The sequence below is a fragment of the Ptychodera flava genome, chromosome 4, assembly GCF_041260155.1.
Source record: "Ptychodera flava strain L36383 chromosome 4, AS_Pfla_20210202, whole genome shotgun sequence".
Taxonomy (NCBI): domain Eukaryota; kingdom Metazoa; phylum Hemichordata; class Enteropneusta; family Ptychoderidae; genus Ptychodera; species Ptychodera flava.
In genome coordinates, this window is record NC_091931.1 from 27815291 (window position 1) to 27887379 (window position 72089).

The 72089-nt window shown below is 38.6% G+C and overlaps 1 protein-coding gene and 1 long non-coding RNA gene across 2 annotated transcripts; one reads left to right on the top strand and one right to left on the bottom strand.

Moving 5' to 3' along the window:
- The first annotated feature begins 1898 nt into the window (after nt 1–1898).
- On the top strand, nt 1899–5317 carry LOC139132204 (uncharacterized). The gene is made up of 5 exons (XM_070698594.1): nt 1899–1993; nt 3601–3865; nt 4186–4316; nt 4672–5104; nt 5283–5317. Exons 1-5 carry the CDS (start codon nt 1931–1933, stop codon nt 5315–5317), a joined length of 927 nt encoding a protein of 308 aa, XP_070554695.1. The 5' UTR covers nt 1899–1930.
- Nucleotides 5318–8255: 2938 nt separating this feature from the next.
- On the bottom strand, nt 8256–13140 carry LOC139131357 (uncharacterized). Its single transcript, XR_011552107.1, has 3 exons — nt 13041–13140; nt 10915–11065; nt 8256–10364 (listed from the first exon to the last, which is right to left on the bottom strand). It is a non-coding gene; the product is annotated as an uncharacterized lncRNA (long non-coding RNA).
- Nucleotides 13141–72089: the final 58949 nt, after the last annotated feature.

Genomic DNA, 72089 nt, shown 5'->3' on the forward strand with positions numbered 1-72089 from the left:
GTATGTATGTATGTATGTATGTATGTATGTATGCATGCATGTATGCATGCATGCACGCAGGCAGGCAGGCAGGCAGGCACGCCCGCACACCCGCACGCACGTACGTACGCACGCACGCACGTACGTACGTACGTACGTACGTATGTATGTATGTATGTATGTATGTATGTATGTATGTATGTATGTATGTATGTATGTATGTATGTATGTATGCATCCATGCATGCATGCACGCAGGCAGGCAGGCAGGCAGGCACGCCCGCACGCACGTACGCACGCACGCACGCACGCACGCACGCACGTACGTACGTACGTATGTATGTATGTATGTATGTATGTATGTATGTATGTATGTATGTATGTATGTATGTATGTATCTGTGTATGTATGTATGTATGTATGTATGTATGTATGTATGTATGTATGTATGTATGTATGTATGTATGTATGTATGTATGTATGTATGTATGTATGTATGTATGTATGTATGTATGTATGTATGTATGTATGTATGTATGTGTGTATGTGTGTGTGTATGTATGGAAGAGAGCATGTTTCTTTTGCCTTTGCATGCATTTAAATGACACATGTAAGCCATTTTACGTATACGTTTCATACAACATATTGTGGGCTTTATCGCCATAGATATACATTATTTTGTAGGGAGACATCATCAGCAATGATGATTTATTTCCTTGTGCTACAACTGTAGTCAACGTTACCAGTGTGTAGGCGTGACTTTTTTGCGCACACATAGGCAATCTACGCTGGAGGCCTGTACAAGTACTGAGTATTTCGTCTAAACTAATCGCTGACGTACACACCATCCTTCTTTACATAATGTTTGGCACGGGCAGAAAATCCTTCATAGCCTAAAGAAAACTTTAAAATACCTCGCAGACGTAAACTATACATAGTATTTCAGATATTTCAGCTGATCGACAAAACCACCTAGCAAATAACACAACCGCAATTATAGCTGCATCGATACATATGATAAGAGAGCTAAATGATATTGTGCAACTGTTTTTTAATTACCTTTTACTTTCCTAATCAATGTGACGTATCCATAATAGAGAGGATACACATCAACTTAACGTATTCAACGAAGAAGAGATCTTCACGTTTACAAATTTCCTCGATTTATAGCCAAACATTCCTACCTTCAAATTCACTGCAGTATGATACCATTTAAACATTCGCCTTCAGGAAAATTAGCTAATTATTGAAGTGTATCGGACTGCCGATTAATTCATTGTGCGTTTTAGTAAATCAAAAAGTTGTATGATACAAGTTCGGATACGAATAAACAGTGTAGAACGACTGGCAAACAATTCAGCCGAGAGTAATTGAATGAGCAAAGCGGGCTGTATTTGATACTATTATTACACGGCCTTAGATATTTATGCCAGCTGTTATTGGCATTTTTATTTGGCAGTAAATTAGCCACACATATGCGGAAAATATTCAATAACGAGCCATATTTACGTTTATAAAAGCAATGAGAGTGCACGACAGTCACTATATGTGTTTTCGCATGTACACCTCCCTCCCAGAATATGTAACTGTCAATTCATAACAAAATAATCAACTATCATCTGCACATCCGAAAAACTTCGATTAATACACTTGTGACCGTTGTAATTAACCAGTGCTTCTCCGAGAGTGCATTTTCATGATACACAAATGAGAGTACACCTTTTTCTCCTAGATAATGTTGAACTGTACAGCAGCTTTGTGCTGGACCGATTGTCTCCAGTCTTGCCTCGCCATTCACAAATGCGCACAATTTTCATATTGGCTAGTAAAGGATAAAGGTGACAACTGAGGCTAGTCTTGAAGCACTCGAGCATGGACAAGTTCAATAGTCGAGTTTCGAGATTCTCGCGAGATGAGCGAAAACGAGGCTGAGGTTGACAAGCTGGTTTGCAATGAATACAACCATGGCCGCCGTTGAACTTAGATGCTCACCGTTCCCGGAGGGAGTTACAAAGGTAAGCAGTGTTTCTCAATCAAATAAATTTAGTGCTGTTGAAATGATTATCATGTCAGTAGTTTTAGCAAAGTCTTCTTAAGTTTGCAAAAAGAAAACGCGCTATTCATTCGTACTTCTGTACATCAACACAGACGGTTTGGTTTCGACAGAACAAACACAGGCGCTCCTTAGCTGGTTAGTCTGCTAAGTAGATCGATTTTCGGCTCGATTTATCGATCCCGTAGTCGATATGCCCGCCACTGCAACCTAAATACTCACAAGGTGTGCAACACAATCACTCAAAAAACACGCGATCCGGGTTTTCAACTGGCTGTGCGCTCGCACAAAAGATTCAGAACTACACTCCCATATACCTATTTGGATCACAAATTAATCCATCTCCTAAAAAACCACGCCGATGAATGTGCTCCTCGAGTCATCTTGAAGAAATCGGCCGTGTTTTGTGACCAAGTGCGGTGAAATGCGGCCTGCAGAACGATTCTACCATATGATGTCATTTATTCCACTACTGATTGGCTAATCAACGGCCAAAACAAAGGTCATGGCAAGACGTCACTGGTTAAGTATAGTTGAACCAATCAGCAGTGGAAAAAATGACGTCATATGGTAGAATCGTTCTGCAGGCCGCATTTCACCACGCTTGGTCTCAAAACACGGCCGATTTCTTCAAGATGACGCGAGTAACACATTCATCGGCGTGATTTTTTAGGAGATGGTTAAATTTGTGATCCAAATAGGTATATGGGAGTGTAGTTCTGAATCTTTTGTGCGAGCGCACGGCCAGTTGAAAACCCGGATCGCGTGTTTTTTTGAGTGATTGTGTTGCACACCTTGTGAGTATTTAGGTTGCAGTGGCGGGCATATCGACTACGGGATCGATAAATCGAACCAAAAATCGATCTACTTAGCAGACTAACCAGCTAAGGAGCGCCTGTGAGAACAAATCTTGATTTGATGACATTTTGCCGCGTCACAAACCAGCAGACGACACATAATTTCGTGAAAGTTGATTGCAACTAAAATTGACGACACATTTTCAATTATTTTGGAGTATTTAAGATCGATATAAGGAGTAGACTGTATATAATATCAAGGTAATGGCACACTCTTCGATGTCATATTCTCGATGGAGTATGTATGGTGTTGGTAGGCCCATCTGATGCTCGACCACTGCCACGATACTGCCGCGGGCATGTGTGCTGGTATACTAGGTAGCTGTCAGTGTCACAGCAAGCGCTTGGCTCGCTCTACGATGCGTGTGTTCCTGTGACCACAGGGTACAGATAGTGAATCGATGACTTTTAGTAGCTGAGGTCTTAAGTCTTGCAGGTGGTATTCTGACTTTTTTTCTGCCTGATACATTCAGGCTTTGATTTCGAGGACTTTCATATCCAATTTGAATTTGTTCTTTATTGTCATGCTGATAAAATCGCAATCTCACAATCAGCTGCACTCAGTTTGAAGTAAAATAATCATAATTAAGTTGTAGTTGTTTTCTTACGTTTTCGTGATATTTAGATGTAATGCAAACGCAGCAAACCATTATTATTATTATTATAATTATCATTATTATTATTATTAATCTGTCTGTTATCATCTTTACAGAAAACGAGAATCAGCAGAGGAAGACAGTGCTGTGCTTATGGTTGTGTAAATACGGCCAGGGACAGCCAAGGAAATTCAACTGGAATCCACCTGTTTAGGTTTCCTCTTAAGCCTTCCATGAAGAATATATGGTGCAGCAAGATATGCCGGCAAGATGGGCGAGATGGTTTTAAAGTCACTAAGTCAACAGTGATATGCAATAAGCATTTCAAAAAGGAAGATATAGCAGTTTCTCTTGGAGCTAAAATTTGGAAATTGAAACCAGGTATGAGTAAATAATTCCAGTCATATATTTTTGAAAAAATTTAAATAGTGTACAAGAGATAGGTAAAAAACTATTTTGTATGACAGTATTTGATCTAGACATGCTGAAAATCTTTTGGTTGACACTGAAGATTTTGTGTAATTCTTTATTTATGGACATTTTTCAAACAAAGGTTTTGCTGTTGTGAACTTGGAGTATGCATATACACTATTTATATTTTAAATTATGTTGTAATTTTCACTAATTGATGGTCCTTCATGTTATAGATATGAAACATATTATTTGGTTTGGTTTATACATCAATCTGTATATTTCCATAGGAGCTGTCCCTGAGTCTGTCCTGTCAGAAGGTAAAAGTGTTGGTCGTAAAAAACCAAGACAGAGAATTACAGCAGAAGAAAAACCTAAAGCAGTTAGACGATTACATTTTGAACATTCGACAGATAGAAAGGTTAGCATATAAATATTGTATAACATTCATCAATAATGTATCCCATGATTCAAATATAGATAATCATCAAAAGTGCTGATTTATGGTAACCATCAAATTGACCAAATTCTATTCTTTAAAACCTTTTTTTTTCTTTTATGGATACTATTATAATGATATATTAGGCAATCTGATACAATGTATACGTACTGTTTCTTTATTAAGCAAACAATTTGAAAGTTGCTTCACGTTGTACACAGACATCATTGGTCATCATCCAAACATATATGACATTGTTAATAATATCAAATGTATTAATTGATTTTTGTTTATGGAACCATCTGAAAAATTATCTCATTCTCTTCATATTTTTCAGATATTTTTCAGAGATGCTTCTGTACAGACTGACACTCAAGATATCAAACCACATCCACCCCATATTGAAGACCATTCTTATTCTTTTACAAAGCCGTCTTACCTTGATACCATTGATTTGTGTAAAGAGTATATTTTATGTTTAGAGAAAAAACTGTCAGAGTGCACTACAGAGATTCAGATGTTGAAATGTAAACTTGGGCAAATGCAGATTGAATTAGATGAGTTTAAAAATAGAAAATTTTGTGTTGATAATTTTGAAGATGATGCTGCAATCCAATTTTATACTGGTTTTCAAAATTATGCGAGTTTTTATGCCTTTTTTCACTATCTTGAACCAAAAGCCAAAAAATTGCAGTATTGGAAAGGTGAGAGACAGATGAAAGCATCCATGCCTTATCAAGATCATTCCAAGTCAAAACCTGGACCAAAACGTAAGCTTGGCTTATTAGATGAGTTTTTTATGGTACTAGTAAGATGTAAAGTTGGATTGTTTGTGAAGGACTTGGCTGACCGATTTGGCATTTCCCCATCTGCTGTATCAAAGATATTTACAACCTGGATAATTTCCTTTCTCATGAGCTTTTGCTATTGTTTCCTTTTCCTTCTCAGTTCTCTGTAAGAAAGAATATTCCCCATGCATATGAACTTTATCCTACAACACGTGTCATAATTGATTGCACAGAATTCTTTATTGAGGTTCCTTCTTCCATGCTTGCACAGTCAAACTTGGTCATCTTATAAGCACCATAATACTTGGAAAGTTTTGGTTGGAATTTCCCCAAATGGTCAAGTTATATTTGTTTCTGATTTGTGGGTGGGAGGGTCTCAGATTACAGAATCACTAGGGACTGTGGCATCCTCGAAAAACTAGATGAAGGAGATAACATTATGGCTGACAGGGGGTTTGAAATTAGGGATATCTTACCACCTGGTATAACGCTGAACATACCTCCATTTAAAGGGGACCGTGCCCAACTAAGTTCTAAGGAAGTATCAGATACCATCAACATTGCAAGTGTCAGGATTCATGTTGAAAGAGCTATAGGGAGAATTAAAAATTATCATATCCTAAATGGAGTCATCCCCCTCTCACTTAAACACATTATCAATGAATTAGTTATAGTATGTTCCTATTTGACAAACTTCCTACCCCCTTTACTTCTACCCAAATCAATTGCCCCTCAACAGATCTAGAAACGTGTCGTATTCATAAAATCCCTGTCTGGTGTCAAATTGTAAAGAAGTGTCCATCCTGTTCTGAATCCGGATCAAAGGGGAACTTCAGACCACAGCACGCGTAGATGGAGTAAATATATATAGATCAGGCGACACAGGAATTAACGTTGCGCGCGAAACTTTATTTCCCCAGGTCAGCCTGACGGCTGCCTGGGGCAACTCGTAGCTCCGAGAGCCTGGAGATATGCTCACTCCAAGGCCCCAAGGTCTGACTCCCAAATTTACAATACTTTGTCGACAAGAAAACTTGCCAACGCTTGTTTCACAATGATTAATACATAGTATGCATGAGACATGTCACAACACCATTGTTTTAAATCCAAGCTGTGAAAATATGAAAAGCGATACTTAACAGCTACAGTTCTGATAAAAGTTCGACTACATTGTCTTTCTATTGTCCAACCTTGCGTGAGACATTTCATGCATAATCATAGGAATTCACGAGACATGCGGGTGCCTGGAATGGCGTTGCCATTGAATTTAAACAGAAGAGACTTGAAAATGTAAATTTGCCGCCAATTTTGAAGAATTACACCTCCGGTAAATCGTGGAAATTCAAGCCCAAGTGGCGAAATGTTGAAATTTGGCGAATTACTAGAATGAAGATTTACAGTAACCGGTGCAAATTATAGAAACATGACATCGTTCTTTCTCCCACAAAGGCTTGCCCTCAAGCCTTATAAAAGGTGTCTCAAATATGGATAGAATACAAAATTATTACATTTACACAAAATACACAAGGAAAGTACAGAATTTCAGAAGAACATCAAGTGGAAAGTACAATTTTTTGTTTGTAATTAGAAATATGACATCGTTCTTTGAAAATAATCGAATAATGTATGTGTTGCAGTGCTGATAGCAGATGTATACAAGCTGTATCGGGCAATGTCCGCGGTTATGTTTGTGATCAAAAGTTTCTCCCAGTGAGATCCGTTTCTAGAACAATTTCGATTACCATATTGGCGATGTTCAAATTTAAAAACTAACTATTCAACTCTCCAACCCCCAACCCTTCGTATCGGAGACGTCTTACGCGTAGCACTGCAGCGTCGGTAATTCTCGTAGCTCTATCATTATCTTCACTTAATAAAAAAAAAAACCCACTCCCAACCCCCAAACCAACCCGCGTAGATGAGGCTTCGCATAAAAACACAAACGAGTATAAATAATTAGATTTCGCTGTTGAACAATACCAATATTTGGAATTAAAGCGAGTCTACTATACTAACTATTTGACCACAAAACACCCTCGATTCTCCACCATGTCAAATTGTAAAGAAGTGTCCATCCTGTTCTGAATCCGGATCAAAGGGGAACTTCAGACCACAGCACGCGTAGATGGAGTAAATATATATAGATCAGGCGACACAGGAATTAACGTTGCGCTCGAAACTTTATTTCCCCAGGTCAGCCTGATGGCTGCCTGGGGCAACTCTTAGCTCCGAGAGCCTGGAGATATGCTCACTCCAAGGCCCCCAAGGTCTGACTCCCAAATTTACAATACTTTGTCGACAAGAAAACTTGCCAACGCTTGTTTCACAATGATTAATACATAGTATGCATGAGACATGTCACAACACCATTGTTTTAAATCCAAGCTGTGAAAATATGAAAAGCGATACTTAACAGCTACAGTTCTGATAAAAGTTCGACTACATTGTCTTTCTATTGTCCAACCTTGCGTGAGACATTTCATGCATAATCATAGGAATTCACGAGACATGCGGGTGCCTGGAATGGCGTTGCCATTGAATTTAAACAGAAGAGACTTGAAAATGTAAATTTGCCGCCAATTTTGAAGAATTACACCTCCGGTAAATCGTGGAAATTCAAGCCCAAGTGGCGAAATGTTGAAATTTGGCGAATTACTAGAATGAAGATTTACAGTAACCGGTGCAAATTATAGAAACATGACACTGGTGTCAGCCTATATTCTGTATAAATGTCACTCACCTTATCACTGTCAGCCAATACTTCAAAATGTCACCCACCTGATCACTGTCAGCCAATACTTCAAAATGTCACTCACCTTATCACTGTCAGCCAATACTTCAAAATGTCAGCCAATACTTCAAAATGTCACTCACCTTATCACTGTCAGCCAATACTTCAAAATGTCACTCACCTTGTCACTGTCAGCCAATACTTCAGGTCAGCCAATACTTCAAATGTTAGTCAATCTATCACTGTTAGCAAGTACTTCAAAATGTTGGTCACCTTATAACTATTAACCATACTTCAAAAAGTCAGTCGATATTCCAGTGAACTTGTTTATTGTCAGTGAGAACTTAAGTTTCATCAAAAATCATTTTTCTCAGGAATGAATACAAGGCAGGAGTCTGTGTTCCATTTTAACTGTACAACTATTTTGTACAACTTTATTCTACAGTATTATGATATTGCTGATGGAAAATTGTGAGAATGAACTCTGACTTCTTACCAAACAATGTTCTTGTCATAAAAATACTGTAAGACAATAGTTGACATTGCATTTTCTACTTACAGATTTACAGAAATAAATAATAGTCAAAGAAATCATGTCTCTGCTTGATTTTACCCCTTATGCACCTGTTTCTTTGGGATGGCCTAAATTTCACCTGATTTGAGTTAGCTAGATAAAAACCAGCATGATTCACGACAACCACACAAAAGTTTTAACACTGCATGTAAGATTATCCCATATATATTTGACTGTATATTTTGTGTACTAAATACTGCCATAATAGACTGAGACACAACGGAAACAAAAATGGCGTCCTTGTATGGCTCTTCTGTCTGTCTGTATCCATCTGTCTCTGCCTGTCATTTCTCCATGACCCTGGCTGAAATATTTGCAATTAACTTACGTGTCTGACAGGCAGAGCTGACCAAGCCAGAATACCTAAACAACGCCAGAGGTTTGGAAATATTTTAGCCAGGATCATACAGAAAGAATGGACAGAGGCAAACAGATGCAGAAAGCAGGATCAAAAAATACATTGAGACACTTTCTGTTGGTCTACCTGACTCTGTGTAAGCTGTACAATTCTCATTGTAAGGGAGGTCTGACATTGTGATATATCTTCTCACAATATCCTTCTGAATCAGATACGAATGTCATGCTGTGAACATATTTGGTATACAATAGTTCCAATATCAAGATATGCATGCTTACAACATTCCAGACTTGAATCTGCAACAAGCCAAAAAGAGTAAATTTGATTGTATATACAAATATGCTGAAAAATCTTTAGCAAAAAATAAACATTATGGAAGAAGTACAAACAATTAAAATCTGCTTTTCAGTTCATCTCACAAGATACAATGTTAAAAGTGTCGATAAAAAGCAGTCTTGGTCAAAGAGTTCAAAGATCGTACAGAGCACAGTAAGTATAACGTCAATTAGGGTGCATATGGTTCCCAACCCATATTTTTATACAGACAAAGCCCCCTTTCAACTCTCTTTGTTAGAATTTCAGGATAAATAGCCCTTCGATAAAAATAATCCACTGCAGGCAGACATGTTTTGCTCCAGTCTCTGTCAAAATAAATTCTTTGAATAAACAATGACATTTCTTCACCAAAGAAAATGACAAAATCAGCACACTTCATTCCTGTACAATACATTTGCCCCTGTATTTGATGCCAGTAAGCGTGGTTGGATTTCAAGCGGGCGCCTTCCTCACCTATCTTAAGACAGAATGATTTGTCCCTGCATGCCTCTTCAACTGTCATACCTGCTTTTGATGAAGGGCATTTGCATTCAAGTATCACTTCTCCTTCTTGATCTCCCTTCACAAGGCCATCAATACTTGCACCCAAATATGGCTTTTCTAAACTTACCCATAAACCAATTTTCTCAACACAAACATCAAGACCCATTTGGTTTTTCATTTCAATATATTTTTTGATTGCAATACTTTCATACAAATTGCCATATTTCATAGCAGTTGTTTTGATATCTGTATATAATATATTTCTTAGATATTTTGATGGTTCAACTTTACATTTTATTGCTACACCAAAGTTAGATGCAGTGAGCTTTGTTTTTCTGATGTGTACCCATTCTTTTGAATGTGATTGTTCTTTTGTTTTTACTTTTATGTCATTTACTTCTTCACTTGATATTTTAATATTATTGACTTGATAATCAACCATGTCCTTAAATTCTGCTGAGCTGATGTCATAGTCATCACTGAAAGGCATGGTGACGTGGGTGGAGTCATCGACAGTGATAGGAACATTTGCTTCAGTGCACTCTAAACGTTGATGGGGATGAATGTCATGAAACAGAAAGAATGATGATGAGGGCAAACACTGCTGTAATGTGTTGCACAAATCTGGAAATTTTTCACCAAGTTGACGATCCTGAGGTGCCCTGACATCATATCTGGCAGATGACTGACATATCAACTTTCCTGTCCTGCCATAATGTAGCTGAAATATGGTGATTTCATTCAAGGGTTTTGGGTCAACCTATAATAGACAAAACAGAAAAATTCGCTCTTTTAAAAACACCATGGGGATATATATTAAAGTCACAGTTCCATAGTCAGGTTTTACAAAAAATGATATCATTAAATTCTAAATGGCTAATTGCACCACAGCACTGGTCTTGAATGGGTAGAGTGTTGTTAACTTGTTTGAGGGCCAAAGTATAGTGTACTGCTGGAGAATTTCTCACTCAAGCCTTTCGCTGCAATCATGATTGGAAAAAAAAGCAAAAAACAATCTCATTAAAGACTGAATATGGTAGATTTAGCTTTGCCTTAGCAATTGACTGTGAAATCTTCCATGCTGTAAGTTTGCAGATGACCATTTTTGGTTTGCTTACAAAATACCAGTTGTTTACAAACAAAAAAACTCTGTTACCAGTGCTCATTAACATAGTTTCATTGCATAATGTGTTAATGTGTTTGGTATTGCACTGCAATGCAGATACGTATGATAAGCACATGCTCCAATGCAAGTACCGGTACACTGTTTGTAATAATAAACAACACTACACTGATTGAGATAAGCATACCTTGAGATTCCTGGGTACTACCCACACTGACAATCTTGAAGTACATGATAAGGGCTCTGGATGATCATGAAGGCCACGTCTGTGAAAGTCTTCAAGAGCAAACAGAACACCACCAACATGTGAACATTTTCCAAGTCCATGATTTCCACGCCTATAAACATACAGGATAAAGTAAGCTCATACTGTACAGCAAAAATACTTTACAATTTTCCAAGTTTACACAATGACACCATAGACATAAAGATCTGCTACTTTAGCCAGGGCTGTACCTGCACTGCCTTGACTCAAGCAACAGCTCTTATAAATGATACAAATTATATTGTAACACACTTCATCCAAACTCCCTGGTGTGATATGTGAATTTATGGTCACATGGTAAACATCATTTTGATGTTGAAATATGCAGTTCAAGTTACCAATTCCCAGTTTCCACAATCAACAGTCAAAAACTATTGACTGGGGAAGTTTGAAATTGCTGTCTACATATGCACACACTCTGAAATATGTAAAGAAGATGGAAAGAGTGGTGATAGCAAAGGAACTTCTCAATTTTTGGGTGAAGACATTTGATGAGGTGTGTTACAAAACATATTGACTGGCCATAATTATGTAAAATTATACGTTTGTTTTCCCTCTGACCTTAGAGCTGCCCCAAAACAGTCCATTTCCTTCTGTTAATGGCTACATGAACCAGATTGTTTTGGGGAGAGTCTAAAGCCCTCGGGCAGCAAACATGCTGTTACCCTCATGGCCAGTCAATATGTGACCAATACAACATCAAACACAATACTCTATAGTTTGATTGTGGAATTACTCAGATACAAGCTCTAGGCTAGCTCTAATATTCTAGCATGCACATTAACTATGTTTACACTTTGACACTGTACAGACAATAACGAAAAAAGATCAAGAAAATAACAAGTATCAGAACTACCATCAGAACTACAATTATCATGTTTTAAGTGCAAATATGCCAACAATAGCTTATTTTCTATCTTCGGTATTTAACTGTCATGTGCATCAACTGCAATTTCTACAATTTCAGGAATAGCGGAACTGTTGGCATGTTATAGGGAGTGGCACAAGAAATTGAAGTTGTTGCATAAATAACAATCTAACTGATAGAGTCAAAGGTTACAGCAACTCTCTCTCTGTAACATTATGAGTACTAGATAAATATTCAATATGAAACTTTTCAACTTGTTAAACTAAAAATCGGTAGAAACTAAAACAGGATAAGAGAGATAAATCACTGAAATAAGATACCCAAATAAAAAGTATAAATTCTAACTTATGGATACTAAAAAACATAATAATGATAACATGACTAACATGACATATGGGACTGGCAGCTGCTCATGTTGATAATCTTAAATCTTTTGTTTTGTGTATCATCAGTTATATTTTTTATTTTTAAAAATGCATTAAGGCACATGCCTAAATAGATGCTATCATGGCACACTGAGACTGCATTTCAACCTACCATACGGAACAAGGAGAAATTGCATTTGATAAACAAAGGAAAAAAGATTATAAAATGAAATCAACAGTTACAGCTACTGCCCCTGTGGTTTAATCAGTTACCCTGCTGGACATTCACAAGCTGCCTTGACAACTTCTCCTGAGCTCAGTGAAAAGACAAGCATCGCCATGTACGGCTTTGTTTTCATCGAGGGTATCACTTTAGCTTTCACATATTTATGATGATCTTTTGACAAAACTTGAATATCTTTAATGTTGCCTTCATAGAAGTATTTATATGCTTTAAGTCTCTTATATTTAATTCTGCCAATGTCAAGTTTATTCATACTATATCTTCTCGTCTAAACTAAATATTCATAGAGCTGAATAAATGTCAGTGGTGGAACCTCTCTTAAGTCACTACACCATCTTTCTCCAACTGTCTCCTTTAACATATCTTCATATGTAACATCCCTGCTGATATCTAAGTCATGTGGATTTCCAGCACTACAATCACCTACAGTACATAGCACTGCATAAGCCCTCAATACAAGATCTGCTTTTCTACACTTGGGTGGACAGTTGCAATCACCATTTTCCTTCAGCAAGGCTCTAAGCTGTTTCACATTTAACTGTTTAATGTCATGCAATGAAGAAACACAAACCTGTCCCTCCATTGCTGTCAGTGTCTGGCTGATATCACTCTGGGAGGCCATACTGCTGTCACTGTTCTAGAAAAATTCAGTACAAACACAGTTACTCCACAAATGACAAAACAGCAAACTCATCAATTTCATCTCAAAAATACATCTGACCGAACATTTTTTGAAGAGGATGATTGGGGATAAAAATAAAACCCCAAAAAACATAACGATTGAGTTGGTTATACACTGTCTGAAGTGACATAAATGTGTCTGAGCATAGACATGGAGAGGAAGAAGTTCTCTGTACTGACAGACGAAATCATACAGAATGCTATGGCTTCCTTCAGTCCCGTAACTCGACTTTACTAACTTGTCCCTACCACAAACAACAGCGGGAGTTTGGTAAAACTACGATCCACAGCAAGTCAGGAATAAAGCTTAAGTTTTAGTACGCCATCTCTGAAGTCCGAAATCGGTAAAGCCATAGCCCACCGAGTCACTGACTGTGCCATGGACATTGCCGGACTCTCGCTCTATCGACAAACTCGTAGAGCCAGCAATGGTCCCGGTCGTTACAACTGATGTAGAAGAGATACATGTAAATATTGCCCGATTTTATCTTTAACTTCTTACCAGCAGTTACAAGTACCGAAAAATATTACGCAATATTTCAAACGGACTTGGAATGCACAAGATAACAGCAGTCGACATTAGTTCGCCTGACTATGACTGCAACTTATATGCTAGCTCTGCATGGCAGGGCTTAGCTGCAGTTAGCTGTGGGTCCATAGCTGTGGTGTTTTCAGACGGGATTCATGCCTTTTACGGGCTGGTTTTGACTTTTACGATTTTAACCCCGCCACCACAGCTATGGGATATTCCATAGACTAGCGTCCAAATCCGCCGCAAGCACCCTTTGCGCAAGTTTGCTCGACGATATTTCGAAAAATTTTTCATCCAAATTACAAATTGCCAACACTCATCGACAGCTTGGTTATTAGGGACTCACCAGACCAGAAATCCGCTCAAAATTCACTGAAATATCGCCTTTTTCTAAGTTTGCGCGACATGACTACACGTAGACCGCCATTTTGCTAGCGTAAAACTGTTGGTCGAGGATCCCTGCAGTACGTCACTACAGTGACGTAGGGCCGTGACCTCTCAACTTCTAAACACAAACTGAGAGATTCATCGTGTGATATCGATGACCATCGTTCGTCTTATGGACATTCCCAGCCTCACAAAACTGAAACCAAACTTTTACTTGGGGGAAAAAAGTTCAGTCCTAGGATCTATAATTATTCGTGGCGCGCCGCGCGGATGCTGGCCGTAAGTTAGTTTGTGTTCAGAAGTTGAGAGGTCACGGCCCTACGTCACTGTAGTGACGTACTGCAGGGATCCTCGACCAACAGTTTTACGCTAGCAAAATGGCGGTCTACGTGTAGTCATGTCGCGCAAACTTAGAAAAAAGGCGATATTTCAGTGAATTTTGAGCGGATTTCTGGTCTGGTGAGTCCCTAATAACCAAGCTGTCGATGAGTGTTGGCAATTTGTAATTTGGATGAAAAATTTTTCGAAATATCGTCGAGCAAACTTGCGCAAAGGGTGCTTGCGGCGGACTTTGACGCTAGTCTATGGAATATCCCATAGCTGTGGTGGCGGGGTTAAAAATCGGAAAAGTCAAAACCGGCCCGTAAAAGGCAGGAATCCTGTCTGAAAACACCACAGCTATGGACCCACAGCTAAGCTGCAGTACAGTAGCTCGAGGTTTTGCCTGGGTATTTGCCGTCCGACGGCAAAATACCCAGGCAAAACCTCGAGCTACTGTAATGCAGCTAGGCAGGGCTGTGTGTTACCGGCGTTACACGGCCTCCCACCACAGCCCTGCAGACTGATATAGAAAGAACCGCTGGTCCACCTGCAGAAACACGGCGGTTGTGGTGGGAGGCCGTGTAACGCCGGTAACACACAGCCCTGCCATGCAGAGCTACTTATATGCTACACTCAGTGTGACAGTTTCCGGACGACCTCAGTTTTCGGACATTTAGTGACATGCTGTTAGTTACACTCACTTCGCTCCGTATCGATAGCGTTTTACAGGTCATGTGACCTTATTATGTCAGGTGACACTGTTGTCCCGTTTTCGATAGTTTTTTTGGTAGAAGCTTTTGAGTTCGCTACGAGCGGCGGTCACAAATTGTCGTCTGACACCGCGTCAGTGATACTGTCAACATACTGCCGACAGGTCAAAGACAGTGAAATTTTGACTAAAGTCCTGATTTAGCATTGAATTTTGAATGTGGGGGAGAATAATGATTTTGAAAATATTCTTTCCATTGTTCGCTACGATTGCATGTAGTTTTAACGAAAACTGCGCAGTTGTTTCGAGAGAAAAAAGTACATTATGAACTGAACGTAAGAAGTGTACAAGTTTTCGGACAGACAATATTAAGCATAATTGTGTAAACGTAGTAAGTGACTTACCGCGTAAAAACTTCAAACTTGACAGGTAAATAATGCCATACGATGAAATATACTCGCTATTTTTATTAAATAATGCCTGTGTGATTCTAATACAAACAAAATATGCAATGGAAACAATTATAAGTAATACTCACTGAACAAACTTAGCGAAGTTAGCCACACCGTACGATACAAGGTGCCGAAAGCAACACATACAGAGATAGCCCGTGTCCGATATCTAAGCGCTATACATGTCGAAATATAGTTGAGTCGTCCATGGATTAAACATAACTAACTATCATGAAATATTCTAATATACAGTTTTCTAAACACATCGAAATTAAAAATCGGTGGTTTGAAGTTTCAAATTGTCAATACTTAGCTCCTAATCACATTCCAAACACGACGTCCGATTTCTGGCATTGCAGTCCGATTATTACGCCTTCAACATGGGGTCAAAACTTTGGCAACTTTGACCCCGCAATACCACTCCCGTCGTGTCAACTGAGTTTGAGGATAACAACAATAAAGTTTCGAAAGGTATGGTAATAAGATTTCGTATTGCTGGTCATTTACGAAACGACTTTGGGCGAAATTCACTACCCTGTCCGAAAACTGTCACATTGAGTGTACCGTATCGAGGTCATTCTTAACCACCGTGAAAGCATGCGAAAATCACTACTGTATCAGGGTTCGCGCTAACGTTCGTCACAGTCGCAAATTGCGAATAAATGTCCGTTGTGGCGAAAAAAAATTGCTACGCCTTCGCCACGCGTGGCGAAAGCTCGTGAACGGGTGCCGTGTTGGGAGCATTGACCCAAGACGTTGTCTTCGAAAGTCGCGTCAGTCCGCGATCCCAGACCGACTGTTTTCCCGAAGGACCAAGAATTTCGACGTGCGAGTGTTTATGGTGATCGATCCAAAATATGTACTGGATTATTTATGTAGCCTACTATACTAACAACTAGTCGTTTTTACATATACGTGTACGTTATTTTCCGCTATCCAAATTTTTTAGCATAAACGCTGCAAGCATCGTACGAAACATTTAACCACGTACATCACGTACGTGTACGTCGCGTCAGGGTGCAAGCGTGAAGGTAATTTGAGTTCACACCAGCATAGCAGCACAACGCGTATTCAAAACAGCGTGCATCATCGTTAATCACGCCTGTTCTGTCACTTTTAACGAATCAAAATAACCCTTAGATCAGTCAAATTATCGAAATATTCAGTCATTCAAATATCTAGCCTTTGAACAAAATAATTCGTTGCTCTGTTGTACGTCGACGACCGATGATCGACGGCAGAGTTCTTGAGCATGAGACTGAAGTGATGGCGTTGGACTTTGCCCAGGGCGAAAATGAGCATGCGCGAAAAAGTTTCAAGATCCCCAGTTTGTATACCCTGGGTCCATGTACGGTTTGGGTAGTTTCGAGACACCCAAACAATGCAAATGTTTGTGAATGTATCGGGTAAAACGAGAAAATAATGCGGGTCACGATGCGGTCAAATGCTATTCATGGCTGACTACACCAGCATTTGACTTCATTTGAAAACAGAGATGTTCGACTTATGAGGCATAAGTGAATGGGTCGTTTATGCATGTGAAGGTTTCTTTTGTCGTAGAAAGCAAGATCAATAACTCTAAACAATTGACGATATCTCTTTAAATATATTTTATTAAAAAGTTACTATTTACTGTTATTATTTTACTCCGAAAGAAGATTTTTCATTTTGTAAAGGATGTTCTCCTAGTGGTTACATATGTATTACCAGAAGGCTCAAAGCTGTATGCAAATCGCAATGATGACGGGGTGGAAAAACTGAAAAGCCACCTGGTTGATGTGCTGAATACTTTCAATGGGGATGATGTTAGTATGATAATAGCTGGTGACCTTAATGCAAGAACAGCGTCCATGCAAGATTTCGTTGAATTTGATGATTCAGAATATGGAGTAGGTCACTGTTATGAATCAAATAGTCTCAAAATTCAACGTAGTTCACTCGATCAGGGATAAATAATTTTGGTCTGTCATTAATCACGCTTTGTAAAGACATGTCACTTTACATGTTAAATGGTAGGAAAGAAGATTCTATCAAAGGGGATTTTACTTGTATTTCAAATGAAGGGCGTAGTGTTGTCGATTATGTACTGGTATCAGAAGAACTATTTCATAATATTATGTCTTTTCATGTACCGACTCGAGTCGAATCAGATCATTTTCCATTATGTTGTTCATTTAAAGTAACAGTTGAGCGTACCAGGGAGTCCAACACCCCCCAGCCAGCATAGTACGTTGGCGTGAGGAGTTGGTACATCAGTTTAAAGATAACATCGGTTGTGGAGAAAGTAGAGAATTTTTACATAGTTTGATGACAGCCAGGAACTTTGGTGTAAATGATGTTGTTGAAGGTATTACACAGGCTTTGAAAAGTTCGGCTAAAGGTATGTTTACTCAAAGAAAACATGAAATCAGTAATGACTCCTGTAGAAAGACCTGGTTCGATAAAGAGTGTACAGAATCTAAATCAGGTATGCAGAGAAGTCTGAGAAAATTTCGTCGTACGGGTTGAAGGAGGATTTTGAAACGTATAAAGAAAATACAAAGTCTTATAAAAATTTGATACGCTGTAAAAAGCGTGCATATGAGGAGGCGGCACAGACATTTCTCAGAGAGAATATGACAAATGAAAGAGTTTCAATGGAATCTTATAAAATTAAGAAAACGTGGTAAGCAACAGCAAAGTCTAGTCTCACTTGAGGATTGGTTGACGTATTTTTCGAATCTTTCGAAGAATCTGTAGATGACTCAGACATGAATATGGATTTTAAACATGAAATGGAGCTTTTCCTTACTGAGTTTGATGCCGATAGGTTACATGTACCGGAGAGCAATAATGATGCTTTCTCAGATATCTTGAATTGTTCAATTACAGATGAAGAAATACTGAAGGCAATAAGAAAACTTAAAAATAACAAGTCATGTTAACAAGATATGTTAATAGCAGAATTTTTTAAGAATTCAATAGATGTGTTGTTACCTTTCCTAAATAAGCTGTACAATTGTATTTTTGATCAGGGAATTTTCCCGAATAGCTGGTCAGTCGGTACAATAGTACCACTATTCAAGAAAGGTGATTCATGTAAACCAGAAAACTACAGGGCCATCACACTTCTTAGTGTATTTAGCAAGATTTTTACCAGTATCCTAAATGAACGGCTAAAAGAATGGGCAAAGGAAAATAAAAATATCTCAGAATGCCAAGCGGGCTTTCGGGTAGGTTACTTCAAAGTAGATCTCATTTCTTTACACTATTCGAAATAATACAAAAGTCGTTATCAATGGGAAGTGGAAGTAATTGTATTGTCTCTTCGTCAACTTTGAGAAAGCATTCGACTCTGTCGATAGAACTCGTCTTTTGTATAGGTTAGCCTTAGAAGGCATTGACGGTAAAATGTATCAGATGTTGAAAGGAATTTATGCAGACGTGAAATCAAATGTAAGGAGTGGTAATGTAACAACAGATTATTTTGATCTGCATAAAGGTTTACGTCAGGGCTGTATGTTAAGCCCGATTTTGTTTAGTTTTTACATAAATGAGTTAGCAAAGATGATGGAAAATTCCGGTTTATCCGGAATCCAGTTAATACCAAATGATATGATACAGCTGTTTCTGTTGTTATATGCAGATGATATAGTCATATTTGCATATACAGTGGTGGGTTTAAGAAGACTTATTAATATCCTGTATGATTTTACTTTGAAATGGAAAATGAAGGTCAACCTTTCAAAAACTAAGGTAGTTGTGTATAGGAGAGGGGGATATCTCAGTAGACATGAGCGTTGGTTTTTCGGTGAGCAAGAGCTAAAAGTAGAAAGTGCTTATGAATATCTTGGTCTAGTTATGTCCTGTAAAGGATCACTAGTTGTAACTACAAGAAATATGGCTGTTAAGGCAAGAAAGAAAATTGCAATGCTAGGAAAATATATCAAAAATATGAAAGCTCTTTCTCCAGATGTGTACTTTAAACTTTTTGATGTCTATATTTTACCTGTACTTAGCTACGGGTCAGAAGTTTGGGGCTTTCAACCATATGAACATCTTGAAAGAGTTCAATCATTATACTGTCGTCGATATTTAGGAGTTTCAAACAGCGCACCAACATGTGCTGTGTTGGGTGATTGCGGCAGATTGCCGTTATTTTGTTACTATGTTAAAAGATGTGTAAAATTTTGGATACACTTATTGGAAATGCCAGAAACTCGCTTACCTGCTAAAGCATATAAAATGCTATTCAAAAGAGACGAATTGGGAAAGTATACGTGGGCTACTGATGTGAAAAATCTTCTGTATCGATATGGTATGGGGCATGTATGGTTAAATCAAAGTGTTGGTAATACAGAGTTTTTCCTGTCAGAGTTTGTCAACAGAGTAAAAGATACAAAAAGGCAAGAATGGTGGTCAGATATAAGCACATGTGAGAAAACTAGTTATTATAGAAATTTTAAGACAGATGTAACGTTAGAACTGTATATTTCAAGTATAAATCTTTTTAAATATCGTCGAGCCTTGGCAAGATTTAGATGTGGAAACCACCCATTAGAAATAGAACTTGGACGTCATAGAGGTTTGGATAGAGAATTTAGGATCTGTCAATTATGTCACAAAGAAATAGAGGATGAATATCACTTATTATTTAAATGTAGTACATGGAACTATTTAAGGGAAAAATACCTTCCAAGTAATCTTTACAGGTCGCCATCATTGTTTACTTTCAATATACTTATGGAAACAAAAGACGAAAATCAAATAAGAAATCTAGCTCTATTTATCTATCACACTTTCAGAATTAAAGAGAAACTGTAATTATTGCTATTTTCCCTTCATTGCTGTAAATGTATTATTTCACGCCATACTTCTTTATATTTCTGGTAAAAATACTTGTCTCTGGAAGACACATAGATATTGTAAGCTCATATAAGGGCCGGAGGCCTACATTATGAAGGAATAAAGTAACTTATTAATAACTCTAAACAAGTTACAAAAAATGTTGATCCGGATGTGGTTTCCTAAATGCCAAACATTTTATGAATGGCTCGATTGGTAAGGACAGTTCCTTGACAACGGAAACTACGTTTTCATGGTGAAATCTTTGGCATGGAACGAACCTGATCAAGTTTCGATGATATCTTTGATACCGTAGTAAACGAAGCGACACATTTCACCGAAGGATGTGTTAAGTGTTCTTATATCGTCAGCAGTAAAGTTAATACCTTTGTCCTCGTCCTCCGGGAAACCAAAGGCCTAGCAAATGAGAGTGTAAACCATGAAGTAACCGTCTGTCCAGTTGAAGTTTCCCCAAAATATTTGGTTCACATTGCCATCAACGACAAAGTGACCCTTGTCCACATGGACCGTAAGAGGGCACTGTTTGGCCAAGGTGTTCGGAATTGTATTGAGTCGCAATTCCAACAAAATCGATTATACACTCGATAGCTGTAAAGGTAAAGTTTTATAAAAAGCAAGTAACAGATATAATTACTTTGTACTTGAAGTAATTTGTGTTATTATTTATAACGCTCTGCTTTCAGCATCGAGCACTGTAATTTCTGTATGGCGGGTAGCTTGCTTGAAAGAGGCTTGGTCGAATGATAGGTTGGAGAGGCGTTTGTTGATTCCGGCTTGTATGTTCTGTATGGTGCTAATAGGGTGGTTGCTTTCACGGTGGGCGTATTGGATTGTGGTGTTGGGCCTCGGTGTAGGGTTGATACGTGTTTGCGGCTAAGTTGAATGTGACGTCGTGGAAGTTTACAACTTGTTTGTTAGCTTCGATAGTGATTTTAAGTCCGTTGTTTTTGAATATGCGGCAGATTTCTTAACTTCCCAATTCATCCCACTACGTAAATCAGTCCTCTCCTTGGAAATGAATATTCATAACAGCAGCAATATATTGTTATGCAACAACTGCCAATCTCAACCAACATTCCACCATCAGCGTATTCAGCGATGTCTACCCCATGTAGATGTATATTCACTCCAGTTTAGTCTCCTGACGAGTGAGTCTCGTGACTCACGAAACAACGTTGTAGAGATGAGATTGTAAAATATATTCTCCAGCAACCCTTATATATCTTGCTCTACTTTTGTATTGAGCATTTAGTATAGGACAAGTCGAACCGCATATATAGTATATATATATATATATATATATATATATATATATATATATATATATATATATATATATATATATATATATATATATATATATTGGCATCAAAAGATATGCTAATTGCAAGCCAGTGGAAGTTTGGTAGGATTATCATCTTGCAAAATGTAATAATCTGATAATAACTAATAATCCCTTCATTTGATGTTAAAGGCTACCATCTTTAGATGAGAACAAAGGAATGAATGTAATACATTCTATATGAAACGTGTTTTTACCTCTTCTCTGTGATAGAACGTGTTTTACGATCATTACATGATCACTGTGATGTGCAAAAAACAATGCCTAGTATATTGTACTCTCTCGGTAGAATAACATCTTCATACCTTCCAGTAAAACGGCAGCCATGCCTCCGTGTGATGTACACCCATTTCTCCTCCGTGGGGTGGGGGGGGGGGGATGGGTGGGGGGGAGACAAAAATACCAAGAACGAGCTGGACAATAATTAATAAAAGATAGAAACAGAAATAAGTATAGGTAATTGTACGGGTTCGAGTGGCTTAACAATATTTAAATCAATATTTATCTTAATTTACTGGACCAAAGTTGATGAAACTTGCTATGTACATTGAAGATAATATGATATAACATTATTGAAAGTCATTAAACATCTTAACGTCAGTAAAATCCTAATTTGCTTATTTAATGAAATTTACTAATTAAGGATATACATCTTGATTGACTCGACCAAAGTTGACGAAACTTGCTATGTACATTGAAGACACTGTGATTACATTATTCAAAGTCATTTAGCATTTTTTTCAGCCAATTCCTAATTTGCATATGTAATGAACTTTCCTAATTAGGGATATATACCGGTATTTACTTGATCAAAGTTGGTGAAACATGCTATGTACATTGGTGATACCAGGTAAAACAATATTGAAAGTCATTTCGCATTTCCGTGTCAGGTAATTTATAATTTGAATATCTGATCATGATGTGGCGAACATTGTTCACGATGTTGATCATGAATACTTTCAATGAAGTTGCAAACATGTGGCAAAAGTTTAAATGTACACAAAACTGCGATATATAATGAAACACATTTTCCAGTTTTTTTTCGACTCTAGTTTACTCGCTATATATTCACAAACATATGCAAGATTCAGTGACAATGGACGCCTGAAAATGGCAAAATTATGGGATTCTGGGACCAAACACGGCACGTACGATCAGTAGCGCGGCTTTTTACATTTGCATAGATTTACAATAATCCGGCTTTTATAGGGGAAGTTCCTGTTTAAGCTGATAACCATTTCAATCTTTTGTGCTTGAAACAGCTGCGTTTATTGAACTGCATGATTTTGCATCCACAAAATAAGCAAGAAAGATAGCGTAAGAATTTTTATATGCCTGGAAGGACAGCAATATTGACAAGTCACAAATAATATTGTGAGTAAATATGTTTTGATCTGCTGCTAGGGAATCCGCCTTTGTTTGCGACTGCACCCTGAAACTATACAATAGATCCAAGACACATATAGGCGATGTATGCCGATATTTATGCATTAGTGGAACTTTTGAAAAACGGCCATTTCGATGTAGTGTGCTTGAAACAGCTACGCTTACAGTTCTTTTACCGGTTCCATGATGCGATGCGCGCCATGACTAGACAAAGCGTACGTTACACATAGAACTTTTTAGCCGTAGGATACACGCAGAGTGTGTTACTCAAAGAACTCTATGGCAGATTATATATAACCCTGACCTATATTTTCGTCGCTGATGGTTAGAATATGCATGGGGCATTATTTGGCATTAGAAATTTGAGTAATTCTTCTATAACATTCCGTAGTACAACACAAATTGGTATGTTTTCGTTGTTTTGAGTGTATACCGTGATGGTGTTTGATATAGTCACTGGAATGCATTATGGCATAACTGGGAAAAGGTCTATTGAACTATATGATTCTGCATTCACATGAAAAAGCAAATGTCGATTTACAAGCCATTTGCCTTTACGTATTCCTGAAAAGGTTAGCTGTTTGTAAGAGATCGTCCAATTATGAATTTAGTTCTCTTGATTTACGAGTTCATACATATCCGATAATCTATTTCTGCAACCTTACATTGTGTATAGTTAGTTGGTGCAGGAGGTTTTGGAGATGATGTCATAGAAACGACATTTCTATATGGAAAGCTACTGCTGAAGTCAAAGGCTTGGGATTTAGCCGAGAGTCGGGTCCTGACTGTGATGTCTTCGCTGGGCGACTTGGTGCCGTACGTTGTGAGTTATAATCCCGAATTTAAAGTATGCAATTTACAATTACCAAACATGTAAACAATATGTAGAGCAGATAACAGGATTAAGATCGTTCGAAAAGTATTAATCAATGAGCAATAATCCCAGTTGTAGGCGGGTAATACACGATATTTGGGTACGACACGCGACATGAAGCACAAGCCGCTAAAGCAAGTGCTTTATAAAGCGCATTTTACCCAAATGAATGTATACCCGCTTGTGAAGGAGGTTATTGCTATCTTGTTCCCTTCGTAGTTTTAGCAAGAAAAAAGAGGAAAAGCAGAATCAAATACTGAGCAATCCTCATCTAATTAAAATCTAGCTCTGGGGTTGACTGTAAGGATTCATAGCACGTGTACTTTAAACTGATAACGAAGAAATGACGCGGACAACAAAAAGTGACGACGCTGCTTTGGCAAAACGCAAGCCTAATGCTCATTATAGCATTTCTAAATATGATATTCTAAACTTTTACATTTTTGACGACTGCCATTTGTTAAGTCATTTATTCAGTTCGAACGCCGCTTTTTCTGTTATCTAAATGAATTATCTATGTTTCCGCCTTGTGCTTCTATGCTAGTTGCGTGGACATTAAGCACTGTTGAATAATACCATGATTACTATGGCTGCCGAGTGCTGGCGTACAATCAGAAGCACGCATTGGCATGAATAACACGCTGATAAAATTTAAAATTTCTTCAGTTAATCCGTCACTTCAAGACATCAATGTTTTAATGTCACACAGGCTTCAAGCGGAGTTCTCTTTGTGATTCGACCTTTAGATTGTTACAATGTATCAGTTCGGGACGTACCAAATACAGTAAATTCGAATTGTTTACTACTATATATACACGGTTATATTTCATCAGAACGAGGCTTTTACCTATGCTATGATCTCTATCTATAAGTTGTTACTCAGCGACAATCACAAACCAACATGACGAACAGAGTGACAAAGCCGCACCGCTAAAACCCGATTTAAAATGATAGAAGCCTTTAGATGTGCTGCGCTTGAAACAGCTGCATCTATAGAAACTAAAGCCTCTTACACCCACAAAATCAGCAAGAAAATATTGCTTTATAATATTGATGTGCTTCGAAAGGCAACTGTATTGATGAGGGCTGTGCGTGTGTCTTGCCAATACTTCGGCAGTTCGGTTTTTGGCCTCAAGCGGATCCTCCCTGATATAGCCATAGAGACAGCAGATGTAGTTGTATCTGTGGTGAGAGTCATTTCACTTGTTATTCAGGAGGCGGTTGAAATCCTTCACCCAGTCGTAGTGGATTCGCCGCTTCTACTTAGCCCGATTTGAAATTTTATTGATTCGGCAAATTCATACTTCTGCATTGCAAATTCTGCATTGCATTGCGTTAGTACCGCCGCTGGCGGTGCCCTACACTTCGTCGTGTTTTCGCGGGCATGTGGGATTCTGAATGAGACTTCAAACGCGTCTGCACTGAGCTCTGTCAACACATTGTTGCGACGTCTGAATTTTGCAAATCACGACACAAACTGGGTAAATTTTTGGCTGAAATCTCTCCTTTTTGTCAAGGATAGTACACCATGACTATTAATTTGATCGCCAGCAAAAAAATTAAAAAAAATTCGCTCGCCGCTCCTAACCTTGGTCCAAAAAATCCGAGGAACAAGATTTTTTTCTCTGGCCTTAGTAATTGAAATATAAACCATGATTATATATGTGAAAAATATCACGCAGAAATGATATAACATCGAAAAGTGGTGATTATAGTTAATCACAGAAATCAATTTCAAGATGTAAACAGGGCGGAATTGTTACCCATTTAGATCATCAGGAATGAATCGAATCTTTATTCCGGTGCAAACGTGTACGAAATGTCGTCTATTGTACCACGATTCTCTTGAATTGGAGAACACCAAACAGAGGCAAGTATTGAAGTCCGGCGTCTACAGTGACATATAACACTTTTTTAAATATTTATTTATTACATTGTAAATAGGACTTGACAACCGGAAAACTAGTTCCTGCAGAAGCTTTCTATAAGGGTGTTTGAACATAGGGGTGTCAGAATACAGGGGTGTCGGAACATAGGATTGTCGGAACATTGGGGTGTCTGAACATAGGGCGGTCACCCCTCAGAAACCCATCCTGACTCCTTATGGGTCCATACCACCTTTCCATCCACTCTATGAGCTGGGGATGCTGGAGTCAAGCGGCCCTCCTATTTCGCCATTGCTATGAATGGCCTCTTGCTCATTGCGGAAGACGGATTCCAAGTATTCTGCGCCACCATACGGTTAATCAAATCTAAGGCGGACTCTCAACACAAGCTGGAACTTCAGACGTCCAAGGTCCTCCGTCTCTTCGGCAAGTCTCTGGCTGTTTCTGTTGGCGTGCACAACCCAGGAAGGCTCGGGGGTCCGCCCCAATCATCCCTTTCGGCAACTTCTACCCGCCAGCTCTGGAGATATCCTTTCAACGGTTGGAGTTGGAGGGTGAAGTTGAGATTTGCTCGGCCCTTATTCATGGTGTATCTATATACAATAATATATAAGATTGATCGTAGTCAAAATAAAAATTAACCTGTCCGCTATTCAGCTAAACCTCAGTTTCACCCCTACCACCAGATCTCTCTGCTTTTGACGTGTCAATTTCGCAAACAAGGCTCTGTACCCGCACGCCTGGCAAAGGGTCAGCTTATTCCTAACCCCCTTCCGCAGCCTCTGCACGGTTTCCGGGGTGCATCATTTTGGCTATGAAGTTGTGAACAGTGCAGTACTTCCCCACACACCTACGATCGCAGACTGAAATCAGCAAACACCCCAGGCCACTCGCACTTGTTAGCCATTGTAATAATACCTACTTTCCACCACAGTCCCTCCATGGACTGTGTTTCCACACACGTCTAATTGATCCGCCGACCTTTGACCTCGATGACCTTCTATCTCGTGAGGACCTTTACATTCGATGGCCTTTGACCTCCACTGAATTAACATAATCTATCCACCTAATTTGCATATTCTCATACAACTTTCTGTTTTATGCAATAAAACTGGCAGGTTCACTTAATTAACATATTTTACCAACGTAATTTGCATATTTACTTTTTCATTCTCGCATATATCTTTCATTTTAATATAATAAAGCTCCCAGCGGATGTTTCCGAAAATGTTGGAGTGTTAAAAAGTTACAACAACTGTGCTAAAAGGACTTTGAGGAAATCCTCTCTGAACGATCTTTCCTTTTTATAAAATACAGCACCCAGCGACAGTTTCGGAAAATGGTGTTGGGACGGTTGAAATAGTAAACTGAGGGTCTGAGGTGGTGAACTTTGCTAGAACCGATAGTTCCGATAATAATCACTGCATTAAGCATGCCGCGTGAAATTTATCATGTGACGCCTTATCATGTTTCGAAAATAACGATGCCCTAATACATGACTGTCAAGCAAACAGGCCGATCAACTCAATACACGGACGATCTACATTCTCAGACACATGGATACAAATACTCATTTCACACAAAAACAGTTGGACGTGCGATCAGACAGACAACTCATTGACACGCGGAAAATTGTATGTAGATAAATAGATAGATAGATAGATAGATAGATAGATAGATAGATAGATAGATAGATAGATAGATATTAGATAAATAGATAGACAGATAGATACATGTATACATTAATGCATACATATGTTCGTACGAACAAACACACTCATATATATATATATATATATATATATATATATATATATATATATATATATATATATATATATATATATATATATACACAAATCATTGAAATCATTGATAATTTTGCTGTAGTAATTTTATTGCTGTTGAAATGCGCACAGGAAAAGCTCTTAAAATGATAAGCTCTTAAAATGGCAACCCAAAGACAATTACTAGTATTTTGAATGACAGTATATAATTGAAATCCGTCTTGCTCTTTTACGTACTCATTGCCATTCAAATTAACTATAGAGGCATGAACTAGTGAATTTCAATTTCAATCTTTTTCTGCAGAAGGGGTATAGATCAGACCTACCTCTGCTTCTGCTGTAATAGCATTTGCGAAACGTTAGACCTTGTATTTTACTCATTAAAGTCTGTAACACCTGGGACGAGTTTCATAATTTCTACAAAGAGTCTCTTATTCTTTTTGCCTGAGCCAGTTTTTCAGGATGTACTTTTGGTGACATTAGTACTCCGGTTAATGAAAATCATCTCATACTTCCAGCAAAATGACTTATCTAATAGATGCAACGAAAATGAATAACGGAAAACAATCATTTGCTATGTAATTGCTTCAAGTCAAACACCACTACCACCTATAGAATACGGAATTTCCATTGGAAATTAAGAAAGAAAAACAAGAGAGATGTTGTCGTAAATGGATTAATATACTACAAACCAAAACCGATTAAATTGAGAAGTATAATGCTACACACTTATGCCAAGTGCTGTAGCCTTCATTACTCTTACCAATAAAACCTCAAATACAACAACAAGAGTAAACTTACTTGGCACAAGTACAGCAAGTGAAAATCTTATTTCTTATAAGCACAGGTGAATTGGACAGTGCAAGAATCTAGGCCGATAAAAATTGTCCATTGATTAACAACGTATTATAAGTCGATTTGCGAACTCAAACTCTGCTCATTTGTATAAACGAATACATTTACTGAGGGAGCCGTCAGTAATTGCAAGGGATGGGCCGGGGGAATTCAGGGCACACCTGTACTGTAAAATGTGACCCTCTTCCTATCCTCGCGTCTAAAGTGTTGGCCTCCTCCTGTACAACATTCTAAGAGTTGATCCCCAACCACTGCCGTATTAATCCCAGGAATTTCTGAAACAGTATCTGCTAATTTACTAAACTCACTGGACAGATATTACAGGGGGGGGGGTGGCCGGTGTTTTTTTAGGGTGCCCATTTTTTCATGAAAGCGGTTTTGAAGCGCAATGAAATTTCACTCATGCCTTTGGGGAGGGTTACCATATTTTGTGCAACTATTAGAACGCAAGATGTACCCGATATAGTGCTTCACCCAAAAATATCAAATCATAATACATGGGAGTCTATCGGGCAAACTATTAACACTTTCCCCTCAAGAAACAAGCTATATTTTTGTAAATGTTTGATAATATGTGCTTTGCTTGAAGTGGGAAGTAAAAAGTACATATGTGTACAAAACTTGGCTTTGTGGATTTAATCGAAAATGTTGATTCACTATACATGGTGCATTTATAGACGTTTGATAGTTGATATAAATGTATTTCTGTAGAATAGGTTGGTTAAAAGTGCTTATGTGTACAAGAAATTGAATTTTGGAATTTAAGCAGAAATGTGGGTCCATAATACATTGTAGTTTATGAGAAAACTGTGAGCAATTTTTTCCGATATAAAACCATGCAGATGTTTGATCACTGATATAAATGTACTTATCAGAATTAGGTGGTAACAAGTGCGTATGCGTACAAGAAATTGAATTTTGGAATTTCAACGAAAATGTTGATCAACTATACATGGTCGTCTATGAGAGAACAACAAACATTTTTTTTTTCAATATAAAACTAGCAATATCTGTGCACTTATAGACGTTTGACTACTGATATACACTTGGCAACGTGTACTGTAAGGGAAACTTTTACCTATATGTTTTTGTGTCTTGTCTTTCATCAGTTTTAAATGTTCAACTTCATTAATGTAAGATACCACCGCATCTTCTTTGCATGTGAAGCTTGTGGATAATGTGCATGTATTTATAAGAATCGGTGTATTTCATCAGTGATTTCCTATTCAGGAAATACCACATGGACAGTTAAATGTGAGGCTGTAAAATCAGCTTCTGTTAACAGTGACTCTCCCCGAAATAGATTTATAAAAAGTGACCTTCCACTGGACAGTTTTCTAAAAGTGACCCTCCCCAAAATTCCCCCTGCTCATCCCCTGTAATTACTGAAGGCTCTGTTAAACATTTTCAATTCACTCAATATAGCATTTACCTATCGACTCGCGCTATATCTCGTGCATTGTACCCACACCTCGTCTATACTCGGCTGTTGCGGGGGTTATGTCTTAAAGGCACATGAGCTGCAACTTATGGCATTATTTTCATGATTTTATATTTATTAGTTCATAGAAATGTTCTTTCTCAGAGATGTTTACTCATTTATAATTATCCACTGAGTGGGACTGCATTGGGTGGTTTCAGTGAGACAAAGAATAAACGAGTGCCGCCCCAAAATATGACCGCCTCCTTACAACTACATGATAAACAGCGTAAATGGTGCATGTACATTTTTGAATCTTTACAGATACAACATGGTGCAACCCACTGAAAGGACAAGAAAGGGATTCACTTCACTTTGACAAAAATCTCCGTTTTAACATAACATGGCAAGATTCTGAAAATGGCAAGAAAATCAAAATGAACACAATTCTGTTCAATTTCTTGCCTATTCTGTCAAAAGCAAACGTTTTTAAGGCATAGTTAATGACTATCGTTCTAATTGCAGATTTCAAAATCTGAGGAAATTGGAGGTACCTTGAGGTTCGACAAAATTAGCAGAGTTGCAGCTCATGGGCCTTTAATAATTAGATGCAGTTAGTTGATTTCAAAAATAGATCCGGATGCCGTTTCCTCTATGCAAACTTGTTTGTGACAGACTTGAAAGGGACGATAATATTTACTGCGTCAGCATTTTCACCGCGAAGAGTTTGACAGTACACGAACCAGATCAGGTTCCGATGATGTCTCTGCTACCGTAATACACAAAGCGACACATTTCTCCAAAGGGCGTGCTGAGGTTTTTTATACTGTCGGCAGAAAAGTTAATACTTTTATCCTCGTCCTCCGGCAAACCAAAGGCCCAGCGAATGAAAGTGTGAACCGTGAAGTAACCATCCGTCCAGTTGAAGTTTCCCCAAAATATTTCATTAAGAGCGCCATCGACGATAAGGTGACCCTTGTCCACATGAACCGTACGAGGGCATTGTTTGGCCAAGGTATTCGGAAATTGTATTGAGTCGCAATTCCAACAAAATCGATTGTACACTCGATAGCTGTCAAGGTATAGTTTTATAAAAAGCGAGTGCTTCCTCGCTAGAATGATACCATTGTTCACTCTGGTCGAACCCTCTCGTCCGAGTACACAGTCGTAGTGACGTAGCTCATCCAGTGGACGGACAACGATGACGTCATTATCCATGTATACGCCGCCATATTGGAATAGAATTTCAAGCCTGCTGATGTCCGAACGATGACGAATGTCTGCCTTCTTAAGGGAATAATTGAAGACCGTCATCGGCATTTCTCGGTGCAATATTTTCAAATTGGGTATGCTATCCTTGGCTTCCAGCCAGTATTTTCCCGTCGGCTCAGAGTCGGTATGGAACATAATCTTTTCAGCTTTCATGATTCTATGGGCACTGAGAAGAGAGATGAGGTGATCGAAGCGAAACGTTGAATTGCCAAACCATACGTAGTGGGCGATATTGGGAACAACTGGGTCGGGTTGTGGCTTCGCTCTATTGATCGTTGACGGTTGGCTGCTATTAGTAACATTGCACAGAACATAGCCGTTGTCGTTTTTCTCCAGTAGTGTTTGCCAACCTTTGTATATGTATTCCTTCAGCGTCTTCATACACGCGAATGATATATCACAGGTATGGTTGGAGATCTGCCGTTGCAGTGGAAGAGAATCACCATCATAGAGGTTTAGTCGCGTGAAGTTCAGCTTACGCACGGCAGATATATGTTTCTGCTCCACAACATAAGTCCGCTTTGAAAGGTAGGCCAGTTGAATAAGTACTATGACTGCGACTGTTAATATGATAGCAAGGTAATAGCGAACCATTGTAGAGTATAACATGTGAGCACGCTCAGTGTTATCGATCTTGTTGCTCATCTCAGTCGCATCATCGGAAAACGAGAATAATTCCTAATTTTGAGGGAGTTAAATAGCCGGTTTTGTACTATTTGTCGTACTGTTATCTGAAAGAGATTTGTAGACAGTAATGAAAAGTGCCTTTTCAATGTCGAATAAAGTGAAACGTGTTAACGTGATAACGTGTTACTGAGTGACATACAGAGCAGCTGTATGGTCACATATTTTTATTTGATTTTCCGCATGCATGCATGCATAGCCACTGAGAGTGTCACCTTGCAGAGAATCTAAGTATATTTTATTCATTTTTATGGTGACATAGTCATCTTTTGCATTTTAATGTTTTTTACTTCATTTTCAAGCAGTTTCTGTATTTTCAGTCCAAAATTAGGCCAGTTAGGCCAATTAGGCCAGTTGCGCGTGCCCGCCCTTGCGCTTTGAAATTAGGTTTCAAGATTTATTGGGCTGTTTAACAGAATATGATGATATTGATATGGCGAAATGTAGTAAAATTACATTTTTAGAATATCCCTTTCGCTTTTATTTGGGAAAGCAATTGGACTGTTACAATTTACGTCATTATAAACATAGCTGAGCCAGGAATATGAGAGTCTGTAACCAATTGTTATTCAGGGCTCCCATAGAGAGCTAAGCCGAGCATGTGAACACCCTACATGAGCAAAAAACATTAGGCTGAGCATGAAAACGCCCTACATGAGCAAAAAACATGTTGCATTGTGGGTATTTTCAAGATGGCAGCCGCCATGACAGCCTGCACTGAAAGCTCTGGTGAGTACATATTTTGGTCGATTCTACCATTGAGAAGCATTATTTTGGAAAAATAAAAACATCAGAGTATGCAGCAGTGTTTCAAGTGTCTATGCACATAGTTCATTACATAGCAGAAGCTCAAACTACAAAGATTACTTCAACACAAAATCGCTCAGTGGGTGATTAACTGCTATACAACTTTACTTCACAGTGTGCTGTAAACTGTGTACAAGAGACTGAAGCAATGGATGTGCATGTTTACGAGTATTTTTAGGGGGTCGTAAACAGATTTTGTCCTCGACTAGCAAGCTCCAATAACTCCAGTCAACTGAAGACCATTCAAATTATGTACAAAGGATGTGCTTATACTTTTATTCATGATTAATACTAAAGCTAAACCTTTCTGTAAACTGTGAAAAATGATCATATTTCTGTTGTTAAAAAACTCCTGAACTTTTCCTTCATTTACAACAGCATGCAACTCTACATACCTTGCTGTACGGATGGTCATAGGTGAACTTGTCAGAGGAAGATCATAGCATTGAGAATGCCATTCAAATCCCAGATGACAACAATAACAATGAAACTGTAACAGCTGATGAAGTGAATGGTACTGATGAAAATGAAGGGATTCTAACATTCCAGTAAACACAATCATATCTCTAAATTATTTAACAAAAGACAGTTATGTAGATTGTTCTACAAGTTTTTCACTCGATAAGGCATGTAGACTCATCTTTATTCTATAGACAGAAAAGCAGAATAATAGGCAGAAAAGGAATCTGTTAGCTTTTCTGTCAGCTGTATATATCCCAGTAGAGTAAAAGCCAACATGGTCTTGTTTTGTATTCTGCAGCACCAAAGTCTGCTTCAGTCAGTGAGTTTTATCGGCATATTTATGGAGATGTGTTCTTTCAAGAAAAGGGCTACACTTGCTGTTTCATACAGTTTTATATTATTTTCTGTTTATTTCATATTATTTAGTTTCAATAACATAATTTCATTTACTATGCAAGCAGTAAATATATTTGAATAAATAAGTGAAAAATAAATCTTTTCCATAAAATAATATTAGTTTCTGGTATTTCATAAAATGTGAGAGTGCTGGTGAATTGAAGGGAAAGTCACTATTTTTGACATTACTTTCATTTCATCCTATATGTACCGGTACCTAGTCTAGTATCATATTTGGATTTCTTGACGTTACCCAAGTTAAGTTTCGCACTATTTCTTCCAACCCTGGTACTGGATAACCAACCATAGACATTATGCAACTGATTTACCCTGGAAGTCAATCAGATAATATGACCCTCTTTTGATTTGATTTAGGATAATAGTGCAGGCAGGGGTTACCAATAACTAATTATGTGTATCAGAGTTACACCTCACTGATCAAATCATTACTGGTATGTACAATGACTAGAAACACATTAACTTTTGTTGACTTCCATGGCAAGTCCTCTTGCATTCTCTTCAGTATGCTTTCACTGGTATTAGGTTGTGAACTAACATGCAAAATGCTAGAATCTGTTTGACAACATAAAAAAGACTCAGGACACACTTGATTAATGTGTTACGCACTGTCCACAAATATGGTTTTATTCTCAAATTTTGCAAGTTTTACCATTTTGATCAGTGTCAAAAACTATCTGTGCCAATAATCCAGGGTCTTTGACTACTAATATAGCATACATGCAATTAGTAGAAAACAAAAACTGTACTGATTCATGAATCATTCTAAAATAATAAATGAATGTGACAAGTCAAGCACTGTATCTTCTTACATGTAAAATGCATGTGCTGAAAGCTAGCAACACAGGGCCATACTGGCTGTTCAACTTTTCCCATTCTAATCCACAAATTAAACTTCCCATTGAGATTGTGGTAATGTCAAACACCCTGTGTCAACCCCCCCCTTTGCTGCCTCATCTAAGTGAGACATCCCAACTGGTTTGTGTCTTGCTCATCTTCCGTTTTTCTCTCAAACAAGTGGTTCTGGAAAACAAAAGAGAAGCTGTCATGAGTTATAAAATATTTTAATTTTGTTGATATATGTTTTTGATGATATATAAGTTCAGCTGAAGATTGTTGAGAAGTTGCTGAGTACAAATTTGATTAGTTTCTGCTAACAAGACAGTTCACAACAGCTAGCTATGGTTACCTGTACTTTAATTTAAAATTTGGAACCTCTAGAAAAATACAGTAGCAGAGAGAGTGAAAGAGAAAATGTCAAAGACTATGACAGGCTAATCCAGATCTGAACCTTCATACAGTACATCATGAAAAGATATTCATTTAATTTTGATTTAAAAGTCGACAAGTTTGACTTTTTCGAATAGATGGGCAATGGAATTCCAAATATTCACGGCATTAATAAAGCTGATGATCTCTGACCTGTAGCTATTCTTAACATTGATGGGTGAAGGTTACCATCATTAGCACAATGATACATGTATAGTGTTCACTGCCTTTTAATAGCTCTCTAATTCTCTGCTAAATAGTAAAACTCACACAAACATGCACATGATGCACGACAAATAGCAAGCACATTGATATTTTGGAGACTTTTTTCAAAAATCCTTATCTTGAATGAAAAGTGACATATTTTAAATCATCTTAATGCATATGCAGGACACAATCTGACTCTGCATTATGCATCCAAGTGTCTATGCACAGTTCATTACATCTCAGATGCTCAAACTGTAATAATTACTTCAGCACTAAAACTCGAAGTAGGTGAATGACTGTAGCTGTAAACTTCAAACACATTTGAGCTGTACAGTGTACAAGCGACTACATGCATCGCTTGTCTGCTGTGCAATGTGTAAGAGAGTTCTTGCAGTGCTTCAGAGCAGTGGTAGCTCCATGTTCAGAGGCAATGCATGTGTATGTGCATGCAGTCTATCCTAAACACACTAAGCGATTTTGTGTTGAAGTAATCTTTGTAGTTTGAGCTTCTGCTATGTAATGAAGTATGTGCATAGACACTTGAAACACTGCTGCATACTCTGATGTTTTTATTTTTCCAAAATAATGCTTCTCAATGGTAGAATCGACCAAAATATGTACTCACCAGAGCTTTCAGTGCAGGCTGTCATGGCGGCTGCCATCTTGAAAATACCCACAATGCAACATGTTTTTTGCTCATGTAGGGCGTTTTCATGCTCAGCCCAAGGTTTTTTTTCTCATGTAGGGCGTTTTCACGCTCAGCCTAATGTTTTTTTTGCTCATGTAGGGTGTTCACATGCTCGGCTTAGCTCTCTTTGGGAGCCCTGTTATTACCCGAATACATGGATTTATTGCCCCTGAGAGCAGGTGGCTATTTGCCATACGTCAGTAGGGCTAATGATCTCCTACCACGAAGGGCTAATAACCCATCTGATGTACTTCGTAGTTGACATTTATTTCACGTGCCTTTGATCAGCCAATGTGGTCTGCTATTCAGCGTAGGAACCAATGTTTCATCTGTCCGTGTTTGGCATCGGTGGTATTAACATAACTTAAATCAACAAATTTAAAGGAAACCTCTAGCGCAAGGCGAGTGTCATTTCACTATTTGACCGTCACTCATTCAATCATGGCTGACGATGGAACAGCGGTCCATCTTAGTGATGATATGATAAGTTGGCTTATGTCAATGGGAGAAGACAACTTGACAAGATATTAATATTAGGACCTATTCAAGAAAAAGGTGTCACAGATAAAGTAGACGGTTTTATACGAGCTAATCTGAATGCTTGTACTATCAAATACGCTATGTCCGAGGATGTATGGACTGGTTGAGCAGAATTGTAACGAAACACGTTCCCTAGGTTAGGTCTAACCACCGACGCATCCGTTCTTTGATTCCTTAATTACTTATTATAGCTGAGCAGATTTTTCATGCAATCAAAGAATTTGATGCCAGAGAAACATTCCTCGCGTAGCAAACATGAACATATGTATGTATGTATATATATATATATGTATATATATATATATATATATATATATATATATATATATATATATATATATATATATATATATATATATATATATATCTAGAAGTGTACAGATGTCCTCGTAGGAAATTACAGTGCTAAATGCTAAAGCAGAGCGATATAAATAAATAGATTACTTCAAGTACAAAGTTATGAAATCTATTACTGAAGTTTCATGCATTTTGCAATCCTCAGATAGAAGTGAAAGGATTACTAGCTCGACACTCTTACATATATGATTGGGGCAAACCATTCTATTTGTAGGTGGTGTTAAAATTTGATAAATAATATTTGTTTTGGTGGCGTCATTTTGAAACCAACTCAGAGCGACAAGCGATGTAAGCGATGTAATCTTTGTATATAAGAAAAGCTTCACATTATCAATGCTGACAAATCTACACTGTTAAACAAACGCTCTGAGTTGGTTTCAAAATGTCGCCTCAATTATATATGTAAGAGTGTCGAGTTGGTAATCGACCCCTTTCACTTCTATCTGAGCATTGCAAGATGCATGAAACTTAAGTAATAGATTTCATTACTTTGTACTTGAAGTAATTTGTTTATATATATATATATATATATATATATATATATATATATATATATATATATATATATATTTTATATATAATCCCATGGTATTTTACTCTGTTTGACGTCATCGTATACGAGTGTTTTTCGCGGAGCCGTACAACTTCGAGCCGAAGGCGAGAAGTTGTGCGGCTCCGCGAAAAACACGAGTATACGATGACGTCAAACAGAGTAAAATACCATGGGATTATATATTTATCACATGAACAGTCTTCTTATTTTTCTTTTGACGTAGATGGATCAAAATTATATTAACAAATTGCATGAATTTCGTCGCGGTTTGTGTTTTACTTACGCGGATTACTTTCATTTAAAGAGTAAAGCGGCCCGTCACCCAGGAGATACTTTCATTCATAAATCCCATCAAGCTGAAATTTGCTACATGAAATAGTATCTCCACCAACTAGATTCGGTCACGTGAACCTGTCAATCATTGTCTCGCGCTGTACCGATGCCAAGGCAAGTCGGCCATCGGTACGGTCGACATAACTTTCATCGTGCTAGTGACGGATAGCCATAGTATTCAGAGTTATTCAGAACATTTACAAATAGATATATGAAGTAAATGCAACAACACGATCGAAACAGTAATTCTCATTCTCAGAGATTCCGTGGCTTTTCAAAATATCACACAAGTTTACGACCGTGGCGAGCGCGAAAGATTCCGTTCGATGACACACAGAGTGTACCTCATTGCATGTTTACGCCCACAACGCTGCCGTCACGGGTCTCTGCCATGCCGGTGTCAAAAATCTCGGTCGTCAATGTTTTCGTCTTAAGGATTTTGATGTTTGCAGTGACATATATCTCACCCGTAGATACATTCTAATTTTACTTGACGGAAACTCTGTTTTGAGTGTTGTCTGAGTCAACTTTCGAAGTACATCGGATTCCACAGCGCTGCAATGCATAAGCTTATAGCCTACAGCTCAACAGTTGATGTCTTCGCTAGCGCTACAACCTTACGCCGCTACAGGTTTGATTCCGAGCAAGAATTTACGGAATTTTTTGTATGATGAAGGAAATTTATCGTTGTTAGTCGAATGACTTTATGCTTGTGCCTGTATGTCGCTTTCCCGAAGATTATACTGTACTCCTTTATTCAGTTGAACTTCCGTTGAGGTGAAGATTTTAGGTTTATCGCCAACCGGGATCGCCAGGTACGACGTCCACATTGAGCCTTACGAGGCGACTCGACTGGATCGGCGGTATCCCATTCGATTCTCGGGAACAGCTATAGTTTTAGCGACTCGAAATTTCGCTGGACATGACTTCTATGTTTCCATGTGTGAATTTATCGGGTCACCTTTTTTGAAAAAGTGTCATGGGAGCATGGCACATGGCATCGATCACGACAAATCGGTCTATGTTCACGTCGCGACCCGCATGAAGGGTACCATGCAAGAAAAAAGTTCCGGTTGATGACGTACAACAGGGGTAATTCGGATTTCTTATCCGTCCTGTTCTACGTCACACAGGTGGGAATTCGGGCCAGTTCATGTGATAAATATATATATATATATATATATATATATATATATATATATATATATATATATATATATATATAATATAACACAAAGTACTTCAAGTACAAAGTAATGATCTGCTACTTAAGTTTTATGCATCCTGCAAATTTCAGACAGTAGAATATACTTCTTCTGTCTGTCAGATTGCAGGATGCATGAAACGTATGTAATAGATATCATCACTTTTAAGCTTACTTGAAGTAATTTGTGTTATTAATTATAACGCTTTGCTTTCGCCTGATCGAGCACTGTAATTTCTCACGAGGACATCTTTGTATGACAGAGAACATCTCCTCGCTTTTTCTTGATCTCTCGTAAGCCACATTTAACGTGGATCTTAGGATATGCAAGGCAGAGTAGGCCGGATGCTACAGGTTCTGCATAGTCCTTAAAATTTCACAGAACGATCTCTCTCTCTCTCTCTCTCTCTCTCTCTCTCTCTCTCTCTCTCTCTCTCTCTCTCTCTCAGAATATATATATATATATATATATATATATATATTTACCGTCTATCCTGGATAACGTCTCCTCTCTCTCTGTGATCTCTGGCTGTTAAAATTGTTCTCGACCTGGTATGATTCAATATATATACCCACATTTAGAGAATTCGTCGTAAAGGTCAGTCGTGTGCAACAGATCGTCCCATTGTAATTTTATTAATTTACGAGTACATATGCGAAAACTCATCATGGCAACCTTTTCATGATATATAGTTGGTGAAGTTTTGGTGAATGAGGATTGAAGGACGATGTCATGGAAACGTCATTTCTGCGTAAAGACGCTGCTCACGTCATCTATAAAGTATGAAATTTACAATAGCCAAATATGTAAATAATGTGCAGGCCAGTTGGGTGGGATCACTAAGGTCAGTAAAAAACAACAATTCGGTAATAATTTTATCACTTAATCTATCATGTTTAAAACTTTTATTTTTTCAATGTCAAGGAATGAATGAATGAAATGATTGAAATATTTACCAGAAACATATGTTTGTTTTTCAGCGATATAAATTATCTTAATTCCGATCATGATAACTATATCGGTGTGAGAGCTACCTGGATATTTTCTACGAAACGCTACATCATATACTTTCTCGATAGAATATTATCGACATAACACAAAACGCCAGCTTTTTCGTGTCAGTATGATGTATAGTAGATTCTACACTCCAGAGCTTGCCCCAGTACATACGTACACAGGTAGACAAAATTAAAAAGGACATGACGATGAAGCTGATGATGAAGATGATGATGATGATTATCATAGTGATGAAGATGATGATGATGATGATGATGATGATGATGATGATGATGATAACAATTTAATTTCATTGACTATTTTTCACATTTTCATTGCATATGATACTTTTGAAATGCATTTCGAAATCGTGACGATATCGACTGTGTGAGAATTTGAATCTGCGTAAATATGTTCTAACTTTGCTTTCGATTCAACCTGTAGATTACATGTAAATCTACGAGACAGTGGCATTGTATGCGGATTTAGGTATCAAATTAAGTTCTAAAATAATAACCAATTTTGATGTATTGTGCTTTAAACTGCTGCGTTTATTGAACTGCATAATCCTGCATCCAAAAAAATATTAGCATAAGAATTTTTATATGCCTGGAAGGACAGTAATATTGACAAATCATCATATTTTTACAACAAACCCGAATGGAATGTTCCCAGGGTGTTTTTATTTATTTGGTTTGTTCCCATTTTCTTACCAGATGACAAAGATCATTTCTGATATAAAGGGATGCTTCTGTGTCGCATAATAACGTTGGAATGCTCCATGTAGGGATCCATGTAGGAACTCGAAGATTGTGGTCTCCGTGACTGGATAGCATCTCAAATGTTGTATAATATGTTCTCTAAACACAATTCAAATTCGAAAAATTATTCGAAAAATTCTTCATACAATAATATCTACAGTACTTATGATATATCTACCTCCCGGCAACAATCACTGTCCCTTGCAATGAATTTTCGTTCAAAGACTGTCTATCAACTTTTTTTGCTTTCTCCTTTTAGTGCTAAAATACGGAGAACCCAACTTTTCACCAATAGAAAAAAAGTAATAGCAATAACCTCGCTCCTTTGCAGAGGGTATACAGTCGAGTTGGATACAATCCATAGCACTAGACAAGCGGCTCGTGCGACTATCGCGTATTGTACAAAGACACCTGTGATACAGGTCCGTTAGGGAAGTTACTGTTTAATCAGATGCATTTCGTTGATTTCAAAATATCGATCCAAAATGTCATTCCTCATTGAAGATTTGTTTGTGAGCGACTCGGTAGGACGGCAACATCTACAACACCTGTATTTTCAGCATGAAGAGTTGTACATGAGCATGATCAGGTTTTGATTATATCTCTGCTGCCGTAGTACACAAAGCGACACATTTCACCGAAGGGCGTGCTAAGATTTTTTATGTTGTCGGCAGTAAAATTGATACTTTTGTTCTTATCCTTATGCAAACCAAAGGCCCAGCGAATGAAAGTGTGAACTGTCAAGTAACCGTCTGTCCAGTTGAAGTTTCCCCAAAATATGTTATGAATAGCGACGTTGGCAAGAAGATGACCCTGGTCTACATGGACCACACGAGGGCACTGTTCGGCCAAAGTGTTCGGAAACTGTATTGAGTCGCAATTCCAACAAAATCGATTGTACACTCGATAGCTGTCAAGGTAAAGTTTTATAAAAAGCGAATGCTTTCTCGCTAGAATGATACCGTTGTTCACTCCGGTCGAACTCTCGCGCCCGAGTACACAGTCGTAGTGACGTAGCTCATCCAGTGAACGGACAACGATGACGTCATTATCCATATATACGCCGCCATATTGGAATAGAATTTCAAGCCTGCTGATGTCCGAACGATGACGAATGTTTGCCTTCTGAAGGGAATTATTAAAGACCGTCATCGGCATTTCTCGGTGCAATATTTTCAAATTGGGTATGCTATCCCTGGCTTCCAACCAGTATTTTCCTGTCGGCTCGGAGTCGGTATGGAACATAATCTTTTCAGCTTTCATGACTCTATGGGCACTGAGAAGAGAGATGAGGTTATCGAAACGAAACGTTGAATTGCCAAACCACACATAGTGGGCGATATTTGGTACAACCGGGTAAGGCTGGGGCTTCGCCCTATTGATCATCGATGGCTGGCTGCTGTTACTCACATTGCAGAGAACATAACCGTTGTCGTTTTTCTCCAGTGAATTTTGCAAACCTTTGTATATGTATTCCTTCAGCGTTTTCATACACGCGAATGATATATCACAGGTATGATTCGAGATCTTCTGTTGCAATGGAAGAGAATTGCCATCATACAGATTGAGTCGCGCTAATTTCACCCATGTCGGGATACGTATAGCAGGTACAGGTTTCTGCTCCAAAAAGTAAGTACGCTTTGTAAAATAAGTCTTCTCTAAAATTACGATGCCGATGACAGTGACTGTTAATATGAGGGTAAGGTAACAGCGCACCATCGTGGATTTCAAAATGCAGCCTCGTTCAGTGCTATTGATCTAGTTGTTCACCTCTTCGATCGCCAGAAATCGTAGTGAAAATTAAGCAGCCAGCATAGATAATGTGAACATTAGGCCTACCCCGTAAATATTTAACTGACAGGTAAAGTGAAATAGTACAATCAATCCTAGTGACAAGCTGTCGTATGACAACATTTTGGTGGTTTAGTAGGATTTGCTGCATGTAATCGGTTTATAGGATGGTACACTTTTATGACCATATGCTCAACTTTTTCTACATTAATGATTTTAAATACTACCTTCCTTTTCACACAGAAAATATTCATTCTTAGTGCTCAAATCGGATTTGGAGATCCTGTACGAGCTTTTAGAATTTTGCGTCACTACAAACATAGCTTAGCAAGAAATATAAAAGCTTGTCATTACATTTTCAAACGTTATCATATATATATATATATATATATATATATATATATATATATATATATATATATATATATATATATATATATATATATATAGGATGTATCTACCTGTGTGACGTAGAACAGGACGGATAAGAAATCCGAATTACCCCTGTTGTACGTCATCAACCGGAACTTTTTTCTTGCATGGTATACCGTTCATACATGCGGGTCGCGACGTGAACATAGACCGATTTGTCGTGATTGATGCCGTGCTCTTATGGCATTTTTACAAAAAAGGTGACCCAATAAATCCACACATGGAAACATAGAAGGCATGTCCAGAGAAATTTCGAGTCGCTAAAACTATAGCTGTTCCCGGGAATCGAATGGGGATACCGCCGATCCAGTCGAGTCGCCTCGTAAGGCTCAATGTGGACGTCGTACCTGGCGATCCCGGTTGGCGATAAACCTGAAATCTACATCTCAACGGAAGTTCGGCTGAATAAATGAGTACAGTATAATCTTCAGGAAAGCGACATACAGGCACAAGCATAAAGTCATTCGACTAACAACGATATAAAAAATTCTGTAAATTCTTGGCTCGGAATCAAACCTGTAGCGCGGCGTAAGGCTGTGCAGCGCTATCGAAGACATCAGCTGTTGAGCTGTATATCCACTGCAGCGCTATGGAATCCGATGTACTTCGAAAGTTGACTCAGACAACACTCAAAACAGAGTTTCCGTCAAGTAAAATTAGGATGTATCTACGGGTGAGATATATGTCACTTCAAACATTAAAGTCCTTACGACGAGAACATTCACGATCGGGATTAACGAGTTGACACCGGCATGGCAGAGACCGGTGACGGCAGCGTTGTTGGCATGAGGTACACTCCGTGAGTCATCGAACGCCACGGCCGTAAACTTGTGTGATATTTTGAAAAGCCACGGAATCTCTGAGGATGAGAATTACTGTTTCGATCGTGTCGTTGCATTTACTTCATAAATCTATTTGTAAATATTCTGAATAACTCTGGATACTATGGCTATACGTCGCTAGCACGATGAAACTTATGTCCACCGTACCGATGGCATCCCGGGGGGGGGGTAACTCCCATAGATGGCTATACGGGGAGGGTCCGCGCGAAAGGGGCCGTTTTTTTGTGCTGTTTGGTATCAGAAAGGGTATACTTTTCACGAGGTGTTGGTATGAGAAAGGGTCCGGTTTTAAACACAAACTGACATTTGTTAAAAAATCATGCTGTCAACACTGGAAACCCATGTATCTACATCCCAGATCTACCATCAATATTTCCGATCTGTCGGTTTGACTGTTGGTACCCCTGGTACGCAAGGCGAGTGAGTCGTATCTGTATACGTATGGTATTGTATGGTATCAGATAGGGCGCCGTAAAATAAATTCTTTGTTTGCCGTCCGCGTGGGGTAGGTTTTTGGACGAAATATGAAAAACAAACACAGATCGTATGCTCGAAAATACGACGCGTTGTGTCCTTCCTTTGTTGGCAATGACGCAGCAACTTACTCAAATGTCTCAAAAACGCAAATGTCGTACGATCGTTTCGATACAAATCAGATTACCTATCGTAAAGGGGTACATCAACCGCTGTACGTAAAGTGTACATGTGCACCTCCTGTTGTAGTGGACTGCAGTATACCGTAAGTGAAGATCGATCGACCGTTTCACAAGTTTATTTCTCCCTCAAAGTTTCCAAATCGGCGGAAGTGCGCTGTATTGGCTTGGTCTCCATTTAGCTTCGAATAAGGAATGGAACTGAATTTCCATCAGCTTCTGCGCGATCTGCGATTGATCACGAGGGGGCAAGCAGCCCGGTGGTGGGGCAAGCAGTTACCGCCGGTGAAATGTTCGTTGTTGAATGCTCCAAATAGTTCGTACGCAGTATAAGTTGCTTTCACTTTGAACACTGTTTTTGTGATAAAAACGATGTGGTCATTTTATAAGTCCGGATTAGAATTCAGTTTTCAAAAATAGTAATGGCCATTCGGCATTGCTGTCTTGACAAACAGAATATTCAGCATTTTAGTATGCAATAGCGCTGATCACTTAACGTCATTTTTCTTTCATTAATGTGCAAAAATTTGTCTGCATTTTCGGCAAGAACGATGAAATCAAAACCTGCTAGCGTCATAATGCATACAGAAAATCACACTAATTCATATGAATTTATGGCTCAGACTATAAGTTGCAACAACGACCTCGACCGCCCATGCAGTAACACAATTTGTCCGATTTTCAGGCAGCGGTGTTCGAAGTCGCGCGCGCAGCTATATATAGTAACAAACCTGACACCGAGATCAGCGCTATTAGAATTCGGGTAAAAGACTAGTTGATACACAAAATTCAGATTAAATAGCCTTTAAAGTTACAGCTAATGGAGCATTTAACTCAACAGAAACAGTGCTCAGGACTTGTATTTATTTGACACTTAAAAAGGAGGATTTGTACTCGAGGCTGTTATGATTTGCTCAGCTACCCACTCTTCTTACTGCAAAAATTCTAATTGTATGCACAGTCCCTCTATCCACTATGGATAGAGGGACTGTGTTGTATGGAAGAGACAGTAGTTTCACCTTTTACCGAGATGTTTAGCATTTGTTTTCTGAGTGACATCTATACTTTGTTATACTCAGTAACTTTTGCAGTTTAATATGTGGAATGTTCAGGTTTTGCAAGAACACCTTTTTGTTGTAAGCTTACCCCAACATTTCGAAATAGTGTTTCGTTGGTACTATATAGACTTTACTTCTCGGTAGACAAGCTTGACAGGTGCCGTCCAAGCTACGCTTCTCCAATTGTCTAAATGCCCTGGACTACTCTTTGGTCGTTGTGTCCTCCTGCCCTGTCTGTTGTATTTTTCTCTCTTGTCCTTTCCCGTATTATTTTAGAATGGGATTTTAAACTAAGTTTAAAGCTTGGTTTTGATCATGATAGATATAAATTAAAGATAAAAATATACGTCCAATCGTAAACATCAATACAGGTCTCAATCTTAAATTTACGTGTTATAATTAATATACAAATGTCACTTAGAAACGTTGCAAAATTGAACTCATTACGTGAAATTCTTAGGTTCCTTCATTAGGTGTTAATTCAAATATATTTTGTTTTCTTCAAAACTTTGTAAACATCCTCGTATACGTAAGTTGCATTTGTCGCAAATATGCTTTTTATTTATATTTGAGATCTTGTTATTTTAATTAATAGTCTTACTGGCACCTATGACCACCCAGACTGAGTGCATAAATCTCCGTCAGAGACAATCTGTAGATCTTCGTAACACAACCAGTTGATTACTATCACACTGTACATGTTGTACATTATGTTCTGGTATAGTGTTTATTGCCATTGTTTATTATGGAATTTTTGTTCAGACTCAGAGTCACCTAACTCTAAGTATGCTTGTTGTATTTACACAAGTATAACCTTTGTTTCCACGCATTGTTTTCAGCGTGCTAATGAAGAGCATAAGAAACACTGCATTGTAAATGTAACAGATGATTTTTTTATACTTGTGACCCATAAACCGATGGGAAAGTTAGAGTTTATGCGATTGATCTGTGTTGTTTTTTTTTCTGTGTTTGTTTTTTTTGCTGGCTGGCTGGTAGGTTTTTCAAAAATCCAAGGACGGCAAACAAAGAATTTTATTAACACGGCCTAGCTGTGGAAACGCAGCTATCTGTTGGCGGGGTAGCGTGAGTTGCTATGCGGGTCAAAGGTCAACCCCGCCACTCACATAGCAACTCACGCTACCCCGCCAAGAGATAGCTGCGTTTCCACAACTAGGTATCAGAAAGGGTAGGTTTTTTTGCTCAAAACTGGTATCACAACAGTTTGGGTTTCCATGTTCGTGCGGAACCCCCCCGTACTATTAGCCATGGAGTTACCCCCCCGGGGATGGCATGGCCGACTTGCCTTGGCATCGGTACAGCGCGAGACAATGATTGACAGGTTCACGTGACAGAATCCGTATGTCTGGTTGGTGGAGATACCATTCGATGTAGCAAATGTCGGCTTGATTGGATTTATGAATGAAAGTATCTCCTGGGTGACGGGCCGCTTTACTCTTTAAATGAAAGTAATCCGCGTAAGTAAAACACAAATCGCGACGAAATTCATGCAATTTGTTACGATAATTTTGATCCATTCACGTCAAAAGAAAAATAAGAAGACTGTTCATGTGATAAATATATAATCCCATGGTATTTTTCTCTGTTTGACGTCATCGTATACTCGTGTTCTTCGAGGAGCCGTACAACTTCGAGCCGAATACGATGACGTCAAACAGAGAAAAATACCATGGGATTATATATATATATATATATATATATATATATATATATATATATATATATATATATATATATATATATATCGTTGATGTCTCAGTAAAATATACAATGTGCAATCACCATGCAGACATGCTACAGACAGGCCATATGGAAAGGTTTATGATCGTGCAAAATATAATAATCTGGTAATAATTAATAACCCGGTAATCCTCGATTTGACATTAGATACTTCCTTCTTTAAAAGTGAATAAATGATATTTCATTCTACATGAAACGTGTGTTTACCTCTCTGCGATGATGATGATGATGGTGATGATTATGACGATGATGATGATGATGATGATGATGATGATGATGATGCTGATGATGATGATGGAGACGACGATTATAAGTTATTTGTCTTATCAATTTTTCACAGATTCATAGTACATATGATATTTGTGAAATGCATTTTTAATTGCGAAAGATACATTGCGACTGCGTGAGAACTTAATTTTGAGGAAGGGAGCCTTCAGTAATTAGAGGTGGGGGTCGACCGGGGAATGGGGTGGGGGTCACTTTTTAGAAAACTGTCCAAGGGGCAGCGTCATGTTTTAAAACCTATCTTGGGGGGGTCACTTTTAAAAGAAGCTGATTTTAGGGCCAAACCTTCGATTGTCCATGTGATATTTCCTGAATAGGAAATCACCGACGAAATACATTGATTCTTTTAAATGCATACATATCCGAGTCGACAAGCTTCACAAGCAAAGAGGACGTTGTAGTATCCTACATTAAACACCTTGAACAGTTGAAACTGATGAACGACAAGAGACAAAAACATGTTGGACTGGTGGCAAAGTGTATATCAATTATCAAACATCTATAAATGCAGGAATATTGTTAGTTTTATGTTTTATATTTGAAAAAATTATTCATACTTTCCTTATAGACTACCATGTAAAGTGAATGAACATTTAGGTAGAATTTCAAAATCCAATTTCTTGCTCGCTAATCCACTTGTAACCACCCTAGTCTAATCAAATGCACTGTCATCAATAATCAAGAGTTTATGAGTACACAAATTTACCTAGTTTTTTATTGAGAAAATCTATTCATAGTTTTCTCATAGACCAGCATGTATAGTGAATCAACATTTCAGTTAAATTCCAAAATCCAATTTCTTGCACAAACATCCACTTGTAACCACCCTAGTCTAATCAAGTGCATTAATATTAATAATCAAGAGTACATAAATACACAAATATACCAAGTTTTGTATTGGAAAAAAAATTTCATAATTTCCTCATGGACCACCATGTACAGTGGAATCAACATTTTCAATGGAATCCAAAAATCTAATTTCTTGTACACACATGCACGTTTTACTTCCCATTTGCCACAAGTGCATTTACATATATTATCAACCATTTATAAATGTACAGATATAGCTTGTTTTGCGGGGAAAGTTGTCAATAGTTTGCCTGATAGACTCCCATGTATTGTGATTGATAATTTTGGTTGAAGCACTATATCAGCCACATCTTGCCTTCTTTTAGTTGTGCAAAATAAGGTGACCCTCCCGCAAATTTATGATCCTTCAAAAATGCTTGCGAGATAATTATTGTGACCCTCCCTCCCAAAACGCCAGCCTCCCCCCTGTAATTTCTGTCCCTAACTTACATAACAATTAAACCAATTGTTATGTAAATTATCTGATACTGGTTCAGTGATTCCTGGAGAGAATATGTATTGCTTTGGGGGAGTGTCAAGTTTTAGAATGTCGGACAAGGGGAAGGGTCACATTTTCGACAAGAGGATAGAGGAGGGTCACATTTTACAGTGCGGGTGCGCACGGAATTCCCCGGTCCACCTCCTGTAATTAATGAAGACTCCCTAAATATCTTTTATCTTTACTTTCGATAAATGTAAATCCACAACACAATGGCAAGAAAGATGACGTAAGAATTTTTATATGCTTGGAAGGACAGCAATATTGAAAGATCACCAATAATAATGTGACTGAATATGTTTCTTGATCTGCTCCTCGTGCAATTCCACACTAAGACTCTATAACGCATTAAATAATTTTTAAAAAATGAAACAGCTGAGTTTATTGAACTATATGACCCTGCATTCATATAAAAGCAATAAAGGTGGTTTCGGAATTTTCGATTTACAATCCGCTTGCCTTCTGTATGAATTTTCCGAAAAAGTTAGTCCTGTGTAACAGATCGTCCAATTATGATTTAGTTTTCTTGATTTACGAGAGAACAGATACGAAAACCTATTACTTCAATATTACATAGTGAATAGTTAGTGTAGTATCGGTGCAGGAGGTTTGAACGATGATGTCATGGAAGCGACATTTGTAAGGCACTACTTACGTCAAAAGGTAAGGATTTAGCCGAGCGGTTTTGACTGTGATATCTTCGCTATATGACTGAGTGCCGTACGTTTAGAGTTCGAACCCCATCGAGAATTAACTGAATTTAAAGTTTGCAATTTACAATCATCAAACAGAGCAGATTACAAGGAATAAGGTCTTTCGAAGGGCAATAAGCAATAACCCCAGCTGTAGGCGGGTGTATACGATATTTGGGTACAACCCGCCACATAGCTGCTGCAGGCGAGTGCTATTTGAAGCGCATTATATTGTAGCCAAATGGAATGTATATCCGTTTGCAAAGGGGCTTACTGCTATAATATTAAGTCAATTAATGTCTGTGGTATAAAAAGTTGTTCCGTTCGTAGTTTGAGCACGAAAAAATAGGAAAAAGCAGAATCAAATACTAAGCAATCCCTGTCTAAAATCTAGCGCCTATAGGTTGACGGTGAGGATTCATAGCACGCATACTTGGCTGTAACCAAGGAAGCAACGCATACGCTGATTTTGGCGAAACGCAAGCCCATGCTCTAACAAAGAAGTTCTAAATACAAAACTCTAAACATATACACTTTTTGATGACTGCCATTACATTAAAATCATTTGTTCAGTTCGAATGTTGCTTTTTTTCTGCTATCTAGGTACCTTGTGTTTCCTCCCTACTATGCCATATACCAACACCGGTAAATCGGTGAATCAGTGGTTTCCGAGTACTGACTTCCAATCAAAACGACGCATTGGCATAAATGACACGCTGGTACGATATAATGATATTATCATTATATCGTGCCAGCGTGTCATTATCAGTTAACACTGGTAAGTTCGAGACTTCAATACGATGTTGTGTCCTTGAGCAAGGCACTTTAAGCTAACGCCTCATTGCTCCTTTGGGTAATGGGCTGTGGGTACCTTGGCGTTCGCCCGATGGATGATGGCTTGAAAAAACAAGATCGTCATGTTCAAGACCTCAGTCTTTTAATGCCACATGTGTTACAAGCAGAGTTATCTTTGTCCGTGATTCGACCATTCGACTGATATCAGTTATGCGAATACAGTAAATTAGAATTGTTACATTACAAAGTAATCTTTTCATGACAATTTTGATATGACCTCTGCTAGTTATGACCTAAACCATAGCAGTAACTACAAAGACATTCACCGACCAACATGTCGAACAGTTTGACAAAGCCGTACCGGTATAACTTGATTTAAGATAATATGCACCTCGAAACTGAAAGACTTAAAGTTTCGCTCAAACTTTCGTCATGAAACTTCCGACCATTCTCTACCAGAGCAAGAATAAAATTCATGTGTCATCATGCAACATTTGGTACTAGAGAAACAAATTTTGAAATTCAAAATGGCCGCCATCTCTATGTTTTAACTCTTTTGGGAGAATTTAAATTTTCTATTTTCGAAAAGGCAAGACAGTGAAATTTTTTCTTTTATCAAGAACTTTGAAGTGAGTCCCCACGAGTGGCAGATCAGAAGAGAATTACTGAAATTTGAAAGCCCGAATTTCTGTCCCCGAGACGCGTTCTTACTAAAATATTTAAAATGAGGCTCTTTCGAACTGCTGCGCTTGAAACAGCTGCGTCTATGAAAGTATGGTATCCTACACCCACAAAATAAGCATTATATTACCATGCCCTGCCTGTCGCATTTTGATTGGTCGAGCTGAACCATGTGACTGACCACAAATACACAGTAATGGTCTGTTTACATGCCCGTGAATATGAATAATAAGATTAACAACTCAAAGTATCGTAACTTTACAGCTAAACGTAAATCATAATCAATCACAAAATAAAATGGAGCACTTGTGGGCCAAGTTGAGATACTTTTTTCTGAATATATCTCCGGATTTGCCAATATTTTACAGCGCGCGTGACAGTGCGTCGCGTATTGCTCAGTTCTTTGGCCCAGTTGTCGTTCGCGCCAAAAATTTTCGCAAATTTTGACGGTTTTCTCCGGTTCGTTGATAATATAATGGAAATAACAGACTCCGCTCTGACCATTAACGTTTATTTATGGGCGCAGGCTCGAGGAAAGCCAAATTAACGGGCTCGGCAAGCCTCGCCTGTTAATTTTTGGCTTTCCTCTCGCCCTTGCCCATAAATAAACGTTAATGGTCAGCGCGTCGCCCGTTATTTCTATAATAAAATGTTGCTTTAGAATTTTTATGCGCCTCATAAAGCAACTGTATTGGTGGGAACCCACCTAAACGTGACAGCGGACCTGCATTGCATTGCTTTTTGGAGGATGTGCTGGCCTCAAAAAGATCGTTAACTTCGGTCAGGGTTTTATGAACAAAGAGAAGATATTTTTGCCTTTTAGTGGTAGCTTAGCTCACTTTTTTGCAGCTTTCGTGAATTTTATGAAAAACGTCTCTGCCTTTGGTTTTTGGTCTCGTTTTGCTCTTTGGAAACAAAAACATAAAAAACGCCAGGAAGAACATAAACAGAAATGGAAGGCTAAACAAAGACAAGAACTCAGAAAGATTCTCAGATTCATCAATAATCTTGCAAATCAAACCTTAACAAATGTTGCAATCAAATCATTTAGCAAAGGCTTGAATTGTATTCCCACTCAGAAGTGCCTATACAGAAAAATTGTCGTATGAGATTTCAACAAATTTATTCGCATCACAAGATTGTGCAATGTCATGAGAAACAATCAATCAATCAGTCAATCATCTCTTCTAAGATAAGTCCATGTTCGACACTACTAACAGCGGAAAACCCAGAAATTGTAAAACTGTCTCGAAGCAAATTAGATCGATAGAGGAAATTCCATTCGCAACCCACATCAGAAAGAACATGACTCTAGCAGAAAAGACTGCTCTGAACAATCCGTCTAAAACCAAAGAAATCTCAATAAAACCCATCAATAAAGGAAGAGGCATAGCAATTGTGAATACGACAAATGACATTAATGTCATACAAACGCCATTTCTATGTAAACTTGCCGTTAACATTGACCCTAAAGTATACAATTTTCAATCAACGATCCATAAATAATATCAAGGCCAGTTAGGTGAGACTTACGTCGTGCTATAGCCAATAATCTGGGAATAATTTCATCAGTTCATCCATCATAAAATGTTGCATGGACTTCCGTCTTCCAAAATGAACAAAAGAGAGGAGAGGTATATTTCATTTGTATTTGCCTGTCAACAAAAGAAATCGCTGGTTTACTACGTACTATATCGGAGAGAGACCCTGGGAAATGTTTCCGAATAGCTACTCAATAAAATTAACTCTCCTTTTGCTTTTAATTAGGTTCATGCCTTCAGGTAGTAAGTGCCTCGAAATTGAAAGTCTTAAACTTTGGCTCAAATTTTCTCTGAGGAAACTTTAAATCAATTTTTGTCATCAGATTGTCTCTTTTGAACATGGATTTATTTATTGTCATATCGCTGTGAGATGTTAGAATAAGCTTAAATACGTCATCTCCGGATATTTGGATTTATATATTGAAATAACATCATCAAACATTATATTTTCAGAAGCTTGTGAGAACGTCAAACCTAAAGAAAAAAGTTATATGTCTTTCAAATTCTAATTCTCCTTCTTGGTAAATGAAGCTTCCATAAGTATTGGGTGACCTATGAAAATACACCAATTGAAGTTGTAATCAAAAACGAGTTTACTTTAAGGTACAATATGGAAAAGCAGGTGGGTGCAAAGGCTGATGTATTAGAAAGCTTTGAGAGGATAAAAAGTTTAATATAAATTTAAGCCTCTTACAACATGTCCATTTTCCTTGGATACTTGCGATACTTGCGTATCCATGTCACTGTAATATTTACATATCCATTTATTTGATATGAAGATTTAAATAAAGATGAATCCACCCCCCAAAAAATCCCCAAAACTTTAAATCAATTCGTTTCGAAATCAAGAAACAAAACTCGGGCCCGGAGTCGGCGTGCAACAGACAATCTTAAAAAGACTGGTTCAATAACGGAGCTTATAGTCGTTACAACCTGTACTCCACGAGAACAAGTTACTTGGTTGAGTGCGATGTCCCTCGTACAATGATAATGCTATGCAAGAACTGGTTGATTTTTAATGTTCACTTGTAGTGATTTTGAATTGATTGAGACATTTTGTTATTCAATTAATATATAGTTTTGCATGTATTTATTTCTTCTTTCCTTGGCAGGTTTATTTGTTTTAATATGCGTTCACATTATTTGTTGTATTTGCATAGTGCTCAAGAACTGTGGTTGTTGAGGATATTATATATGTTGAATACGTCATGTGTAATATTTATTGTTGAATTTTGTCCTGTTTGCTACCTTTTTACAATACCAAAGGTACGTGTTGTCTTTTCTCTAAATACAGGTTATTTAAAAGTTGTTAATCACAATATGTATGAAATGCAATATTTTATTGCCATTGTAATTGAAAATGCTTACATCGGTCGTTGAACATGTCCTAAACATGACATTGTAAAAATTGCAGTAATTGACAAAGTGAGTAAAGTACATCAGTAAACAGAATCGGCTGTCAGTGTCTTATGCGTAGGGTCTTCACGTAGCGACTTGTGATATATACTCAATCTCCACACAGAGATTGAAGCGTGGTGTGGCAGCTGCATTACGGCGTGGATAAATCTAACCAAGCTAGAGGGTCTCCGAGTCGTGACCGCACGCCCCCACGGAGATTACCATATACTATACTGCCACTTGCACTGGCAATTCATTCCTTTGTCTGGTTTGTGCATCCCTTGCGTCACACATCGGCGGCGGCCGCCTCCTGAGCAGAAAACTGAAATATGATGAACAAGTGACATCCAGATAAATCAGAGGGACGCTTCAGCCACATGAACCCATTAAAATGCGAATAAAATCCTCGATTTATATATTGCACCTCACCGTTTTTTTTACCTCTAGGCCTTGCATCAGGTAAGACACGACTGCAGGTCATGGACCATACACCAGAATGTTGTGGACCCTTTTAATATTTAACGTTGGGATAGCGGACTAAAAACCAATCGCGAACGGAAATGTTCTCCTCAAAACAAGCACGATCTCCAGAGGCCACCAGGAGTGATCCATGCACGTTCGTGTCTACAACCATTTCCCAAGCAGGACTTTCGACGAAAAATTTAAAATGCAAACGACAATGTGGACACACAATTCTCGGTACCGTAAATGCGATTTTGCTACCCAAGCTATAAGATTACAGAAGCCAAAGTAAAATTTTAGGTTTTACATGAATATCAAACTGGAAATGTCTAATATGACGAAAAGATCTATGAGTTTTGTCAGTCTCATGAACGAACAGGATTGTCTGCTGTAACAGCTATTATGTTTACGGTAAGTATTTATTACATCACTGTCTCAAACTCTTGCTGCAGAAGTTTACTTTTAGCCACGGTGCATTTTAAGTGTATATGCGCACGGCATGCCACACATCCAAATTTTCAACAAACCAATAGTTGCGGACAACTCGAAGAAGATACTTTGCGAGCTCTCTACAGTCTTTAGGACAGCGCCATCTACGTCAAGACGCCGGAGGGGCCCAAACATCGTCCTTGATAGTCTGGTCCCCTGCTACATCGCTACAACTGGCCGCGCTATGCTAAAACAGGGTCCGGTATTAGCTATTGTAAGCATGGCAGTCATCGGTCGATAGTATCGAGCACAGCGATTAAATGAAGTTTAGATTAGAACAGTCTAGATAGAAAAACGCCGGAGGCTTAAAAGTGAAGCCTTGCAAAAAATTCGGGGCGACTTGCAGCGATTTCGAAGCTGTTATCCGATTGGTTGGCAGAATCGTACCGTTATAATTAAATAATACAAATAAACTCCTAAGTTGCTGTGAATAGTGACAATCGACCAATGAGATAACCTTCCAAACACGCTGGCGAGTCAGCCGAAAAATTCTACGGACGATTTCATCGTCTTATATCCAGGCTTGTCATTATATGTACATGCTGTCTAACCCTGAACACATACCTTAAATGTGACACACCTCGTATGATGTATAGGAAAATGCTGCAAGTGAATTGCGTTCTAAGTTAACGTCAGTCCTACGGTCATTGACTGTTTCCCGCAGAGTGTTGCCATTCTGCTGGTCCTTGTAATCGACAAAAACATACACTCGATTATTTCGTCCGACCCTCTATTCTGACAACCAGTTTATTTCATTATAAATGTCCCCTTCACTGTATTTTCCCGAGATATCATCCTCTCACTGGGGCTGAAAACCGCCTATCGTAAGAAATATTAAGCCCTATCAGATCAGAGATCGTGAATTACAACCCCGTGTATCAAACTACGAGTAAACACAACAAATATGTGACTCTGATTGCTTCTGAATCTTTGTGCCTTTAAAATGTTCATGCTCAATATTTCCGCAGTTACCCGATAGTGTAGCAACTAGAACGGTTTTCCAATGCCTAAAATGTAAATTCTCATTACCCTAACAATAATTTTAATATTATATTAATTATTTAATATTACATTAACTATTACTTGCAACAGATGAAAAAAAACATTTTATTTATGGTATGAGTAGTGGAAATGGGAGTAAGTTGTCATTTGCTACAGACACCTAGGAATCGGTGCAAATCTGTCTATGGATTTTGATCACATGATCTTGTCAGGTGACAGTATCATAACTATTCAGTCAATTTTTTTGACCAGAAAGGCGACCCATACCTGACGCTTTTCCTTAGCATAGCGCAGCCAGCGGTAGAAATGGGGCAGGGGACTATACGAACGTCCATGAAAGGCAACCATGGAGTATTTGTTCCTGGTTGCTAATATAGAGTACCGACCCCAGTCTTCAAGTTTGTCTATTATCGTGAGCCGCGCCCTACTATATAGTAGATCGACGATGGGAAATCCATGGTTTATATGGCCTTCATGTGTGCGCATGGGAATATTTGATCTCGTCGTCATTTTGTGTTACCGTTATTTGCCACTCTCAAATTTATATTCTGTGTCATTTTGCAAAAAGCTTCCCAATGGTGTTCAGTCGAAGTCATTGGCAACCAGAAACAATCGACCATGTGGACTGACGGATCTGACGGATAGACAAACCTAAGCTTCGATGTTTAGATATAGAGGGCGCTGATTAGACTATACCTCATGTATGAATCCCCAGTTCATGAAGGAGACGTTCCACCTTGCAATACCCTGGGCGCTGTGTATCCATTTGATGTTCAACTCAAGAAATAGAATAGCCCGATTAGTTTTACGAGTCTGTAGGTTGTAATTTTTCACATTTCAGAAACTGAAATGAAAGGAGATCCATTCCTGAGTGTACACATCAGTTACGTCGCTCTTAACGTGCTGCAGAACAAAGTTCAGTGTACAGTGAGAAGCTCTTAAACAGAGTACCCAGCCATTCAACGCCCCGTCAACAGAAAGGAACGGACACAGTGCCTTTTATGTGGCTTTGTTGCAAACAATCAGCCAATCACGCCTCGAACATTGCAATACAGGTTTATACATCTACAATATGTGTTAAGGCTACAGTTAATTATAATCATTATAGCTTCAAGTGTTATATAGCTAGAGTAATAATGCGTTTCCCGGAAAAAGTTAGAAAGGACGATGTATAAGCGACAATGTTCAATATAATCATGTAAGTCAGCGCGTGTCTTGTGACCAAGCCAAGATAAACGAAGTGTCTATGTGAGGTATCTTCAATGTTTCGCAGTCCGATGAGATTTTCTTTGTATGTTCATTAGGCCCCTATTCATTATCTCCTGGTTTCGAAAATTAAAATTGAACAAAGATGAAATCCGCACACCTTTGATGGCAAGCGCTTTGCAAAATTTGATAATCCGACTCTTGAAATATCCAATAATTGCATGTAGTTGTGAGGTTTCTGTCCTCGTTGCCTGCGGCTATCTACACTGCATGCATTGCCTGCTCTTATACCGTACTCTTAACACGCATATCGTTAGAATAAAATGCGCCCGATCACTGCCAAGGTCTGAAGGCATATCGGTCTAATGAAAGCTCTACATCAGCAGGTCTGTTTTCAGTACAACGTCATTGACGATGTATGAAAGTGAACTGTGCAGGTTCAGTCCATGATACGAAAACTGAAATCTTTTACATGACAGGGATAATTTTTACAGAGAGTTTTGTTACACCGTTTACGTTTTTCTTATTGTCAACTCTGAAGATTTCGGAAGTTTATAGGCGAATACTCTATGAAAACTTTCAATGGCAGGGAACGCTCTTCGAGTTCATAGAACGACACAGTTCAAATCCTCGTAATTTTATCCCGTGGCAAGTTTCAAAAGGTATCCAAACTGTCGACAACAAATTACTCTCGCCAGGGATGGAAAATTCCCCGGGCCTAATTGAAACTTGATTGTGTGTATTGATGTCAGAGAAAGGCGGACGTGATTTCTGCTGATTGGCAGCCCGAGATTCATTATATTTATATTTTGCTGTGTTATTTCCCGTGGGCCATGGTGTGCTTATCCAATTTCACCTCACAATTGCCTGACGTCGGCACATTTTTTGTGATTATTGGCATGAACAATGGCGCTGCAAAACGCGCTAATGGCGTTGTGGAGTGAAAAGTCACAGGCACGAATTTGCTGTGTATGTGATTATCGCCTTTCGTGTTCGTAGGCACAATGCATGTGTGATTCTATCCATTGCCCCCTTGTTCTGAACCAGTCGTAAACGATGCGAAGATAACGCTGCGCAAAATAAGGTCTAGGTGCATGCATGTATATCAAGTCAGGTGTAGCACAGTAACGAGATTAATAAGCATATCACAGATGCAGTGTGGCTGCTGAGTATGCGACGAAACTTTGACGAGGAGGGGAGGCCACACTCAGTGCAAGTTAAAAACAAAAAAGTAGGATCATTATTTCTTGAGAGTCCAAGAAGGTGTAATTTTGTATGTAGTATCGGTCTAATTGTAAATCGGCGAGTTGATTTACATCCCTTTAAGAAAGTCCAAATATCAGACAATCCATTAACAATGATGTCAGAACTCGTTTTATGATCTCTCAAGCGGAATTTGCCCCGGGACACAATTCATCATAAAACCAATCGTCTCTACATGCAACCGGGCAGACAAGTACATCGGAGAATCCGAAAGTGAGGCCGTGTGTAATTGCATGGTTATTTATCGTAGTTACTGCAAATTGAACGAGGCGATTAATTGGCATTTTCGGTCAACATATTGAACATGGCGACGACCTCGCTAATGTTCATGGATCGAAGGAGATTGGTCATTAACAAAGGCAAGCATCGTGTGTGTATATATATATATATATATATTTATAATATATATATATATATATATATATAATATATATAATATTATATATTACTATGTATGTATTTTGTTACGTGCAGAGAAAACGAACAAAAGGGTGAACTCAGCAGTTAACGTTTAAACAAAATTTATTACGAAAATAAAACTAATTGCTAAGTCAGGGATAGAGTACAAGCTTTAAAAGTGTACAGACTACTTATCTCAGCTGGGACGGCAAAGCTCCAGTCTCAGAGTTGTAACAGTCAGTTGGATGAATGAACAGTCTTTGGCTTGCAGGCTTGAAGCTGCACAAAGTCCACAGTATAAATCCAGCGTTGGCAGTGAAGGTCTTGAAAAGTCTTGAGAATGACTACTGCTGGAGTTTAGTAACACACAAGAGACACGATCCCAAAAGTCTGACTGGAAGCTGTGCACGTCCCTTTTATAAAGGCATATAAGAACAATCTAGAACTTTTATTGACATGCTAATTACTGTTCTAAAATTATCTCCCTTACACAACTAATTAACTTTCCAGAACATTCCAAACATGACTAATTGAATTCAAGGTTGTGAGGTCATCAAGGGCAGTGACCTTGGGAATGTTCTAGACTAATTGAACTCAGGTCATGATGAGTGTGGGGGAAATGACCTACATAACACACCCCCTCTTCAAAAAAGAAAATTTTTCAATGAAAAATCTTTCTTTTACAAATGTAATCTTAAAAGTGTGAACAACAATAAGTTCTAAATACGAGAGAGACAGTCTGCAATTAAATTGTCTCTGCCTTTGATATGTCTAATGTCAAGATTAAACTCCTGTAACATTAAACTCCATCTTAGCAATCTCTGATTTTTGCCTTTGAATTTCTGCAGAAAAACAAGAGGGTTGTGATCAATATAAACCACTATTGGCTGATTTGAAGAAGTAACATAAACTTCAAAATGCTGTAAAGCTAATATCAAAGATAAACACTCTTTTTCAATTGTAGAGTAGTTTCTCTGGGATTTGTTAAATTTGCGTGAAAAATAGCAAACAGGATGATCTATACCATGACTATCCTCTTGCAATAAAACAGCACCAGCAGCCGTATCACTAGCATCCACAGCTAATTTGAATGGCAAAGTGAAATCTGGTGCAGACAACACTGGAGCACTTTGCAGTATGGCTTTAAGTGTATCAAATGCCTGTTGGCATTGCTCTGACCAAACAAACTTTACTTTCTTTTTAAGTAAGTTAGTCAAAGGCTCAGTAATTGTGGAGAAATTTGGACAGAATTTTCTGTAGTAACCAGCCATACCGAGAAAGCGCATCAGTTGTCGTTTGCAGTTTGGTATGGGAAACTTGAAATGGCACTGATTTTAGCATCAACAGGTTTTACCTCACCCTGTCCTACAGTATGTCCGAGGTAAGTTACCCTCGCCCAACCAAACTCAGATTTGGCAAGGTTGACAGTCAACATTGCTTTGCTCAGTCTCTCAAAGAACTTCCGCATGAGCTTGATGTGTTCCTCCCAGGTGTCACTATACAGGACGACGTCGTCAACGTAGGCTGCACACCCGTCTAGCCCGGATATGACGTCGTTGATCATCTCGTTGGAACGTTGCCGGAGAGTTCTTCATTCCGAATGGCATCACCTTGTACTGGAACAATCCGTCTGGTGTAACAAAGGCGGATATTTCACGAGCACGATCCGTCAGAGGGACTTGCCAAAATCCCTTCAGTAGGTCAAATTTCGTCACATACTTGGCTTTTCCCACTCGGTCGATGCAGTCATCAATCCTCGGGATTGGGAAGTGTCTGTCTTTGTTAAAGTGTTGACCTTCCTAAAGTCCGTGCACATACGATAACTGTGATCTGATTTGGGAACAAGTATGCACGGCGAACTCCAGTTACTTTTACTGGGTTCAATAAAGTCATTGTCCAGCAGGTATTTGACTTCTTCCTGGAGATATTTTGCTTTTGTTGGATTCAGTCTGTATGGATGTTGTTTACAGGCTTACTGTCCCCAACATCAACGTCGTGATAGATGACGTTTGTCCTCGTTGGAACATCTTGAAACAGGTGTTTATATTCGTGGAGCAGTTCTTTCACCTGTTGTTGTTGTTCTGGCTGGAGGTGTGCCAACTTTGTAGACTCCAGCTTCTCCAGGATTTCTGAGTTCTGAAGCTTGACCGAGCCCAGCTTTGAGTTTAGAGTATTTTCACTCAAGTCAGTTTCAGTATCACTATCTTCATAATGGTTTGAACTGACTGCACTGACAGGCTGAGTTATAGTAGGATTATCCCTATCCAAAATATGGCTTAAGCATATTTATGTGACATAGCTGTTTTTGTTTTCGCCTGTCAGGTGTTATTATGATGTAATTTAAATCACTCAATTTCTTATCGATTAGATATGGCCCAAAGTAACGAGCATGGAGTGGTTTGCCAGGAATTGGAAGTAGAACAAGAACTTTTTGACCTGGTTCAAACTTCCGTTTTGAGGTGTTTTTATCATATTTGGTTTTCATTGACTGCTGAGATGACTCAAGATTTTCTCTGGCTAATTCACATGCTTTAGAGAGCTTTGTACGAAAATCTGACACATATTGCAAAATATTCAGACAATCATCATCGTCTGATAGGAATTTCTCTTTGACGAGCTTAAGTGGGCCACGGACTGTATGTCCAAATACAAGCTCAAATGGGCTAAAACCAAGAGACTCTTGAATTGACTCTCTAACAGCAAAGAGCAAAAAATGAATTCCTTCATCCCACTGCTTCTCTGTGTCAAAACAGTAGGTCCTAATCATGTTTTTCAAAGTTTGATGAAATCGCTCAAGAGCACCCTGACTTTCTGGATGATAGGCGGATGACCTATACTGTTTAATGCCTAGCTGATCCATTACTTGTTGAAAAATACCAGACATAAAGTTGGAGCCTTGATCGGACTGGACACATTTAGGGAGGCCAATAAAGTGAAAAATTTGACTAAAGCTCTCACTATAGTCTTTGTCTTTATGTTTCTCAGTGGTATGGCTTCTGGGAACCGGGTTGATGTACACATAATTGTCAAACATTATTGTCAATGTACTCATTTCCTGATCTTGTTTTTGGTAGGGGCCCAACACAGTCTATTAGTATCCTACTAAATGGTTCTTGAAATGCAGGAATTGGCTGTAAAGGGCCTTTGGAATGGTCTGATTTGGCTTTCCTACCATTTGACATGTGTGACAAGTTTTACAGAAATGTGCTACATCCTGCCTGAGATTAGGCCAATAAAAGTGACTGAGAATTTTATGATAAGTTTTCCTGACTCCTAAGTGACCAGCCCAGGGGGTTCATGGGCCAGGCGCAATATTTCAGCACGATAGGGCTTTGGAACCACAATTTGATGTTTTATAGCCCAATCGTCATCAACCAAAACGTCTGGAGGTCTCCATTTACGCATGAGAATACCAGATTTTGTATAATAGGAAACAGAGCTATCTGAAGTTTTACCTTCATCATCTACCCTGTCAAACAAAGACAAAATATCTGGGTCTTTGTGTTGTTCTGCAATGAGATTTGATCTAGAAAATGTCTGACTTTGGTCAGCAGAAGTTTTACTGGAAGTTTCAAATCCACGAGGGATAACGGAATGATCCGTGTCAAACACCTGACTGAGAAAGGTGTCATTTAAGTCAACATCTGTGACATTATTTTTGAGAGTATTTTGATTCTCTGAAGTTTTCTTTGACATGGCTCGAGTAATGGCACATGAAGGAAATAAATCGGGTATCTCTTGTTCAATTGGCTCTGGATCCTGATCTAAACTAGGATTATCAGTCACAAGTGGATTAGCGATGACCTTGTCCCCAGCAAGGTCGTTTCCAAGAAGAAGGTGAATCCCTTCAAAGGCAAAAAAGGCCTAATACCTAAAGCCACAGGTCCAGAAACAAAGTCCGAAGACAATAGACATTATGGAGAGGAACAGGAATGTAGTCATTGCAATCTACCCCCTTAATAAGAACTTTAGAACCTGAAAATGACTTTTCAGAAAACGGCAGGGTATCTGCCAACAAAAGAGACTGGGAAGCCCCGGTATCTCTTAAAATTTTGACAGGGGTAGCGGAAGAGAAATCACTAGAAAGTGATATAAAACCATTATGAATAATGGCTCGAAAATACCCATAATGCTATCTTGAGAAGATTGACCTTGACCTCATTAATTGGGGATAAGAGGGGTTTAACCTCAGAAAATGTGTTGCACACATTATTAGACTCTAATTGAGTTGATGAAGAAATAAAGCCGGTGGGCTTAGATCCACTTTGACCACTTTGACCTTCACGTTTTCTTTTCAATTTGAAACAATCTGACATTAATGGCCGTCTTTCTTACAATAATTACAAGAAAGTGTACCGAACTGTTTGTCAGAAGGAGATTGAGACTTGGGATCTGATGATGTGGGAGTGTTACTTGAACTCTGTGAACTGTTGTCATTTGATTTTCTACTGTCCTTTGAAAAATTCTTGGATGAAAAGGAGGAGTTAAATTTACCTGCATTGTTTCTGTAGGAAAAGGACTGGGATGGTTTTGCTGAGAAATGAAGATTTGTGGGTCAATGAATAATCATCGGCCAAACGTGCAGCAACCTCTAATGTATCTGCCTTTTGTTCATTGATAAACGTCTTGATGTCACTCCGAATGCACCTCTTAAATTCTTCAATCAAAACAAGCTGTCGTAATTTGTCATAATTCTGACTGACCTTTTCAGAAGAGCACCAACGATCAAACAGTTGTTCTTTGTTCGAGCAAATTCAACATAAGTTTGATCTTTCACCTTCTCACAATCCCTAAATTTCTGACGGTAAGCTTCAGGCACCAACTCATAACCCTTGAGAATTAATTCCTTCACAGAATCATAATCTGAAGCCTGCTCTACTGACAACTGAATGTAAATTTCTCTGGCTTTACCCACCCAAGCACTCTGCAAAAGCATAGACCAGGACTCCTTAGGCCAATTCAGACTCTGAGCAATTTTCTCAAAATGGAGAAAATATTTATCAACATCCTTTTCTTGGAAAGGGGGACTAACCTGAAATGCTTAGTGATGTCAAAATTGTCTGAAGGGAAGAATTTTCCTGACTTTCCAAGCTCTAAACGTCTCATTTCTAACTGCAGTCGGTGTTCAGCTAATCTCTTCCTTTCCTTTTCTTTTTCCTCTCTTTCTTTCTCCCTTTGTCTTTCTTCCATTTGCAATTCTTTTTCTTTCATTTCCAATTCCCTCTCTTCTGTCTTTCTTCCATTTCTAATCTTTCCTGCCTTTCTTTTTCTTTCTGTCTTTCTTCCATTTGCAATTCTTTTTCTTTCATTTGTAATTGCATTTGTATTTTTTCTTTTTCTAATGCCAATTTTTTAAGCTCCAAATCTGCCTGAATTTCTAATTCTAATTTTCTTAGTTCAAAGGTAGACTCGGGCTCATAATCTTTCAAGGTGGATTCCTCAAATTGGCCTAAATTAACTAAATGTTTTGCAATGTGGTACTGTATTTCCCGCTTGCGCATAGATCTTTTGACATCTACTTTAAGGAAATTGGCCAGTGCAATGAGGTTGTCCTTTTTGAGGGAATCAAATGCGTCCTGATCAAGGTCATCCATAAATTCGTCTGGCTTGAATTCCGCCATGATTGAATTTCGCTGAGTTCACAGTATACAGTAGTTTTGAAAAGGCTGTCAAAATGTTGTCAAACGGCTCAAATATTCGTATCCCGGACAAGCCCCCATTTTGTTACGTGCAGAGAAAACGAACAAAAGGGTGAACTCAGCAGTTAACGTTTAAACAAAATTTATTACGAAAATAAAACTAATTGCTAAGTCAGGGATAGAGTACAAGCTTTAAAAGTGTACAGACTACTTATCTCAGCTGGGACGGCAAAGCTCCAGTCTCAGAGTTGTAACAGTCAGTTGGATGAATGAACAGTCCTTTGGCTTGCAGGCTTGAAGCTGCACAAAGTCCACAGTATAATCCAGCGTTGGCAGTGAAGGTCTTGAAAAGTCTTGAGAATGACTACTGCTGGAGTTTAGTAACACACAAGAGACACGATCCCAAAAGTCTGACTGGAAGCTGTGCACGTCCCTTTTATAAAGGCATATAAGAACAATCTAGAACTTTTATTGACATGCTAATTACTGTTCTAAAATTATCTCCCTTACACAACTAATTAACTTTCCAGAACATTCCAAACATGACTAATTGAATTCAAGGTTGTGAGGTCATCAAGGGCAGTGACCTTGAGAATGTTCTAGACTAATTGAACTCAGGTCATGATGAGTGTGGGGGAAATGACCTCATAACAATGTAGTATGTATGTGTTGTGTGGTGTATGTATGTATGTTATGTATGTATGTATGTTATGTATGTATGTATGTATGTATGTATGTATGTATGTATGTATGTAGTAGTAGGTAGGTATGGTAGGTAGGTAGGTAGGTAGGTAGGTAGGTAGGAAGGTAGTAGGTGGGTATGGATTGATTGATGGATGGATGGATGGCTGGCTTGATGGATGGATGGATGGATGGATGGATGAGTGCTTTTTAAATTGACTTGTTATATTCGGGTATTCAGCGCTTTGAAAATATATTTCATGTTCTACAGGAAAAGTCATAACAATACGTAGACGTAAACCGTCGTCGTATGATTGATATTTTACTTCAGTGCTTCAACTTTGTTCTAAACCCTAAAGTACAGAAATGATCACATTTACTACAAATCTCCGAAACACGCGGACATCGACAAGGGTGTCGAGAAACCACGGCGACACATTGCATCGGGATGACAAAAAGTAAAAGCCCGCTGTCGGTTTGGACGAAAGCGTTCATTTCTAGTAGCGCCAGGCAGCACACTGCGAGGCCGCAAGTCTCAAGAGAAACAATGGTCCTCTATTTACAGAGTCCCGAAGATGACTTATTTCAAGACTGATCCTAGATGGTAAACAATCACACGAATGATATGTCACTTGGCACAGATAATAATAAGAATGTCATAGCGTAAACGCCATCAAACGCATGACTCATTTGAAATTAAACCATGAATACTTGACCGGTAGTGTAAGTCAACTAATCGTTACATCTTCTGCCATGAGTTGATATACAGACACTCTAACTGCACAACAATAAAAGCTCTCATAAATTGATTCAAATTTCATATGAAAGATATAGCGTACTTGTGGAACGCGTGTAAATACAAGAAATATAGCCTAGTAAATTTTACGAGCCCTCTGTACTTGTGAAAAAGACATTGATGACAGTGCATGGTGTTATATACAATAACAGTGCGACAGGAATGTAGTTTAGTATTAACGACAAGTTTCCTCTTTATCAACGACATTCGTCAGCGATGTGACTGTATGACCTCCAATTGGAGTGTCTAAAAGAGAATGGGTAAGAAATGAAAGAAGATGACAGTTCAAAACAAAGGGATGAAAGTTTCAAACTCTCTGTCAACATTTTAAAAATATTCATGACACATAAAGTGGCGCCATAAAAATATGAAATAGGTGCCTGGTTCCATATTTTTGTCGTGTGCTGGTATCTGCATTGATTCAGTAAAGATGTCTTGGCTTGGTGGCGTGCTCGCGCCATGTATACCTGCATCGGGATGTGACGCTTTTTGCTATACCGGCTTTTCCATTTCCTAATGGTCCATATTATACGCTATATACTTCAACAAATCTTTTCATGCGTCGCTGTTCGAATTTTCAATGTTTTAGCCTCCTGTATCTTTAATCTTTGCTTTCTTTTAAATGTCGCCCTTTTCTAAAAGTGATCACATTTTAGCATTGGTCGATCTGCCGTTTTAGAGACTGAACGCCTTCGCGCAAACAACGAAATGAAATAAACAAAGTTCAGAAACGCGTATTTACGCTTGATTCAATAGAGAACATCGCAGCCGACATTCATCCGGAAATGTACTCATTGATTGTGCCAAATTACGCGCACGTTAATTTGATTCCCGGTGGTTTGGAAAGTCTGCAATTCGTCACTTTTCTTACAATTGAGCACTTAACGAGAAGGAGATGTTTAATGCACAGGCGTGAATAGCTGCAAATTAATGGAATGCAAATAGAGGTGCTGTCCGTCATATGCTGTACCGTTGGCGCTATAATATTCGATAGTCACACATCTATTAGTAGTTTTTCTGTCAGACGCTGCGATTTCATACACTAATTCATCCATCGAAACGGTGCTTTGCACAGCATGGCGACCCGTAAACGATGTGATCCAAGCTAAATCAGCAGATACGGTGGATATTAATTTGTGTGCGCGTTGATAATAACGATACGAATGTCTCGCTGCATTATAATGAGCGAGTCAAATGTATACCCGTGACGCTGACTGACTAAGAATTCAGCTGCCCGCGCCGAACGGTGAGTTGGGAACGCCCTTCCATAAAACGATGCCCGCGAAATTGCAGACGATAATTGTTTTCGATGTTTATGTCTCAGCAGAAATTGCACCTCGATAGGCCAATAACCTTCAAGTTGGCAGTCCCCACCTTCAAGTTGTGTTTATCACTTACAGTGACGTACTATTTCGCTGAAATTTAATATCAAAACATGACATTACCAAATGTGAGGAAAAAGGAATTATTTATCCGAAAAAAAGTAATTTCAATCACTCACCCGGTATTGTCCGTCAACAAGTCAAATACACAGGAAGTGTTACTACGTGTAACTACATTATCATGTCATGTAAACCGTCGACAATATATTTGAAATATATGTAATTGGGTTTAATGTTCCAAAACACCCGTTTCTCAGAACACTAAAGTAATAAAACTGATTAATAACGAATAAAGCAATTGCCTCTGCGACGTATATGAGGGAAAAGAAAAGAAATCATTGGCGATCATTGATACGTCAAGTTCGAAGAAATCAGAACAACAATAATTTCGCCGAATTCGGCCTTTGCACGCAAAGTGAGAAACCTCCATCGCCCTTTGATGGACCCATGTGGTCCCTCCACTGTGGAGGGACCGTGCTTGACCGGCCGTCTACGCCTACGTGCAAATTAGAAACATTTGTCACACAACAGACGAAGAGGTGGGAACAATGCATTGTACCTCAACGGCCTTCATTTTTGTGATTAATCTCGTCATTTTCTAAATTAATCTTTAACGTGAGATATTTAAATAGGAATCCTTCTAAAAGGACAAGATTAAAATCTGACTTGAAGTGGGTGCCTTAATGAACCTTGCTTCAGCAAAATTAGAGATGCATTTTCGCGGAGATGTCAAAGGGATATTGTTGAATAATGATAGAATCTTGTAGTGGCAGTTTATAAAAGTCAATCATTGTAAATATGGATATGCAAATCAACAGATGACAACAGTTGATAGACACATCCAATCGACGTTGACTCTAGACCGATGACAAGGTCCACCGTGACGTTTAGAATGCCTCAGCCCAGGAGACGATCGGACAGCTCTCGCTATACGCGCACAGACGATCCTTCATGAAAGTGTTGGTTCGTGAAAGTGTGCTAAATGACACTAGGCGTATACCCCGGCATAAAATCCACGGCTGAGAACACAATCCTGTAGTAATCTCAATGACCCCTTACAGAATACCCTACTATAGTGTTGAAGTATAGTACACGACCAACTCAGCCGTTTGATATGGCCATCTCCAACACAGTGTTTGAAGTAAGCAGATAAGGGACTGGTCAGTTTCTTCGGCCTCGGGGTGGTGGATTCATGGAGGATGTCCCTGTTTTTGACTTTGGTGATGAAGGGGGGTTACCATGTTTTTGAAATGCCCGGGGGGGGGGGGAGTGTGTTTTGAATTTCGACACGGGCTCATACTTGCCTAAAGTGCATCGTGCCAGCCACAAATTTCATCATTTAGTTGTATTTTTCGGCACGCCCTTCGGGCGCGTAACATTAATAATAATAAGACATACTTTTCAGAGTCTCTTCAAGCGTAAAACTTTAATATATCGGACATATATATATATCAGAGATATCTGGATGTTTAATATTTTTTGGTGCGCCCTTCGGGCGCAGTACTTTAATATATCAGAGATATATGTCGGAAATAATCTTGATGTCTGTAAATTGAAAATCTGTTTTGCAAAGTGTATTAATCATTGTAAAATCTACAGTTCATATGAAAAGCATGTCAAGTTTCTGATAATTTCACAGCTCATTCAAAATACTGTATTCAAACTTTAGAATTGACACTTTGAAGTTCTTATCTTACAACTGACATAACAACAATTTCATTAAAGCACAGAATGACTGAATGTTTAAAATATACCCCCAAAATTATATTCATATTCCACCTTTTGTTTTACCTTTGTCGCGCGCAGGGGGAGTCGCCCTATTTTCAAAAGTTGGAATAGGGGGTCGGCCACTTTTTGACGTCGGCAAAAATAATTCACCGCCCCCAGGCCGAAGACACTGATCAGTCCCTAAGATAAGGGCTAGAAAAATTCCCGACCATCAGGTATTTCATATGATGTTGTTTCAAGCTCTCCTCTAAATAGATTGCTGCCGATTAATATGTCAACACTCCGATGGGCGAAACATGATACAATAAATGCAGACAGATTCCGATCAGTTTTTCTATTAGACAATGCAAATGGACAAACAATGAAGAGAATGAATGAATGAAGCAGCCACTATGGCATTTGTGCCAGACAGAAGTGGCTATCGAATACTAGATTTTTATTCTGCTATAGGCAAGTTTTAATGAAAAGACTTTTAATGAAAACACCAAGCCATAAATACCACACAAGGTATTGACTTTCATGTCACGATTAAGAATAACAGTATAAAAATTGTACACAAATGTAAACATCTCTGCTGAGCCTTTTATGTAAGTGCAGGAAGCTGGGACTAATTAACTCCATCCTGATTAACTCCATCCTAATTAACTCTACAAGCAACTCAAAAAATAATTTAGCATACTAGCACTTGTATGTTCTATCCAAACACTCAAATGAGTCGTTTTTTCTTACCTACAATGTTATCTACAAAACTTGTGTGCAACGTGCAAAAAAACTAAACCTAATGTGTACCCAACTGTCCACCTTCGGTGACTGTCGCTTTAATTTTCAACCCATTCCTACAGAGAAATAATTTATATTACTTGTAGCAATTATCTGTCGGTCAGATTTCGTTTGTTTCAGACAAAAGCGATAATCAAAAAAGCTGAACAGCGCACAATAAGAGTCTTAAAATGTAATCAACATTGCATCATGGGAGATGGTTGTGACAGAACCATATGACGAAATGTAAGGTGTTAATTTTGGCATGGATTACACGCCATATAGCAGGCTTCATTGATGTTAAAATCTCGAACTCGGCCCTTTCGTTCTAGATAATGACTCGTGGCAGCCATTTCCTTATTACAGAAGCGGAAATATTTCACAATCATTCACCCTCATAAATATAATAAAGGAGGGAGGCGAGGAATCCTGAATCGGCAAAGACTAATTGCGTGAGTCACTTCAAGGTTTGCTGGTTTTTTTGAACATTTTACGTCCGTCAATTTTGTGTTCATCAAGTATTGCGTTGACAATAGCTGCTGTGACCTCTTGTAAAATTACGTTGATTTATAAATGTTACATTATATCTTCCCAGGCATTAATAATCCAAACGAAGCGGCAAAGCATAAGGTTTCGCATTATTTCAAGTTCCGCAATTATGTGCACGGGGAAATTGCTTCATTTCTGTATATATTATGATATCAAAACTTCATATTCGTGCTACATATTATGATTCAAGACATTGTCTGTTGTTAGTTTCCCATTTCTTTATTTTTATTTAACGTTTCGGTAGTTGAAGTGTGACACGCTGGAAATAACATAAGAAAACATACATAGGCATTCTCAAGGGGATAATCAGTCATTCTTCGCCAAATGTAAATAAATCAAAAGACACATCTTTCTTGACGCGCCACTTTATCTGAGGCATCTGAGGATCGAACGCCTGTTGAACGAGAAGCAGCTATGTGCATGATGTGGTCTGGGGTGTTCCTGAATCATGAACAGTCCTCCCCTGGTCGCCGGCTGGTTTTTAAATTAACAGATTCTGACCTCCCCCTCCTCCCCCCTCAAAGCAGATGCTGTTTTGTTCTTGACAATGTAAGCAAATTGACGATTTCCGTTCCCTCTTTTGGCGGGTGAACGATATCAGACCTGACAGGGTTTCAATTATTTGTTAACTCAACATGGGTTTAGCGGAATGCGTGGCTATCAGGTTGCATCGTGCTCTGAGTGGCAAGTCAAACTTTAATATTTTCCATAATGGATATAAATCGACGCTCCTGGAAACTCCCATTCCACTCTTTCCTTGCTCTGATCTGTAAACCTTTAGCGAATCAACGGAATGTCCAGACCCACGCTAACGGGAACATCAGGAATAGCCACTGTGCGAACGCCGTGCACACATCCGTATCCCGGCAACGAAATGGTCACGTGATCGGCGAACGCAAACTGGCAACCGGGGAATTCGACCAATGATAGATTGCACTGCTGGAGCGAATGACTCCGTCCTCTTCGGCGCTTCGGCACTTCAGTTTATCACTTGTCGATCCGAGTAGTACAGTGTTGTGAACGGTAGAGATTTATCAAAGTGCCCAGTTGTGAGACGAAGAAAGTAGCAAGGTCGCTTTTAAAAGAAGGCTGATTCTCCACTCGGTTTTAATCTGTGTCTGAAGCAAAAGTTGATCACAAGAGGCAAAAAACAGGTGTGCTAAGTATACGGCCACCGTTATGACCGTCTTCAAGAAAAATGGTACATGCTGTCGTGTCGGCATTTACGTAAGTAAGATTCTCTTTCTTGTCTGAAAGGTTACGGCGTTGTTCATTCCTAGCGATAAAATACTTCACAGGATTGTCCCATCTAGGGCAAAAATCATTTTAACCTGTGTCCAACTGACTTGTAAGAATGCTATGCGAGCTTCGTCTTATTTGCTTCTGTTCCCGTCAAATATTGGTCAAATTTTCGGCAATTCCCCAATAGATGTAATTCTCCATAAAAGGATAAGTTGGTTGTGCTGATGAAAATTTCTTGTCTGTCAAATGCCTGTATCCCAGCCGATGTGTCATTTAACATGCACATCGGATTACGACTACGGGAAGTGAGCGTTATCTCATAGTATACTTTAAAATTCAAGCTCATCTGCCTGCAAAAATGTCACGTCAGGGCCGAGATGTAAATATGTAATCTGTATTCTCTATCGGAAAAGATGCCGCGTTCTCATATTAAGAAGCCCATCACTTATGTCGTTAGAAGACATCGGTTTTCTTGACAGAAATGAATATAAATACCCTTTTGAAACTAACAAGATAAGGCTGAATGATTGTTATTTATTCTCGCGCCGTCCCTGCAACCCCTGAGAGAGAGGGTACCTTACTTAACGTGCTCGTTCACAAGGAAAACTCAGAGACAGGGGAGGTAGGGAGAGAGGGGGACAGACAGAGAGACGGAGACAGAGACATACAGAGACAGGCAAATAGTCATAACGGCGTGAGGACGGACAAACAAAGATGGACACAT

What these genes read in the sequence shown, in the direction of transcription:
- LOC139132204 (XM_070698594.1), top strand. Translation starts at nt 1,931, where the DNA reads ATGAATACAACCATGGCCGCCGTTGAACTTAGATGCTCACCGTTCCCG. An exon ending in AATTTGGAAATTGAAACCAG is followed by an intron (nt 3,866 to 4,185) that starts GTATGAGTAAAT and finishes ATATTTCCATAG; the next exon opens with GAGCTGTCCCTGAGTCTGTC. An exon ending in GTCAAAACCTGGACCAAAAC is followed by an intron (nt 5,105 to 5,282) that starts GTAAGCTTGGCT and finishes TTTCCTTCTCAG; the next exon opens with TTCTCTGTAAGAAAGAATAT.